The 71,917-nt window shown below is 48.5% G+C and overlaps 2 protein-coding genes across 4 annotated transcripts in view; one reads left to right on the top strand and one right to left on the bottom strand.

Annotated features, from left to right (window-relative positions):
• Positions 1-5,347, top strand: part of LOC149357772 (uncharacterized) — a 14,380-nt gene extending 9,033 nt beyond the window's left edge. For 2 of the 3 annotated variants that reach the window (XM_089584931.1, XM_089584930.1), the window contains one exon: positions 5,174-5,347. In XM_089584931.1, the coding sequence (XP_089441057.1) occupies positions 5,174-5,268 (95 nt within the window). In that variant the 3' untranslated portion in view covers positions 5,269-5,347. Of the gene's footprint in view, positions 101-5,173 lie in introns of all 3 variants that reach the window. The other variant, XM_089584929.1, reaches the window with a different exon arrangement.
• A 29,277-nt stretch (positions 5,348-34,624) lies between these two features.
• On the bottom strand, positions 34,625-70,171 carry LOC149357771 (anaphase-promoting complex subunit 10-like). The gene is made up of 4 exons (XM_089577972.1): positions 70,040-70,171; positions 59,370-59,476; positions 59,120-59,282; positions 34,625-34,951 (listed from the first exon to the last, which is right to left on the bottom strand). The coding sequence occupies exons 2-4, from the start codon at positions 59,470-59,472 to the stop codon at positions 34,666-34,668; spliced, it is 552 nt and encodes a 183-aa protein (XP_089434098.1). The 5' UTR covers positions 59,473-59,476; positions 70,040-70,171; the 3' UTR covers positions 34,625-34,665.
• Positions 70,172-71,917: the final 1,746 nt, after the last annotated feature.

The raw sequence follows: 71,917 nt of genomic DNA, 5'->3' as shown, positions 1-71,917 counted from the left end.
CCACCTGCTGTCGTTCGTAGAAAGCGAGCATAACGACGGCGAGGTGGACAAGGAACAGGACACAGACGTTCATTAGCATCGTTTCGGAAGGGTTTACGAGGTGAGACTCCGGCCGCGTTACGCCGGCCTGGCTGGCGCTTTGTCAACGCGTGCAGTGGGAGCCCACGGTTTCTCGACAAATTCTAATGATGCGAAGCCTGTTTCACGGCGCATCATAAAGAGCGAGTTGTATGACCTCAAGAAACAACGGATGCCGGCAGTTAAGATTGGTTGAAACAGAAAGCGAGACCTATAGGTACATTCTGTCTTGTGCTTGTGACAGTCAGTCTAATATATTAGCACTGGCGTGCTGTGTTCAGACGCATACGAAATTAATATTTTCATTGTTTTCCATTAGCCCGCGGTCGTGCGCGATGTGTGGGTTTCTCGAAGTGCTCGACTGGTACGACGCCTGAGAGCAGTCTTAAATGTGTGGTTAGTTTTTGATTTATGAAAAGGGTACGCGAGGTTGGCTATAAAATGCTTGCGTTATGTAGAGTATAGGCCACCGAGAGTTCATGCCGCGTACAAGGCCCCAAAAGCGAGCCGGTAATTTACAACACGATTTTAAGAACTCCCGCTTCCGCGCCTCTCAGCGACCACCGGTGGCGAGCTTTCGCCCAAATCCGCGCGCATTGCGTAATGTAGCGCTCTTCACGTCAGCAGCGGGATGCCATTTTTTCGCATGATCGGCTTCAGCGCGCATCTGTGTACACAGGATGTCATGCTTCAATTGAAGTCCGACATCATAGACCCCGTGCAAGGGACGGGCACGAAGGCCGTGCTCGGGCTAGACCTTAACAAGGCTTTCGATAACGTCTCGCACGAGGCTATCCTCACGAAACTATCTAACAGTAATCCCGGGGTGCGGGTATTCACATATATCCGCTCCTTCCTCTCAGAGAGGACCGCGGAGCTTGCAGTGGGTGAGATCAGGTCTGACCCCATCCCCCTCGGAGGCAGAGAAACACCTCAAGGTTCAGTCCTCTCGCCTCTTCTGTTCAATCTGTCCCTCATCAAACTTCCTTCAAAACTCGCCACCATACCCGGGTTGCATCATACTTTCTACGCGGATGACATATCACTCTGTGGGTAACAAGAGGGAGTGACGGCCAAGTGGAGAGTACACTGCCGCGCGCGGTAGACATGGTCGAAACATACGCCCAAGCGGCTGGCCTCTCGTGCTCGCAGCAAAAATCTGAACTCTTTGTACTCAGAAACAAGCCCAGAGGCATACACCTCAAAAACTACGTTCCGCCTCCTCCGTTAAACGTATGCGTAGGAGGTTTCCCAGTGAAGGAGGTATCCACCATACGTATCCTAGGGCTATACATGCAAACCAACCGCAAGAACACCCAAACTATTGACAAACTCAAATATACGGTCAGTATGACGATGATACTCATCAGTCGAATAGCCAACCGCAGACGGGGCGTCAAGGAAAAGGGCCTCTGGCGTCTGGTTCAGGCCATCGTTCTCAACAGAGTCGTATATTCAGTCCCCTACCTCCGCCTCTATGCAGCGGAGAAGCATAAAATCGATAGTATCATCAGACAAGCGTACAAGACCGCCCTCGGTCTACCGCGCTACACGTCAAGAGAGAGGCTCTTAGGGCTCGGCATACACAACACGCTAGATGAACTCTGCGAGGCACACCTCACGACACAAGCTGAGAGACTCACTCGTACTAGTGCGGGCAGAGCCATTCTCTCCTGACTAAGAATGTCAACGCACCTCCGAGCGGAGACGCTATAACTCAGCTACCAAAACATATCGGGAAGAACCTGCTCATAAAACCGCTCCCCAAGAACATGCATCCCGTGCACCACGAGGGACGTTGTCGGGCCAGAGCTCGCGCTCTGCATGAAAAGTACAAACAGCACTCGAGAGTGGTGTACGTGGATGCTGCGGAGTACCAACACAACAAGGCCTACGCGTTGGTGGCGGTGGATGGGCCCGACGGACTGCTCGCTGCCGCGACTATCAAAACAAGCTCCTCTGAGATCGCGGAGGAGGCGGCAATAGCTTTAGCTATAACTAATACCACCACTGGTGTTATTTTCAGCGACTAAAAATTCGCTGTTCGCAATTTCGCGATGGGCCGAATAGCACCCACCACCCTCAGCATTCTTGCAAAAGCAGTCCAACCTCCCAGAGAGGTCGAACTAATTTGGGTGCCGACCCACTCGGACAATCCGGGGAACGAGGCAGCTCACAATAAAGCCCGACGTTTCGGCAACCGGGCAGGGAACTCGCCTCTTCGTCCGGGGTTTACGACAGACGGCATGACCTCTTTTCGTGACATTACCCACCATTATACCTTGGGCAGGCGAGTTTATCCCCCTCCGGCTAAAACGCTGTCCAAAACACAAGAAACCACGTGGAGACGGCTTCAGACGCGCTCCCTGACGAATTCCGCGCAACTGTCGCTCATGTACCCCTCTCAATACGAACCCCAATGTTTCCGCTCTGGCGACCGCGCCACTTACGACCACATCTTATGGAATTGTAGGGAAGAGCCGCCTCCGGCGGAGCTAGTACAAATCCCTTCTCTCGAGCGGTGGGAGGCTGTGCTGGCCAGCTCAGACCCGAAGACGCAAGTCCGGGCCGTCGAGTGGGCCAACAAGGTCGCCAATAGTCACGGACTAGCGGCCACCTAACACGGCCCTCTGATCACCAAGCTCTTCTTGATGAAATAAATGTTTTCTAATCCAATCCAATTCGCCGCGCCAAGGCCGTCGACGCCAAACCAGTTTAGAAGGCGTTGGCTCCGCCCCCTGGGGAATTCCCAACCGCGTCGGCGGAGAGGCCGAGTGCGAGGAGGAGCCGGCGGACCAACATTTCGGCGTGCATAAAGTGACGAGAGGAGGGTGATAGGCGCGAAGACAAGAAAATTCTAATTTTCAATCAATCAATCAAGCATTATTTAACATTGTGATGTTGGGTGGGCACATACAAAAAGCCAAAAAGAGGCTTGACGTGGAATGTGCCCCCCTGTACAGGGCATAGGTGGTTACATCAGTGGGGTGAGTGACAAATAAACAGTAAAAACAACATGCTGTATCTGCATGCAGCAAAGGTTAATAATTGCACAAGACCACTATACAGGCTCATTAATGGACAGAAAAACAACAAAAAAACAGCAAATGCATCCATTCAAATTCGTTAAGATGGTCATTTAAGCACCAAAGGAGTTATATATACTATTAAGCATTTGGGAAACCAGAACTGGAAGCATTTGGCAACCATAATTAGTGCGGGAGAGAGGTATGCACCAATCATCATTAGCTCGCGTAGTGTACGGTTTGTCTTTGGGGATTAAGCGAGCTAGAATGTTGACTACAAATAACCCAGCTTTTAGAAAACGTATAAAAAAAATTTTTCTGGATGATATTTCTGACGCTGCGTCCTTAAACCTCATAGGCATATCGCATCTTTGTTGAGACCTCTTTTCACAGCCCCTTTAAAGCCAATCATTTTGAAATCGCATTCGTGGTATTTCTGATGGCTTCTGAGTTGTTTCTGACGCACTGCTGATGGAAATTGCCTGCAGTGTTTTTGATTTATATGTCTTTTTTACTGTTCTTGATGAGATTCTTGTTTATTTGTGGCGTATACATGGCAAATTTAGGATGCATTTTTGTATTTTCATGATACATTCCAATTTCTAATGTGTATTCTGGCAAAAAATATCCTGAATGCCATTATTTTTTAACTTCTCTTCAACATCACCTACAAACGCTATGTTGATGCTCCCTTCAACACACTGCATACATACAAAAAATATTTATATGCGAAACTTTCGCTGGAGCGTGAAGAAGTTTAGAGCAAGACCCCCAAAGATTCGAGCAAAATCCTCCCATCTATGCTCTCATACCAGTAAATAACGTCAAGAGTGAGAAAATATAAGGCACTCGAACGCAATTGAAATACATGCGTCACCGATACGTTCACCTATTTCGAACTGTTCTATGAGCAGGCTAATGCTCAGATACTGGCAGTAAAAGACCTCCCAACAAGTGTCAGTTAGTTGTTAATAACCAGAGTATTCTCAAGGAAATTGGACGCCACTACGCAATTGCCGATAGGTACCAACCAATAGATTTTACTGCAGTGTTTATTTAGTTGATGTGCACGATTACAGCTCAAGCAATTGAAAAACATTTCGGGCAGTGCTTGACGAAGATATTGCTCTGATGGCTTCATACATCATTATTTGTGGGGAATATTTTCCGTCATACAAGTTTATGCTTGAACTGAAAAATATCTAATGATGTCAGACTGATGCCGAAAAGTGAATGCAAATTTTCCTGAGATTTTATGATGTCGGGCTATTCTAAAAATGTAAAGAAAAACCTCGTCATGAATCTATGATGCCGGTCGTATGCAACACTACAACAGATGTTGCATTTTTCATTAGTTCCTGATGACCCATTAAGAATAAATTTATGTTGAACAACTGTAGGTGCCGGCGAGGGCATTAGAGGGGAGTGGTCACAAAAGAACACTATATAAAAACATTGTGGGGCGAAAAATGATGAAGTAGTTGTACAGATTAATTCATTGCGCAATATTAGTTTAGGCGTTCTTGAACAAAAGGTGATCTTGAATGGCTACTGTCGGTGCGGGAAGCCGATCCCACTCCGTTGATGTACATGGCAGAAATGACGCACAAGAAACCACTGGTTTTTCGAGATAGAATACATCCTTGAAAGTGTGATAAATACACTAAGAAATATTATGCTATGCCGTGGGTGTATAACTTCTCTGCATAAATGTGGACGGTAAAATATTTTATGAATAAGAGAAAGCAGCAAGATTTAAGGCAAGGACAGAGAGTCAACAGGTTTCATTGGGAGTGTGCTGGCTGTTATGATTACAATGAAAGAGGGCCTTTTTTAACCGTATGAGGGTCCCATGTATGGCGTATTCGAGTTTGGAAGAAACTAATAATAATGATATCAGAAATTCAATATTTATTTTATTAAGGGAACTCTGCCGGCCTATATCCTTGCCTGCTCTCTCATTTCTCGAATTTTTCGCTTTTCGAATGTCTGCCCGTTGCGAAGTTCTGAGGGCCGTAATGGTTACAGACTAATATCGCTGTGCACGCCCGTTCTTTTTCTGTTCACAGATGTGTGCACTGAAGGACCGAAGCAGGAACCCGATTATTGGCCACCGTCACGTCTTCGTCATCAATGCGCTTGTACGCGGCGACCTCGCGGGTAGGCCACCTCACACTGAGGACTGAGACCAGGGAACGTCGGAACTAGGCGCAATGTGCGATGTTTTATACGCGCAGATAAAGTAGTCCAGCAGTGTGTGTGTCAGCGTCTTGGTGTGATTACGGACATATAAAACATACACCGTCTTTCCCGGCATGAAGTCGTGCTTTTTACGGTATAGTTACAACATGTACGCTATGTTTTTTTTTTTCGGGGAAACTGCAAGGACTTCGCTACGAGAGATCACGAAGTTCACGCGGATAGTTTTTGCACAATCTTCAAGGGTATCTTCTCTCAGGTTTCAAAGTCAACTTACCGCAATAAGTTTAACGTTAAAGCCTACTGACAGAATGGTTTAGGTTGTTGAAACATTGCTGCTGTTCCTGTATTGTTCCCACATTTTCTAGGTTTCAGTCCTACTGGGTTTTATAACTATAATCAGGCACAACGTTTCTGAGAAACGAGAAATATTGTTAAAATTTCGAAAATTTGCTTGCGCGGTCACAAAAGGGGCCAGCATTTGTATTCGATTTACTTTGTCCCATTGCGGGTTTGAAGGCTAAAACAGTTCGTATTGATGTCAGTAAAACTGCTGTTGTATTTCTTCTATGGAGAAAATTTACTGCAGCCTTCTATGTTAACTGCTGTAGGTGGTGCCAGTGTATGTGGGTATATGTCAGAAAGAGGCAGTGCGTCCACCTCGAACCAGGTGTCAGGATCTGGTAGCCCGGGAGGCAAACGGTCCGAAGCGAAGACAAGCCGAAAGCACTGTCAGTTGCCGTGGAAAATATGCCTTCATGCAGACAACACGCACGGCGTCGGTTTGGGGTTGGCGACGTGTACGCTGCATGGCATCGTCCGCATGGGCTTCGTATATCACGCAATTGCACGGAATGCGTGATACACTGTTAAAAACAGCGCCTCAAAGCTGTTTTCGACAGGCCTCTACGGCAGTCTGGAGTCCACACTCAAAGCTAGTCGCCGAGTTTGGAATCGACGTGTGGATGTAGGAGGGGTTACCGCGCATGTGTATAGGGCCTATTCTGAAGCTAAGGAGCAGCAAAAAAAAACACAATACATTTAATAAAAATATTTTAATGCACCTAGTACTAGACAAAAAAAGTTGGCATCGACACAGCGAGCGCAGCCAGTTGCCCACTGCTTGTTGGTGTCTTTTGTATGGCCGTCTCTGCAATCTCGTTGAGCGCCTTCGTTTTCAGCTTTGGGATGTCTTACAAGGTGTCCTTTCAACGCCTGTTTTAACCTCGGAAACAGGTTGTAGTCACAAAGAGACATGCTTAGGCTGTATTGTGGCTGAGGAAGCCCGGTTATACCTTGTCCGATTGAAATATGTCTCACAGTGAACGACGTGTGCGAGGGAGTGTTGTCGTCGCGTAGAACCCACGTTGTCGCGATCTCTCGACGCACGAGCTGGGCGCGTTGTGTCAGCCTCTGGAGGACTTACCCGAGAGAAATTCGTCCAGGAGGGAACAAATTCCTTATAAGCTGCTACTTTGAAGTCATGGAACACGATAAAAATGGATTTCACTTTAGATTTCGATATCCGCGCCTTCCTGATGTGTCACTGAGCTCTGAGCGAGTTTGACAGAACCTGCTGCGGCGTGCTTTGCTGTGCCCTTGCGTGTTCTTTTTGTGAGTCATACTGAAACAACGACGTTTCATCTCTAATATTAACTTTTGTTAGAAAATCTGAATCACTGCTGACTCGTTGCTACAATAAGAATTAGTTACTGGGGCCTCCATTAGCTCAGGGCTCAAAACTTATGGCACGGGTTATGCGCACACAATTCGCATTTGCAAATGTTCCGTGACAGTTTGATGCGCTTGCGTTTTCGTAATCCCTAGCTCTTCTGCAATCATACAGGCAAAATTAAACGCTAATCAGTGTTCACTGATGCACGCGCACAATCAGCATTAGCGTCGGTAACCGTCGGGGACAAGCGCCCTGACCACTCTAGTCGTGGACGTCTTCACTGCCGTCTGTGACGGTTTTGTGCTATTTGAACACTCGCAATCTTCACATTATATTATTTCTTTGAGCTTCCTTGATTATCTGAAACGCGCTGATAGGGGCGTTGTGAGTTCAAGGCAAAACTTTGCGTAGCGCTGTCTAATTTCGCCCCATTGTTTCCTTCACACAGAAATGAAATACGGGTATTCTCAAGTACGTCCAATCGTTTCGCCTCTTCGAAGGCAACCTAGCTAACCGCAACCTTCCCTTGAAACCGTTTTCCCAATCAAGTGTACGAGCTCCAACGAAGGACTTGTCTCATTACTTTCAGGACAGGCCCTGTTGCCGCCCGACGTGCGTACGTGCAAGTTAGCATGTTTCCTCGGCGTGTTATGCAAATATTTTGGCAGCCGACACAAGTGGCTGGTGAACTTCTGTGGACAAAAATATTACATCACACACAATTGAACGTCACGATCAAGAGGCGAAAAAGCGAAAAGCCAGTCATTTCATCAAATGGCATACGAGAAGCGAACGTAACGTAGGGAAAATCTCGTGACAAGTTTTATTTTGCAGTGATTTCAATTTTGGTTGTTTTGTCTTTTTGTAATTCCATCTGCCTGCTGTTGATGGCCTGTGGCTCTGCGCAGGCTCGTGCAAAGAAATACGATAATGTCGTCCTCCGAATTTCCCTAAAAACTGTGCCTATCAGTAATCGCGTATGACCGTGCGCCATTCCTACAGACCGTGAGCGTTTCCTGTCTCCATAAGATGGTCAACCAACCACAAGAGTTCAGTGCCTAGGCGCTGCATTATGTTGCAGAAATACCGTGGGCTTCAGAAAATTCTGGCAGTGACAGTAACGAACGAGCTTGGCGAAGCGACAGTTGATGGTAGCAGGGGTGGTATTCTCCCTGTGTCGCCTTTTGCGACATGTCTCATTAGGGCGGGCCTAAAAAAGTGCGTGCAATTGCTCGAGGAAACGGAAAACGCCTTTGGCACTTTCGTCTGCGGTGCTTTCGTTCACTCCAAGAAGCGACAATTTACCACTGCTGATTCTCTAGCAGCAGTAGTTTCGTATCTTTGAAAGCAAGAATATTTGCCATCACATGACGTCTAATGTTCAAAAAACATTTGCAAATTTAATATAAACTTGCTTTACTTCATTTAAGTCTATAAAACACCGCGAAAAAGCTCCAAATCTATTTTTGTTTCGTTCCGGACGGTTGTGCTAGGTTTCGGCTGCGTTTCGGGCAGTTGCAGACGGCAGCAGTGTAGCTGGAGGTCCCATTAGGCTTGCGCGCTCCAGAATCGAGAGCGTATCTCAAAAACTAGGCTGAATTGCAGCTTAAACTTTATCGTCAAAGCAAGGTAAGTCATAGCGAAAAGCAACAACACCAGTAGTTGCCGGTAAACATGCCGACCGGAATCGCAAGGACTGCTGAATTGGCTGAAACGGGCGGCTCTCGCTTGGAAGGACGCCGCCATGTTTTCACGCTAAGGGCGCAAAAGCCGCAACTACCGATTGCGTTCGTACGCTAACGCTATTTACCCATTACCGTTCTGCGCATGCGCACCCTGGACCCGCTATACCGATATGTACGCAATTACGCAAATCCCGCAATACTAAAACTCTCTAATGTTCAGTTGTAGGTTTGCAAAAGTCGTCACATTGCTTTAAATCCTCTTTGGCTCGTGCAGACGCTGTTTCGTTGCACTAACGTGCATTAAAATGCCTTGAAGGGTCATGTAGATGCGAGCGCAAGTGCTGCCAAGGCCATCTCGTCGCAGCGGGCAACGTCTGCTTCGTCGTCTGTTTACGACGGTGCAAAGTAAGTTCGCATGGCGTGTGGCAGTCCGGCTTAGCAGACGGTAGCCACAGTGCTGTGCTCTTCGACAGCCGATAATGCCTAGAAAGAGAAGTTTATTTTCAACTAATGTAAACAAAAATACAAAGCAAAACTGCTGAACTCAATGCTCTGATCAGTCAAGCACATGCGCAGTGACGCAGCACTGAGCACGTCAGTAAGGCAGTAAGAAAGCCGACACTCGACCGCCGCGCAAGACGATAAAGTATGTCAACCATTTGCGCAAGAACTCAGCCTCACTAATTGTCAGTGCGTCCACGCATGCTTGCTCAAAGAGGCCGCCGACAAGATTCGTACGCCAAGGCAAATTGGTCGCGATGTCCGCGAACAGGCCACTCTTCACAACTCAAAAACCAGGCAAGGAGAGTGGGATCCATGGCGTCTAGTACCAATTTCGTAGCCCGTCGCCCGCGCGAATGGCTTCAGCGCATTCCGTTGTTCGACTACGCGTAGTAAATTGGGGCGACGTCACGATGACGTAGCAGGAAGGCGGATCCGTGTCGTCACCCCGCCGTCACCGCGGCTCGAGCCAATCAGCGAAGAGCGAATGCGACATGTCGCAAAAGGCGACACCGGGAGAATACCACCCCAAGTCTTGGCCAGTAGTGCGCCTTGAGTAGTCGATCGAGTTTGCCGGCTAGAAGCACGTCCATCATGCATTACCTCCAGGACGACTGTAGTTGTGAATTTCTGTTTCGCGAAAGAGAATACAAGCTCGGTCAGTGCTCTTTTGTTTATTCGATAAGAAAGTGCCCCTCCCAACTTAGAGAGAAAAAACATGAAAAACCGGTAAATTGGAGGAGGAAGGGGAGATGAGCAATTTGAGTGGGCACAGGAACAGAGTGCGCACGAGAACATTGTAAGAAGCATGACTACTTATTTCCGCTTTGCTCCGATGCATGTTCCGCTGACGCTTTTCTCACCTAGCTGATACTGGAACCACTATCTCCCGCATGCCGTTCAGCTCAGATGCGACCAACGCCACTGCCCGACAGCGGCCCCGTCGACGGATCTTTCATCCCTGCGTGTGTAGTACCTGATGGAGTCGCTCGCCTTCGGCCGTTCAACGCCGTCGACGACTGCATCATCGCCCGCAAGGAATTGAGGCTGTGGCCTCTGCGTCCTCGGATTCAGTGGGCACGGGAACATTGCAAGAAGCATGGCTCCGCATTACCGCTTTGCTCCGGTGCAGGTGTATGCGTTTTCCTTTTGTATGCTAAAAAGAGCGATGACATCTGTTCGCTTCCATTCCCGTGCCCAGTGGTGCTATGGGAAACTGTGTGTGATTGCTTTTCTATGGCTTTCCTACTCCTGTGCTCCGGCGACATAGAAACGAACCCCGGCATCACCTCTCACTTTGAATCACTATTGGAAATTGAATCGCACCCTGAAAACTCTGCAGAACCGATGGCCGTAATTTTTGCAACTTGTGAAAGATGTTTACGCCCACTCATTACAAAGTTCGAAGACACAAAGTGAGCTCACCGCAAATATTAAATCCAATAATTCACGGTAGAAAAGCATCGAAACAAAGATAAATAACGGTCACAAACGTTTGGATGAACTAGAAGCAAAAGGGAAAGTTCTTGACACCTTCAGCCATGAGTTTGCATGCATGCAAAATTCTACTGAAAGCTTAAATAACACAAAATAACTAGTTAAAAACCACCTAGGTGAAAAGAAGGACAGGTCACGCCACGATACTATAATTTTTCATGGATTGAGAGCTTTATCTGAAACCTCGCAACAAACAGAAATCGCACTGGCCAGTGCATTGACGCAAATTGTCGACTCGCTAACAAACGACCCTTTTCAGCGTGTTCATTGTTTAGGCATCTCTTCCACTAATAAATGCAGACACATCATTGCCAAGTTTACGCACTACAAAATGAAATAATTAATCCTATCACATCGCATTGATTTCAAGGAAGAAAAATTTTCAGTAAGTCAAGATTCTTCACCCGCCCCTCAAATTGCAAGAAGGATGCTCACCGAATTCGGAATCATCCATCCGGGACCAACCACATTTCGCCTTCGCTACAAGGTATCCATACGCTGCAAATGATTAATGTAGGTACAGTCCATCCAACGATGCAATCCATGAAATCGAGCTGCCATCTGAACACGCCTCACAAGAACCAGACGCCTCGCCACATGTTCCGTCCTAGGTGCCCGACAGGGATAGTAATCATTCATCACGACGTTACGATTCTGCATTCTCGCATCAGAAGTATCTTGAATAAAAAATATCTTTAATCGGTGATCGACATCTGTTCTGCGCATATAATCGCAATTACTGATACTTTGCTGCCATCTCTAATTCATGACGAAATCTTTCAACACACACCGCTTCCGAATATATCGCAATGACCGAACTAATCAGCGGGGAGGCGGCGTTCTCCTTGCTATTTCGAAATACACCCTCTCGTCATGCGTGTACACAACAGCGTCTTAGAAAATGTCAGGACATCAGTTATTTGTGACCGCCAGAAAATAATATTTGGCGTATGCTACAGTCCTCCTCCTTCTCTACGCTGGTTTATTAACAGCCTTCATTACGACCTTAACATAATAAACACCAGATTTCCATCGGCTTCCTTGATTTTACTGGGTGATTTCAACTTTCCCAGCATTTCTTGGGATGCGTAGCCTGCCAGCCTATCTCCATTTCCATTCCATGCAAGCGATTTCCGGCCGCCGCGGTGGCTCAGCGGTTATGGCGCTTGGCAGCTGACCCGAAAGACGCGGGCTCGATTCCGGCCGCGGCGGTCGAATTTCGATGGAGGCGAAATTCTAGAGCGACGTATCCTGTGCGATGTCAGTGCACGTTAAAGAACGCCAGGTGGCCGATATTTCCGAAGCCCTTCATTACGGTGTCCCTTAGAGCCTTAGTTGCATTGGAACATCAAACCGCTATAAAAAAAGTGATTTGCTTTATTTATGCTTCGCCTTTTCACTCACCCGGTTAGTCACTAATGTTACCAGAATCTCTGTCAACACAGCCAACACTTTAAATTTGATATAAACAATCTAGCCGCCTTTGCTTCCACCGTCACCTATTTACCTAGCATAAGTGATCACTCTTTGTTCATTTTCAACGTTAACACTGCCTCTCCCAAGCAAGAAAAAAGAAAAAGACCATACTTGATTACTTTACAGCAGACTTCAATGCAATTAAGAATAAATTATCAGTGTTTACAAGAAACTTCTTCGCATACCTTGACTATCGCTCTGTGCAAACTATTTGTGATATGTTCACGTCCAAAGTTCATGAACGAACTCAGAAATATATTCTAAGACGCACGAACACTTCCAATCCTCAAGCCCCGTGGTACACCGCCCATTTAAGACGCCTATCTAACAAAATAAAGCGCCGATATCTTACAGTTAGGCTATCAGCATATAACGCACATTGGGACGTATACAAGGTCGCCGCTGATGCCTATATAACTGCGCTTAAGGAAGAAAAAGATAATTTCCTTCCTAAGTCTTTACCATCCATGCGATCTACCAAAATTAGAAAATTCTGGCGCGTCATCATCCCACGTACCGAAGAATCTATAAACTTATCAAATAATCAGAGTATTAAAATGTATTGCTGGGCCCAACTTATCTGACGGGTCAGAGGAGCCTATTTCGGCTCATTTATGTGCATCAACACTTAACAAAATCTTTGTTAAGAACTTCTCGCGCGCATCAACACCGCACACCCCGTTCCACTCGAGTATAATTACCCATTTATGCCTCATATTTTCACTGATTCATCTGGCGGTGGTCAACATATTGATGCCCTAAAATTTCATTGATCTCCCGGGTTTGACTGCATTAAAGCTAAATTGAAAACAAACACAATTGCCTGTAGCTCCTTAATGCTAATCAAGAGCCACCACGATGGCTCAGTGGTTATGGTGGTCGGCTGCTGATCCGAAAGACGCGGGTTCGATCCCGGCCGCGGCGGTCAAATTTCGATGGAGGCGAAACTCTATAGGGGCCCATGTACTGTGCGATATCAGTGCACGTTAAAAAACCGCAGTTGGTCGAAATTTTCGGAGCCCTTCAATACGGCGTCTCTCATAGCCTGAGTCGCTTAGACCAAACTGATGCTAATGAAGATTTTTCATCAGACTCTCGATACTTCCATTCTGCCAACATAATGGAAAGCCTGGAACGTGGTTCCACTATTCAAATCAGGAAACAGAACTCCCCTACAAATTATCGCCCTATCTCGCTGTAATGTACTTGCTGCATACTATTAGAACACGTAATCTTCACTGACCTTGCTTTCTCGAGTATAATTTGTTCTTTACACCAGCACAGCGTAGCTTTCGGAACTCATTTTTTGTGCGAAACCCCAGCTTTCCAGCTTCACTATCAAGATTCACCATATTTTAGATCACGCATCAGAAGATGCTGCGTTTTCCTTGATTACTCTAAATCATTTCACAAGGCATGTCGCCGCTTATTATCTTTAAAGCTAGCCCAACTGAATATTGACTGCAATGTTCTGAAATGGACACGGTACGTTCTTCTTTTTAATCGATCGCACTTCGTTTCCGCTTAAAATTTTCACCCAAGTTTAAGCGAAGTTTACACGCGCGCGACAATGGTCAGTGCTTGGTCCCCTTGTATTTCTTATTTACATCAGTGATCTCCCTTCTATTGTATTATCTAACATTTTTTTGTTTGCTGACGACTGCTTTGTTTTCCACGAAATAAAATCTCTCGACGATGCTAATCTGCTCAGAATGATCTAATATTTCTCTTTTGTGTAGTGAACAGCTTATTGAGCTTAATGCTAATAAGTGTAAAATTGTGCGAATAGCAAGATATGCAAACACTCCGCCTGTGTACTACCTAAATAACGTTCCCTTAGAAGCGGTCACTTCAAATAAATACTTGGGTGTCCATATTTCTGCTGACCTTGACTGGACACGCCATATTGAGTACATTACTAACAAAGCTAACCGCATGATTGGTTACGGGAGCCGTAATTTTTCCATAGCACCACCGTCCTTGAAATTATTCCTTTACAAAACACTAGTATGTCCTAAACTGCAATACGCCGCCGCCGTATGGAGTCCCGATCATGAAAAACTAATTACTTTGCTTGACCTGGTCCAAAATAACGCTGCTCATTTTCATTTCTACACTGTTAACCTTACCGCGAGTGTAACATGCATGAAAGCTAATCTTTACATCATTAAGCTTCCCGCCGGCGAATAATTCGCCTGAGCCTTTTTCACGAACCGTATCATCATCCCATGGTACGCGATGCCCTCATGTCGTCCCCTTGATACGTGTCAAACCGCGTTGGTCATCGTCACAAAGTTGGCATTGAAATATGTAACACAATAACGCCATTTCAGTCTTTCTTGCCCCGTGCATCACGAGAATGGAACCGCTTGCCCGCAGGTATCGTCGACATTAGGACAATCAATATTTTCGCACGGCACTGGCTAACAGTCTATAAGAGGAGGATGAAAAAACTGTTTTGCAATATGCATCGCTTCTGTTTATGTATTTTTATGTATGTATGTATGCATGTATGTATGTATGCACGTATGCACGTATGCACGTATGCACGTACGCACGTATGTACGTACGTACTATCCGGAGCAAGAATAACAGACCCCCTGCCAGCGCGTGCCGATCCGCGCCAAACTGCATTCGAGCGTCGCCTGACGAAGCAGTCCTGGCGCCGAGACCGGCGCATTGCGCGCATTGCGTCTCGCACCAGGAGTGCTTCGTCAGGCGGCGCTCACATGCAGTCTGGCGCGGATCGGCACGCGCTGGCAGGGGGTCTGTTATTTTTGCTCCCGATACACACTTGTGTACGTGTTTGTGTGTGTGTGTGTGCGCGCGCGCGCGCGCGAGTGTGTGTGTGTGTTGTGTGTGTGTTTTCTCTCTTGTAACCAATCCCCTCTTCAACGCATTTGACCCTGAGGGTACAATAAATTAAATGAAATTTCACTTAGGCCCAAACCAGTACCGTTAAGGAGGAATGCCTGGTCCATTAAATAGCGCTCAATAAAAGTACCCGAAAGCGAAAACCAATCCAGAGGAAAATCTAACGGTGTGAGAAAAAGGGGGGATTTGGTTTGGTTTGGTTTTAAGTGTTTAAACGTCCCAAAGCGATTCAGGGTATGAGGGACGCCGTAGTGAAGGGCTATGGAAATTTCGGCCCCTGGGTTTCTCTAATGTGCGCTGACATCGCACAGTACACAGGTCTACAGAATTTCGCCTGCATCTAAAATCGACCGCCGGGGCCTGGATCCAACTCCCGTCTTTCGGGTCAGCAGCCGAGTGCGATAACCACTGAGCCAACGCGGCGGCCAAAAATAGGGAGAGGTAGTGGCAGCGTGTGTATAGAATGTGTTCTGCGTCTGCTATGACCTCTCGTACAGCGAGCGCGGAGCTGTTTCAGTAAGCTATTTTCACGCCATCTGATAGTGAAGATGATCATTCCTGTGACGAGATTGGTGTTCCGTGAAGAACGTTTACTTGTTCGCCGTTGAATGATAGCTGGGGTTTGAGGAAGGAGGGTTTTCCCTAATGATCTTGCAGTGGTTGGATACTTCCTCTATGAATGTGACTGTTTACGTTGGATTGCACCAGAAGACCAAGGAAGATGGATTTTAATTTTGTTGACTATCTGATGAAAAACCCTAATGTCCTCAAAGGTCGTCATTGCAAGCTATTAAGCGCACAGTGATTGTAATGTGATGAGGGCTATGGGATTTGATTAGAACACTTCATATTTTATAGATTTTCAGGTGTTTCCATGGCATATGGGAATCGCTCTATGCCGGCGTAGATGTTGATGGTGGTGGTGTTTTGCCCAGCGAATAGCGAAGCATCATGTATGGCATACAGGGGCTTCTTTTAAAGCTTTAGAGACTTTTATTAACAGTTAGAGATACCCTTATGCAGTCTGTTCAGCTGGGTTGTACAGCCAGGCAGACAATATGTACCTCATATTAATCAATGAATAAACTACTAATTAACCTATAATTAAGTGATGAACTTTATTATTTTCTTATTCTAGAGGTCAAGGTTATGTTTTGAAGTTGATGGCCGTCAATATCGAAGGTGAGCCCTGCTTTTAAATTTTCGTAATCGTGAGCACTGTTAGAAACATTGAACGTCAAAAATACGCCGTTGATAGCGTGATGAGTTTGCTTGCCCGCATTACCTAATTATAGAAAGCAGTCGCTGCGCGTGATATCGTCACTGAAGTCAGTTTAACTTCTACACCATCGAATACACCAAGTGTTTTAGATGCATAATAAGTGCGAGAGACGCCATTTTATAAATATGCATTGAGGGAAAGCCAACCCAAAGATAAGGGTAGCTTTTTGGCCGGTTGGTATACCATGACGAAAAATTTAGCGCTCGAAACAGAGGACACCAGGGCACCACATGCGCTCATTTTGAACTAGCTAACTTTCAAAAAAAGAGATGTGAGTTAGCGCGTGTGGTGTCCTCTTCATTTTTTCCTGCGTTTCGAGCGCTAAACTTTTTCGTCAACACCACCAGCTTTCAAGTGCGTATGTATATATTTGACGCCGATGCTTCAAACCGCATTGCCGATTAAAAATATAAAACAGTGCTCAGCCTCAATGTTGATGGCCATCAATGTTTCAAGATAACCTTGCCCCTGAACAAACAAAGAATATAGTTTATTAGCTAATTTACGCTGATTATTTGTGTAATTATTTACCCTCATGAGGCACTGAATGTCCGCTTTGCTGCGCAGTCCAGCTCAACAGATCGCACCGACATATCTGTCATGGTTTTTTAAATAAAAATCTGTAAAGCTTAAAATATTCACTTTGTATATCACCACGTGCGCCTCCTAGCTGCGCGGTTACACGTGTCGGGGAGAGGGACTAGAAAAGGGCCTTGCCATGTGGTTGGTAGATATTGCCTTACTCGGGTGTATGTTCCTCAGGCGTGTATGTGACTACCTTGCAAGGGCCTGCCCTTTCCGTAGCAACACTTAAAATAAGAGACAAGGTGTTCAGGGAATCCTGAGAGGAAGTTTAAAAAATAGGTTTTTTGAGGCATGAAGGCGGCTTATGCGGCGTTATAATACTAGACTTGGCGAACATTAGAAAACTGGTAAATAGCATTAAAGAGAAACAGTTAACTAATTTCTAATTATTAACTTTTTTTACTAGTACATTTTGGCGTCTGGTTGCAATTAGAGACTTGTAGCCGGCGGTTAGTAATACCCATATCAGTTCTTAGAATTTCGGAAATGCGATTACCCTCGGCGCTGTGGCTCAACAAATTCAGACCATATCTGGCGCCCAAAATACGCGCGCTTCCGAAAAGCCCGCGTGCAGAGGAACGCCCCAGCGCTCGTCACACCATGGCCAAAGTGCCAAGTGACGTTGACTGTGCCGTCTGAACTTCGGTGCTCGCCGCTGTTCGTTGCTCCAGCCCCACGAGAGAAACAGAAGGTCGTATGACTCATACGTCATTTAGTAACGTTTACTTGGAAGTGTATGTATTCTCTCTATAGACATTGGCAAGCCGCTAAGCGTTACTGAGTGAGTTTTGGGGACCCAGCAATACACAGTGGCCGCCGCGGTGGCTCAGTGGCTACGGTGCTCGGCTGCTGACCCAAAAGACGCGGGTTCGATCCCGGCCGCGGCGGCTGGAATTTCTTTGGAGGAGAAATTCTAGAGGCCCGTGTACTGTTCGATGTCAGTGCACGTTAAAGAACCCCAGGTGGTCGAAATTTCCGGAGCCCTCCACTACGGCGTCTCTCATAGCCTTAGTCGCTTTGGGACGTTAAAACCCCATAAATCAAACCAATACACAGTGAAAATGGCAACAGCAACTTTCCACGCTGTTATGGAACGCTCGCAGGACCCTAGCAGTGCAGTTCCCTTCAGTCACCGAGCCTATCAATGATAATTTTGTCGGATTAGAAGTATCTGTGTAAACACGAGGCGCTGTTTAAAAAAAAGAAACATCGCTGACCACACGTGACTTACGGGCATTTCAAGCCCGAAGAGATTTGTGCGTTACTGTGTCTGCAATGTAAGGCCTTATTATAGAATGTGCTCATGGTGATATGGTTCTTCGTTATCCACGGAGAGCGAAGGGTGGTATTATGATTTGATTTCGATTCATTTCATTCTCTTTTATTTTTGCACTTTGTTTTTCCCCATACCCGTAATCAGTCTGTCACACGAGCGGATGTTAAGAATCCAATATAATCCTACAAATAGAATTCCATTACAGCGGCCTGGAATTCATTGCATGCCTTCCATCCACTGCTTAACAAGCTCAGAGGAAAAGGCACGGCTAATTGCTCCATGGAAATAGGGCGCAGAAACAGGCGACCTGTTTAACTTGCACTCGCGATTAGAAATTTGCATTCATATTTAAAGTAGAATGTGATTCGTAAAATTTATGTGGAAAGAAAACACAAAATGGCAGCCTCATTATCGGTTATAACTTAAGCGACAGTCACCCACACACATTTCTATCTTGTTTTCTACCCAGAAGCATATCAATCGCTTGGCCTGGCTTGCCTGATGCTTAACGCAACAAATTGCTCTTCTAGTTTTGCCATTTGCTCGTGTTACAAGAGTTTTCATCGCTGGTGTCATAGGTTTGAAATTCTATCTAAAGCCCGTCGTTCGTCCACTGCTCCGCTTTCACACTGGATGCTTTCGAATGCCAGGCAGAGATTTCTTCCTTATCTCCCCTTTATTCTTTTACACAGCCCGGTGACGAGACTTCTCACGAAGCTGCCACTAGCGAAAAACAAGCCCGAGTTCAACGTGATTTTTTGATGCAAGCGCGTTTCTTTCACGACTAACCACAGAAGCAGTCCTCCGTTGAGCCGCTATGTTGAGTAAAGCTCCTTTATTCGTGCACTCTATCTATTGAGTCGACTGAGGCGCCCCCTCTAGGTCATGTAAATCGAGTAGGGAGGAGGTAGGCGGCCGTTGGGTTCGAGCCCGACCACGGCGGCCTCGTTTGAATGGAGGCGAAACTCAAAAGGCGCTCTTTTGCTGTGCGATGTCAGTGCATGCGAAAGATCCACAGGTGGTGGTGGTGGTAGTCGGGGTGGAAACATTTATTGCCAAGCAATGCAGAGGGGGCAAACCCTGCCTCCCCTTACGTGGCACGAGGCAACCCTTAGGGTTCTGCCCTTAAAGGGCAAAGGACAGCCCTTGAAGGGCTATCCCCTTCAAGGCGTCGGTAATTGTTCGGCGCCCGTCAACAGCAGCGGAGCTGGCGAGGAGAATCCCCCAGTATGACTCCACCGTGGTTGGGGATGGAGGGTGTGGGAAGGTAGGGCATGTGAGGAGGATGTGAATAGTCTCCCGGTTTCCCGCAGACTTACAGGAGGAAAGGAACTGATCGGGGTAGCGGGCATGAACGAGAATATGGTAGGAAGCAGTATGGGTCTAGAGTCGGCGCAGTGGGAGGCTAGGGTTACGTAAACGTGCCGGGTATCTCGGTAGTAGGTAAAGATATCTCTTAAGGGACGCATGCAAACGCTCCTGGGATGGCGGAGGGGGTTCAAATGCACCCCGGAAAGGGAGACCTCGGACGAGGGAGTGGACCTCCTCGTTTTCCGGGAAGCCTGCTTGTGAGGGGATTCAGATAGGGGTTACGGGGTGGTTGGGGTGCCAGAATCGTAGAAGCCGAGCCGCGGTGCGGGATATCAGGCCTTTAGCGAAATTGTACGGGGCGGACTTTGAGTCGGAGAGAATTTTGGTGGCAGAGATAGAGATGAGAGCGAGCGCAATGGCTGCTTCCTCTGCAATTCCTGATGAATATGTGGTGATAGAGCCTGATGCGAGCAATCGGGAATGATTGTTAGCGACGGCGAGGACCATGCGGGAGCCTGACGAGTACTCTGCCACGCCCACGCAAGCTATCTCGGAACTTTCGCAGTACATCTTGTGCAGGGCTTTGGCACGGGCTGCCTTGCGTTCTCCTTCGTGCTCCGGGTGCATGCTCTTAGGGATGGGATGGATGATGAGATGGCACGTAGGTCTGGAGGCAGGGGGGCCTCCCCGGTAGGATGAGCGATCGGGGCGATGCCCAGCTGACAGAGTGGTTGAAATTATTCCCATGCCTTCAACTACGGTACCTCTTTCTTCTTTTCTTCTTTCACTCCCTCTCCTTGTTTTAAGGCGCGGTTTGGGTCTCGACCGAGATGTGAGACACTTACTGCGCCATTTCCTTTCGTCAAAATACAATTTTGTTGGTGGCCGCGGCGCAGGATATATAGCATTTGATCCTCCCGCTGGTTAGCGCTTCCAGCGCATTTTAACAACGCACTGTTTTTCAATACCGTACTTATATAGGCTCCATATGAGTCTTAGTGAAGAATATGGTCCCCCTAATGCCATTTTAACGTAAGAAAAAAATGTGAATGAAAGCTCCTCTGCGCTAACTCTCGCAGCTTTACTGCTTAGGTGGTGCGGTTGCTTTATCCAGGCAGCTCCGCATAGTTACCTATAAAAAAAATTGTCTTCACCTGGATGTTTCGTATCACAATATTGTGCATGCTTTAATTACAAATGTGTATTAAATTTTCATGACACCTTCGTAAAAAAATTGCCTATTCGAAGAAGCACAAAGTGATTCCTTATGCTGACGAGGCGAATTCGAGCTCTACAGTCACGGCCAAAACAATTTGGCCGAGCATGCCTTGGCGATAAAAATCATATCGGTCTCGATCTACTAGAAATTAAAAGGTGCTTGCAACCAATGCTACAAATGTCACAGGTACGGTCATGGACAAACTAAAATTTTTCCTACTTTCTCTACGCAACGCGTGAGAAAAGTTCAAGCGTGAAGTGTGCTCCGTGTCATTTTTTTCACAATTCAATATCTCTTCAGCAGGAGAGTGATGGGATGAGTGATGTCTGAGTGATGAGCAGTTTTTACCAACAGGTGACTCGCTCGTCGCTTTCCCATTTGCAGAGCGAAGGCATTACACAGGAAAACTGAAAAGAAGGTTAAGAACCTGTTTAGTGCCGATAAGTCATCACAGTAAAAAATGCTCATGAGTATATTGGCATGATCAGATAATGGTTTGGTTTGGTATAACGTCCCAAAGCGACTAAGGCTATGAGAGACGCCGTAGTGGAGGGCTCCGGAAATTTCTACCACCTGGGGTTCTTTAACGTGCACTGACAACACACAGTACACGGGCCTCTAGAATTTCTCCTCCAAAGAAATTCTAGCCGCCGCGGCCGGGATCGAACCCGCGTCTTTTGGGTCAGCAGCCGAGCACCATAACCGCTGAGCCACCGCGGCGGCCATGATCAGATAACGTTTTTCGCATATATTCGGTATTTTCGTTACATATCCGGTGCTCCGTTTGGTTTAGGTTTATGGGGTTTAACGTCCCAAATTGACTCAGGCTATGAGGGACGCCGTAGTGAAGGGCTCCGGAAATTTCGACCGCCTGGGGTTCTTTAACGTGCATTGACATCGCACAGTACACGGGCCTCTAGAATTCCACCTCCATCGAAATTCGAACGCCGCGGCCGGGATGGAACCCGCGTCTTTCGGTTCAGCAGCCGAGCACGATAACCACTGAGCCACCGCGGCGACTGATAAACAGGGTGTCCGAGCTAATTTAGACCAAGAGTTATAAAAAAACAAAGCGTTCTTCAGAACTGATATTGCGTGGATGTTGTTAGGAATTATCCAAAGTTACAGTACTATTTTTACGTTCCTCCTATTTGGATAATTAGTAGAGATAAATAAATTAACTTTTTAAATATAGTTTGAAACCTTCAGGCGTCAAAAGGAAAGTTCTAGACCTCCACAAATATTGTGCTACCCTGGCACTTCCAACAGAGGTAGACTTAGCGTGGCCGTTTTTATTCGGGAAAAACGAAAGCCCGCGGAGTTTAAAAATGCCACGTGACACCACGCTCCGTGCGCCCGAATGCGCCGCGAGTACACCGCTCTCATCCGTACTTTGTAAAAAGCATCACTCGCTTCGCGCCTTTCGTGATGCCCAAGACAGAGCTTCGTGTTTAGCTTGGTTCCTAGATAAGCGCCAGTGGGTTCGGGCGGCACTTGAAAGAAAACGCTACTTCTGTTTTTCATCGTGATTCACGCGACGTTATCAATCTTGTTATATGCGCCTTTGCTTGTTGGGATCATGCTCCCAAATTCGAACTCATGAGATTGTCATCGTTCCTCCGCATGCAATCTGCTAACGTGAGGGCGCAATTATCGCCGTAGAAACGGGAGCCGCGCTTTCTTTCACCGGCCGCCCGTGCCCACTAGCGCTTATCTTCGAACCAAGCTCAAAGCGAAGCTCTGTCTTGCGCAGCATGAAAGGCGCGAAACGAGTGATGCTTTTTACAAAGCACGGATGAGAGCGCTGTAATCGCGACGAATTCGGGCGCATGGAGCGCGCTGTCACGTGGTATTTTTTAAACTCCGCGGGCTTTCGTTTTCCCGAATAAAAACGGCCACGCTAAGTCTACCTCGTTAGATGTGGCTGGGTTGGACAATATCTGTGGAGCTCCACAACTTTCCCATTGACGCCTGAACGTTTCAAGCTATATTTAAAAAGTTAATTTATCTCGTCAAATTAACCAAATAGTAGGAGCCAAAAAAATGTTACTGTAACTTTAGATAAACCCTAACAACATCCACGCGATTTCAGTTCTGAAGAACACTTAGATTTTTTATAAACCTTGGTCCAGGTTAACTGGGACGCCCTTTATATAGCGTCCCAGCTAACTTGGACCAAGATTTTGGTTTGGTTTGGTTTATGTGGTTTAACGTCCCAAAGCAACTAAGGCTATGAGAGACGCCGTAGTGGAGGGCTCCGGAAATTTCGACCACCTGAGGTTCTTTAACGTGCACTGACATCGCACAGTACACGGGCCTCAACAATTTCTCCTCTAAAGAAATTCAACCGCAGCGGCCGGGATCGAACCCGCGTCTTTCGGGTCTGCACCCTAGCACCATAACCACTGAGTCACCGCGGCGGCGGACCAAGCTTTTGAAAAAGCCTAAGCGTTCTTCAGAACTGAAATTGCGTGGATGTTGTTAGGGTTTATCTAAAGTTGCATTTTTTGCTCGTTATGCTTGATTAATTAGTCGACATAAATTAATTAAGTTTTTAAATATAGCTTGAAACGATCAGCCTTCAATAGGGAAGTTGTGGAGCTCCCCAAATATTGTCCAACTCAGGCACTTCTAACAAGATAGACTTAGCGTGGCCGTTTTTTTTTTTAAGGAAAAACAAAAGCCCGCGGAATTTAAAAAATGCCACGTGATGGCGCGCACTGTGCGCCCGAATGCGCTGCGATTACAGCGATCTAATCAGTGCTGTGTAAAGAACATAACTAGCTTCGCGCCTTTCGTGCTGCCCAAGACAGACCTTCGCGTTTTGATTGGTTCCAAGATGAGCGCCCGTGGCTTCGGGCGGCAGTTGAAAGAAAGCGCGGCTCCCGTTTTTCAGCATAATTCACACCACATTATCAAGCTTGTTATAACACGTGTTCGCTTGTTAGGGTCTTTTTCGCAAATTCGAACTCATGAGATTGTCATTGTAAACGCAGTTATCGCCGTAGAAACGGGATCCGCGCTTTCAACTACCACCCGATGCCACCAAGCACAACGCGAAGCTCTGTCTTGGGCAGCACGAAAGGCGCGAAGCGAGTGATGTTTTTTGCAAAGCACGGATTAGAGTGCTGTAATCGCGGCGAATTCGGGCACACAGAGCTCGCTGTCATGTGGTATTTTTAAACTCCATGTGCTTTCGTTTTTCCCCAATAAAAGCGGCCACGCTAAGTCTATCTCATTGGAAGTGCTTGGGCTGGAAAATATTTGTGGAGCTCCACAACTTTCCTATCAACCCTGAACGTTTCAAGCTATATTTAAAAAGTCAGTTAAATTATCTTGACTAATTATGGAAATAGGACGAGCAAAAAATATAGTACTGTAACTTTAGATAAAGCCTAACAATCTCCACGACATTTCAGTTCTGAAGAACGCATATGTTCTTTCAATATATTGGTCCAAGTTAGCTGGGGCGCCCTGTATATCCGGTACGTACGTGGCAGAATTACTTTTAAGGCAAGCCTTTAATGTCTCATCGTTGTAAGCAGCAGTTGTCGATAGAAATGTCACGCTTTTCAATTGGTCGAAACGGTCGTTACGTCACAGTGCGCGAATTTCAAACGGGGGCAATTGTACTTTGGCTAGTAACCATGCAACCAATTGAAGGGGTCGTACAGTGATGCTCCAAGTGGGACTGAGCTTAATTAATTGCTTAATTACCCAATTAGCCTAATTAACGTTTCTAGTCAGGCCATATAATTCAATAAAACCGAGTAGGAAATTGGTCGAGCCCGGGAATCGAACCCCGGTCTTCGGCGTGCGAGACGAGCATGCTATCCACTCCGCCATGCCAGCTCGATGGTTTGGAATGAACAAAGGCGCGTCTAGTGAATACGGTGTCTTCGCTCACTCACATCCTCCTCCCTTTCCTCCTGGCGAGGTTTAGGTGTCCACCGAGGTATGAGAGACAGATACATTTCCTTTCCTCAAAAACCAATTTACCGACGAGCGAGGCGTAGAACCCAATGGGCGATGGCGTTCTATGGACTCCCTGGCAGCGTTGCAAGACTCAGTCGCGTTCCACTCTTAGAGGCGAAGCTTAACATCTTAACCACACATCAGTAACCACACTTTAGGTCAAAAAAGTGCCCCCCTGAATTTTGACGGCTGTCCATCGAGATATGCGAGAGTTACTGCGTAATTTCCTTTCCTCAAATACAATATTCATTTTCTTCATTACAGGCCCTCTTTGTCTTCTTTCACTCCCACTTCCTCCCTTCCTCTACGGTGCGGCTCAGGTGTCCACCTAGATGACAGAGAATTACTGCGCCATTTCCTTTCCTCAAAAAGCGTTGCGTTCAAAGGGCAAGGCATCGCGCCGAACGGGTGGCGGCGTTCCGTAGACTCCCTGGCAGCGCTACAACACGCTGTCGCGTTCCGCTCCTAAAGGCGAAGCTTAAGCGTCATTAATTAGCAGTTAATTAGTATTCAGGCATTAATCAGTAATTGAGCATTAATTAGTGATTTGTCATCACTTAGTAATTAGTACTCAATCATATGTGACGCCACCAGTGCCACAGAAGCAGCGAAAGTGGTGCGGAAAATGCTTTCGCCTCTACGCACTTTAGACAGTCAAAGTGCCCCCTGAATTTTTGAAAGTAATCAATTAAATTACCAATTACTTTTCTAGAAATCTGTCAGAAGTAATTAAATTACATTACGAATTACCGCTCTCAAACCTAATGACATCACACTGCAATTACTTCCCAAAATATCGATAATCACTGTTCAATCACTTTCTGGTTTCGACGCATAAAAAGTTGCGCATTGCTCATAGTACCAACACAATTTTAAGATTTCTTTGTATGCGCCGCAACTGAGCTTCAAACTGAGCCTCGGAAATTTTGCCGCTCTGAAGAATGGTCGCCCTAGTACATTGAACAGCCGCTTTTCTGACGCAGATGATATCAAATTAGTCAGAAAATCTATAATCATAAGTTGATCATTCAGCATAATATTGATCCGTTGCAGCGGCTGAGTGGTTAAGGCGCTCGAGGCGGAATACCCGAGTTCAAACCCGACGTGGAGCAGCCGCGGTAGGGCTGCTGTAACCAGCCTATTACAGCAGGGCGGCGCCCCGAGAGCATTTATTGGCACGGCAAGGGGCCGTCTGCTAAATTTTTCGAAAAAGTCTTAAGGATTACGCAGCGATCAAAATAAGTAATATTTTATTTTGCCAAAACACTGCGTTGAATGTTTTAAAATATTAAGCAAAGCAAGCAGCACACAAAAGTATGCTATTAAAATTGCTGGTTGGTAACTTTTAGTACTGCGGGAGTGCGCTGCCGGGGGTAAAACCCTACAAGCCAGCTTACACAAAAACAGTTGATTCCACGCCTTACTATTGTTTTTTACGCGATGTCCCAATTCAAGCTACTGTGCGGTTAACGAAGTGTGCAGAAAAATCTGAATGAAGGCATTGGTGGCTATGCGTCTGGCGAGCAAACCTGCAAAGAGCGCTGGGTACGAAATCGATGAAGACTACTTCTTGAAGTCTGTCTTGTTCGGCGCTTACCATCGATGAAAAAAGTGTCAAAGGGTGAAGTGCTGGAGTATATGACGTGGGACTTTTTGTTTCTTTTCCCTTGGGAAAGAGAAGACGGCCACAAAGTACGATTTGCGGAGAAAAACAAAGCTCTTTCCCAGCATAAGCGAGTTTTCTTTATATGGCGATGTGGCACAGAGGCGACCGCGGGAACGCACTGCTTCTGCGCGCCAACTTTACAGATTGCCTCCGATATCCGCCACAGGAATTTTCTCCCCGTCGGTTGTGCGACGGCGGCGTGCGTCTCGTTACCAACGGCACTTTGAAAGCCGCCGGTGGCAAAGGACCGCAGTGCACGTAGCAGCTGCGCACCACCAACAGCGCACTCGCACGCACACTTCCGTGTTCATCGGCGGCTTCGTCGCACAGCCACTCCGCAGTCTGCTTCTCCAGTTGAAATAGGCGTCGAAACAGACCGTCCGGCAAGTGAAACGCGTCTTCGTGCGCCCTCCTTTGCCGTTGCTCACGCCGACGCAGCCTGCTCAGTCGTTTCGTCAAGTACACCGCCACCCTTTTCTGTGACAAACGCAACGGCCAAATTGAACGCCTCGAGGCGATCACAAAAACAATTTGCGCCTACATAATTAGGCGCGCAACATCATCACTTCTGCCACATCTGTGACGTAATCTGCCGCCGCCCATGACGCAAAAAAGTAATGCGGCTGCCGGCCACGGCCAAACAAACAGGAGCGGGGCTAATTTGTAATTTTATCGTTGCGTTGTACGGTCCCAGAAGAATTATTAGGTGCAGTGTTAGCGCATTCCCTATGTCTGTGCACATCGGCTAGTGGTCTGAGCACGCGCACTCCTCAAGCGATGATAGCACGCTTGTTTTTGAAGCCTCCTTCAAACAGGTATTCCGGGCATTGCAGACAACATACTGCAATGCAGGCTTGTCCCCATATAGGTCATGCATACCTGCTCTGGCTAGACGAAGCCCTGCTCTTAAACGTGCACTGAAGAGGAATCTGAACTTGTCTTTTTGCCGCGGGAACTCGATCTACACGTTCCGACCTTTCTTAGAAACTTCGATTTATTGCCCTGTGTGGCCGATTTCCGTAATTAAATCGGATTAACGTCCGGCTCCCGCCTTTTTTTTTAATTCTCCCGAGTACGGTGGGCGGAGTCGACCAACGCGTGGAGCGCCTTTCACCCAGTCCCGTGGCGGCTTGCGCTCTGCCATCGGCGGAGTAATACGTAGTAGTCCGCAGTAGCCAATAGTCCGCGCGTATTTTTATTTCTGCGGGCTTGTTTGGCGGCTATGTTATCTGCGAATGAAACTATTTATTCATGGAAACCTAAAAAACAAATAAAGCGAAAGCAAAGCCTCCATGGAGCTGGCTGAAAGGCACTTCACGCGTTGGTCGACTCCGCCCACCGTGCGCGGAGATTTAAAAAAATAAAGGCGGCAGCCTGGCGTTCATTCAATATAATTAGGGAAATCGGCCACAGAGGGCAATAAGTCGCAGTTTCTAAGAATGCTAGGAACGTGTAGATCGAGTTCCCGCGGCAAAAAGACAAGTTCAGAATCCTCCTCAGTGCACCTTTAACCGTCCCCCAAATTAAGCCCAGGAGGCTTCTGTAGCGAGTGATAACGGCCACAGCTCTTTGGATCCTTTTTCCGGGGGAAATCTGTATTTGGGGACCATTCCAGTCATTTGCCTTTGCATGAGGAACTCGCTCGAGGTTTTCAAAAAACACCCGATTTCCCACGCCGCGGAATATATTTACAGTTTCACCCGCCGCGGTGACTCAGTGGTAAAGCGCTCGTCTACCGAGCCGGAGTACCCGGGTGCGAACCCGACCGCGGCGGCCGCGTTTCGATGGAGGCGAAACGCAAGAGGCGCCCGTGTGCTGTGCGATGTCAGTGCACGTTAAAGATCCCCAGGGGGTCGGAACTATTTCGGAGACCTCCACTACGGCACCTCTTTCTCTATTTCTTCGTTCACTCCCACCTTCCTCCCTTCCCTTACGGCGCGGTTCGTATGTCCGCCGAGATATGTGAGACAGACACTGCACCATTTCTTTTCCTCAAAAACAAATTCAGATTTATAATTTACATAGTCGCCACTTGCCTCCAAGGTGTTCATGCATACTCACCGATACGTCATTGTTAAAGGTGCAGTGAAGAGGAATCTGAACTCGCCTTTTTGCCGCGGGGACTCAATCTGCACGTTCCGAAAATTCTTAGAAACTTTGATCATTGCCCTGTGTGGCCGATTTCCCTAATTAAATGGAATTAACGTCCGGGTCCCGCCTTTTTTTTTAATTCTCCCCCGTACGGTGGGCGGAGTCCACCAAAGCGTGGAGTGCCTTTCACCCAGTCCCGTGGCGGCTTGCTGCTCTGCCATCGTCGGAAATACGTAGTAGTCCGGAGTAGCAAATAGTCCGCGCGTGTTTTTATTTCTGTGGGCTTATTTTGCGGCTATATTATCTGCGAATGAAACTATTTATTAACGGAAACGTAAAAAAATAAAATAAAGCGAAAGCAAAGCCTCCACGGAGCTGTCTGAAAGGCACTCCACGCGTTGGTCGACACCGCCCACAGTACGGGGGAGAATTCGAAAAAAAAAGGCGGGAGCCCAGACGTTAATTCGATTTAATTAGGGAAATCCGCAACACAGGGCCATAAATCGCAGTTTATAAAAATGCTCAGAACGTGTAGATCAGGTTCCCGCGGCAAAAAGACGAGTTCAGATTCCTCTTCAGTGCACATTTAAGGCAAACTTACTCCTGTTACTTAGACACTGTTCAAAAACGTGCCCAACCATCTCGGCTGACGCCAAACGGGCACTTATCGCCTCAGCAGCAAGCACGGAAGCACGTGGGCGTAACATTGGTCCCGGCAATGTGCGTGATAAGTGACCACTTCCTTCGAGATCGAAACTGTGAAAGTTGGCCAAAGAGACCGACAGAGCACCGGGCAGCTCACCACCACATCTGTGCGACCCAGGATATATGCTAGGGGTGAGTGAACGTTACTTTGTAGTGAGTGGACATGAACGTAAGTGAATGGTTGCCAGTGTGACTGAACGTGAGTGTGAGTGAACGGGTGTGAGTGTTAGTGGTCATAACAGTGAGTGTGAGTTCGAGTGGTCATGAGTGTGAGTTTGAGTGAGTCGTTGAGAGTGTGAGTGACATGAGTGCGAGTGTGAGTGGTTGTGAGATCGAGGGGACATGATTGTGAATGTGAGTGAGTTGTATTGAGAGCAAGTGGTCGTGAGTGTAAGTGTGAGTAAGGGGATATGAGTGCGGGAGGCCGTGAGTGTGAGTATGATTGAGCCACCCCTCATGGAGCCGAGGTATGATTCCTGTATACCACAACGGGAGAATTTTTCGGCTAAAATTCTCCCGGCACTCTCCTCTTATTTTCCCCCGCCGCGGTGGATCAGTGGTTACGGCGCTCGGCTACTGACCCGAAAGACGCGGGTTCGATCCCGGCCACGGCGGCAGAATTTCGATGAAGGCGAAATTCGAGAGGCCCGTGTGCGATGTCAGTGGACGTTAAAGAACCCCAGGTGGTAGAAACTTCCGGAGCTCTTCACTACGACGTCCCTCATAGCCTTAGGTGCTTTGAGACGTTAAACCACATTAAATCAAATCAAATCAAATCTCCTCATTTGCTACTTAGGGTACTTTGGGAATTTTGCTACGCTTTTCACGGCCCCGATTCTCCGGAGACAGTTCATTATAGCCGCAGTAACAAGTACCCGACTGACCGGGCTCTTACCAGTGATCGGCTACAGCATGATCATATTCCCTGTGTTACTTCTTGAGGCCAACCTTGGCTGCTGCAAACTATGAAGTGCTAAGCAAGATCCACGCGGCTGGAGACACGGTACAGTGGACACAACGCACGATAATTTCCGCCTAATGCGAAAGTTTTTTTTTTTTTAAGGAAATGAAATGGCGCAGTTATTGTCTCACTTCTCGGTGTACGCCTGAAGCGCATCGTACGGGAAGGAAGGAGTGAGTGAAAGAAGAATGAGCTTAACAGGTGCCGTAGTGAAGGGCTGCGCAACAATTTCGACCACCTGGGAATCATTAACGTGCACCAACGTCGCACAACGTGCGGGCCCATTTTGCATTTTGCCTCCATCGAAACGCGTCCGCCGCGGCCAATCCGAACCAGGGTAACCTAGTGCGCAATTTATTACATTGGCACATAGCTGTAATATGAAAAAATGACTCGAATGTCAACAGCGCTGATTGTGAGGGCGAGGATGAGGGAGGGTAAGCAAATTGACGGCGACGGAGGGCCAAATAATTTTCGCAAGTGAAAGTGAGGGCGAGGTAGGGCCGAATATTTCAAGGCGAGGGTGAGGGAGGAAAGGCAAAATGGTGGTATTTGCCTATCTTTGTCCACGACCCGGACCCCTCGACTTTGGGGATAGAGGGTAATAGCCGGAAAGTGGGACCCCAAATAGAGTGAGTTGTTGCATAGTGTAAGCGAGGTAAGCTATGAAGCCAAATGGCCGCTACCAGCATCAAACACTAGCTGCCGGTTCTAAAGTTTGTTATCTTCCATGCACGATCTCTAAGAGTTTTGACGTCGACCAGCTGCCTTGAATCTCACTGGCCGTCGATTGGGTTGGATTTAAAGCAAGGGGACTATCAGGAGGATGCGCATTTATGTCGACAAATACGACTAGAGCAAGCTTAGCAGTGACAATAAGCACTGGGGCAGCACACCCAAGAGGAAGAGACAGATGCGACATGCCCGCTTGTATAAGACCGTTCAGATTTAGCTCGCAATTTGCCACGCAGATCACCCAAATTCGATTGTGCTCCTCTATTTCGATGTGTTTCTTCTTTTTTACTAATGGCAAGTGATCGCGCTCTTGGGATGCTTTCATTTCATATATCACCGGATCTTCTCAGCCAAAACAGCAGTTCATAAAAATTCAGCTTGCCGTAATAACTTGGACTCTGTTTCAACGACGGCCATTACGCCTGGAATTAAAAATGCTATTACTTGTGGCAAAATATGGCTGCGTAAAAATGGCAGAGGACTTGGTCACTGCCTCTGTGACTATTAGTTACTACGTCCGCTGCATGGAATAACAAACATTAATTCGACACCATTTCAGCTGCCATCGCGGGAAAACAGTGTTGTTTGACATGAAATTCAGTGGTTAGTCGAAAGAGCTGTGACATCATCGAAGTCACGTGACATCAAGAAACCAATCGCATGATGGCTTCAGATTTCAATATTCATTAGCGCCGGAGGAGGCTGGGAGGCTGGGGCAGTACAAACGTTCCTACAAGAGAGAGAGAGAGGGCGAAATGGAGAATATAAGCATAGCAAGGGGCGTCAGAGTGCTAGGGGGGAGGCGGACATAACAGATAAAAAATCGTATGGTATTAACAAAGTTAAACCTAATAGATGTGTGGAAGGATACCTTTAGCCTGGTTGGCTCATGGTTTTGCTTTGCTGGGTCGTCAGCACGTCTGGAGACGATATTAGACTCAGGTTAATCCCTGATCAAAGTTAAGCTGATATGATCTCTTCGCGCCGCAGGCGGAAGTTGATAAAGACGACGAGGCGCAATGCACAGCGCGAGAGTGTGATGCATTTTGACACGAGGCGTTATCGGCTGCGGCGATAGCATATTGCCGGTGATACTTATCTGTTCGCGCTGCCGCGGGTTAGAATTCTAGTCGCGGAGATATTTAATATTTGATTATTTATTTCAAGCAGACGAAATTGAAGTGACGCCGCTGGTGCCACGCAACGGCTCAGAACCATAAGATCAGTCCACAAGATAAATGATCGAGATTGGTAAGCGCACGAGTGCTGTCGCACTAATAAATGAAAAATTCTTGGCCACGAGTGGATTTCGAATCATAGGCGGCGCGAAAAGATAAGCCTCACCAGCCACTGCATTACACCTGCCAGCCTCTCGCGCTATGCTTTGCGTGCCGTCGTCTCCATAAATTTTCACCCGTGTGCAATGGAACTAGCACACACAGCTTTCGTTTCCCTTTTAAGGTATGTAATTATGCGGCCCCATAATTTTTTTCTTACCTGAAAAAAGCTAAATTCTCCAGAAACAAGTCACTGCTAGGTGCAGCACGCTCTCATAAAAACCTGCGAGTTATGAGCAGAGATCATTAAAGGAGTTAACATCACCGGAAACACTGGAGAGCATTTAACCCGCATGGAATTTCGGCACAATATCGCAAGTTCTGTAAACAGCTCATTATGTCCTTCCTTACAGCCAGCGATGGCATTATTAAAGTCGGCTGTCGTTTCAGGCTAAAGAAACAAAACCATTCGGGAAGAGCCAGCCTCCACTCTTCTTTTGTAGCTTACCTCAGTTCTTGCCTTTCTTGGCTTAAATCCGAAGCTATGCCTGCGAAGAACGCTCAATACTTTGGCTATTTAATGCAAGCAAAAATGACGACGAATGCTCGAAGAAGTGTTGATTTCTTGACCCGGATACCAGTCTCTGAATTGCACCGGTACTCACCTATGGGGCAGAAACGTGGAGGCTTACAAAGAGAGTTCTGCTTAAGTTAAGGAAAACGCAGCGAGCTATGGAAAGAAAAATGATATGTGTAACGTTAAGCGATCGGAAGAGGGCGGAGTAGGTAAGAGAACAGCCACGGGTTGATGGCATCCTAATTGAAACCAAGAGGAAGAAATGCGCTTGGTCAAGGCATGTAATGCGAAGGCAAGATGACCGCTGGTCCTTAAGGGTAACGGTGTGGATTCCAAGAGAAGGCAAACGCAGCGGGGGACGGCAGAAAGTTAAATGGGCGGATGAGATTAGGAAGTTTGCGGGGATACAGTGGCCGCAACTGGCAAATGACGGGGTTATTTGGAGGGACATGGGAGAAGCCTTTGCCCTGCAGTGGGTGTAGTCAGGCTGACGGTGAATGATGTGAGCAACAAAATACAGAGGAGGGCCAGGTCTCGTAGGCAGCTGAGTCCCGTGAGGAGTTGACTCCAGATAGGAGTTACACAGAGCACAAGCGGCTTAGTTGGTAAGTTTGGGAAGGCTGTGCAAATGAAATCTGCAAATGAAAAAGTCATTGAACGCGACTGCAGATTAAGTAATGCGACTACCCTTATTTCCAGCAAGAATGGCCAGCACACCCTCTTCTTCGCGCTATTTCTTCGCGAGTAACACGCCTGTGTCCTCAGACATGCCTGTCTAGAATTTCAGCCAAATCCGCGTGATTACGGGTCCGAGAGTGCAGCACTCGGCTTGAAGCTCCTTGCTTGTGTGACGCAGTTGTAAAGTGACAGGCGACGGTCATCACTTTTTCCTCTTGGACAGCAGTGCCGCTTCGCTGCACTTGCCTGCATGTGAAGTCTAAAGCGACACCACATCTTATCCCCCACTCTAATAGCAATCACTTAAAGAAGTAGTGCTCCCCCAGCGCCACAGCATGCCTCAGCGCCTCAGCGCAGCACCATGGATTTAAGTTGGGTCCACAGCAAGGTTCGACCGTACATGCAAAAACCTTTAAAACGCGTTCTCCAGAAAGCCTGCTGCGACACCTTGTATCCACGTTTACAAAACGTGACCAGTTTCGGTCGGCTGGCGGATGATGGTGCCATCTGCAGCAGTCGTCAAGGCGGATGGGTTAGTGGCTGGTTGGTTCAAAGGCCTTGACACCAGGTAGATGGTGCCACGTGCTACAGTTCATTAAATGATAGTGCGAGTCCACCTCGCTTAGTGTTAGTGTGCAGCCTTGCTACCGAATCTCTGTGGCCAGCAAACTAGGCTTGTATTTGGCTAAAGCCGCGTGCGTGTGCAGCAGCCTATGCTGTTTTGCGCCTTGTGTGTCGCACTGCAGAATTTTCAGCCATTTTGTTCTATTTCAGCCCTGAGTTCAAGTATTAAAGGTGTGTCGTTAAGTCCAGCCTGGAGCATCTATGTCACCTGACCTTGAACCCACGCACTCGCAGCAGGAACGCTTGAAAAGCACTACCTGGCACCGACGATGGCTCGCGAATCGTTCTGAGACTCTTAATCTCAGGGTCGTGGGTTCGGGCCCGACGTGGGGCCCGAACTCACGCCGTTTTTTGTACAGGCACTGCTGACGTATAGGAATTCAGTGTTCCCTTTTCGCGATTAGCAATGACTTAACGGCTGCTTCAGTTTCTTCCGTACAGTCAATTATGCTTGACCTTGAGCAAGAGTAGAGACAAGTATAGCCGAATTGTGAAGAAAAGGTATCAAAACACGGCACCCCAAGCAGCACAGGTAATCGAACCAACATTGCAAATGAATGGTTTCACTCTGGTCCTCTGTTGGACCGGATGGAACGGATGCAGAAACAAATCGCTTTAATTAGCTTAAATCAGTACAAAATGTCATCAAGGCTTATCGGGCGTGGGGTAGGTAATGCTCAAACGCTGATCTCTCAGCGGATGCAGCTGAAGGCTTGGCATTCCACACTCGTGAAGTAGACGCCAGGCAAGACGCTGACGCTGGTTCGTTGAACAGGAGAGTACAACTTGATCTGCCGTAGGTGGGTGTCGTAGCCATACTTGTGGTTGGCCAAGACTGCAATCTGTATAAGGAAGACGCGGACAGGGCGGCCAGCCGAGTCTTGCATGGGAATGTGCACCCATCCCATTGGCTCATGCAGGTCAACAGTTTCGAACAGCCGCAGGTCTTCGAAAGTGTCTCCCACTTTCACAGCAATCCTGAAAGCACAGGTAAGACCAAATGTTGACACTGTATAGCCTGCGTGCAGTTTCATTCATGGGGCTACAGCAATCAGCAATGTAGGACGCGAACTGAATTTGACCGGCGGTAATTAGCTGATTAGGGTAGCCTCTTTAGCCTAGAAGATGCGTTCGTCGTACGAATGTGCAGCATTCCGCGCAGTTGCGAAGGAGTGTCGGGAGAGGGAGAGGGAAGGAAAGCAGTGGCCTGCGTCTGCAGATCACGCAGCGACCACCTGAACCGCACTGCTGTCATGATCATAACAGCACCGCAGGAGTGGGAGAAGGCGAACTAAAAAATAACAGCCCTGTGAGACTAGCAGCGGAAACAACGGGAGGTGTAAGTAGACCGGAGCAAATTCCGCGGCATTGGAGAAGAGAGGTTCTAGCCACTAAGTGCACTGCGTTGCTGTATGTTTTAGTGTTCATGTTCAGAACCGAGAATGAAGTGCACAGCGTGGTGTGAATAAAATAAAATGAACAATTGGTTTGGTTTGGTTTGGTTTAGGGGGTTTAACGTCCCAAAGCGACTAAGGCTATGAGAGACGCCGTAGTGGAGGGCTCCGGAAATTTCGACCACCTGCGGTTCTTTAACGTGCACTGACATCGCACAGTACACGGGCCTCTAGAATTTCTCCTCCAAAGAAATTCTAGCCGCCGCGGCCAGGATCGAACCCGCGTCTTTTGGGTCAGCAGCCGAGCACCATAACCGCTGAGCCACCGCGGCGGCAAAATGAACAATTCCACCCAAGTGCGTCCTGATGACGAAAGTCAACGGCTGTAATAGACAAACGCACCGAGGTTCAGCGTGTGCCGTAGATTGCGCGCACCCAGATGAGGCGCGAGGCTCAGCTCTCGCGGTGGGTTGCTCGAACGGAACATTAATGGGAAGCTTAAACAGCTTGCAGTTACCATGTTTAACGCCATCGCCTAAACACTCTAACTCTGCAGCATGCAACGGCAATAGTGAGCCGTATTGTGTTGAAGAGGGACGCAGTCCAAACAAGAGCACCACCAAGAATGGCAAGCTGCGCAGGCCGCGCCCCGAAGCGATTCCGAAGGCGCGTCCGTGTCGCAATGAATGTAACACGTAGGGGGCGGCTTTTAAACAAAGCTGCCAGTGCCGACTATTTGTGGGCGATGAGTTTAAGAATGTGTGCGACATGTATGACAGAAAATACGGCTTATGCGAGACATTGCGACAGTCACATTCAACCGAGTATCGCGCTACCGTAGGCCGGGCTGTACATCAATGCCTTATCATGGCATGAGCCAGCAGAAGCAACGAGACTAGGCGCGTGCGCCGGGAGCTCACAGCACGAAGGTCGTTCTCTAAGCTTTTCCGAAATGTACGCGCAACTCCTGTCGCTGTAGGCGCCATCTCTGCTAAGCAGCTATAGAGGCAGCACGTGGCAGAAACAATTTACTTTCAGTACGCAAGGAATATGTGATGATGCTTTTGTTCTTCAGGCCGCCGCGGTGGATCAGTGGTTATGGTGCTCGGCTGCTGACCCGAAAGACGCGGGTAGATCCCGGCCGCGGCGGCTGGAATTTCTTTGGAGGAGAAATTCTAGAGGCCCGTGTACTGGACGATGTCAGTGCACGTTAAAGAACCCCAGGTGGTCGAAATTTCCGGAGCCCTTCACTACGGCGTCTCTCATAGCCTCAGTCGCTTTGGGACGTTAAACCCCATAAACCAAACCAAACCTTTTGTTCTTCATGCGTAAACCGTGAAATAATAGGGAAACTACGTAGGCACAGGTCGGACAAAGCTTAGTGCGAAATTAAAGTTATACATTGTGTTCAAAGTCAGATTTTGAAAGAAATAGATAGAACACTACAAAAAAGTATTTTTGTACATGGGATATGCGGTCAGGGGGAAGCAATCTGGGAGGATGTCATCTTAATATGGGTAATTAACTATATGCGATAATCAACTTTTTATTCCGTGCAGCTAACATTCATGTTTATATTGAAGACTTCGAGATTGTGGCGTGTGATTCCTATTCTATTTTGTACAATTTTAGTAAAGCTCCTGTGTCCTGAGATAAGCGAGTCCAGAATTTCAGCCAAATTCATATAATTACACGTGCAAGAGCGCAACACTCGGCATGAAGCTCCTTCCTAGTGTGACGCAGGTGTGGACTGACAGGCGACGGGGATTACTTGGCCAGAAGTGCGGCATCGCTTCGTTTGACTGCATGTGAAGTCTAAAGCGACACCACGTCTTATCCCCCACTCTAATAGCGATCGCTTAACGCCGCAGTGCTCGCCCAGCGCCTCCACTATTTTTACAATACCTGCCGAATATAGCCGATCCGACGGTCCAAGGTCCTCCCCTATCCTCCTTTCTTATTCACCCTAGTTGGCTAGCCTTTGCACCTGCTCTACTGCTTTGGGGGAGAGTTATATCTGAGTGGCGCCTGACGACGGAAAGCAGAAGAGAATTTTAGAAACGTTCTCTCTTTCTTCCTGAGGTGGCGCTCTGCATCTCTCATAAAAAAAATTGCAACACATGGCAAAAACTGAGAATAATAATGCTCCGAAGTTCAGGCAAGTGTGCAGATATAAATGTCATGTTCGTGAAACGAACACCCGGAAACGGAGCATGACCTACCATAAGTCAGGCCATATCCTACTCGGAGTAATTCTCGCTGTTTGCTCCACTACGCGCAGCAGCCTGAATTGAAGTTGTGTCCACAGCTAGGTCCGACTGAAAAGCTTTCGAACGCGTACTCATGAAAGCGTGTTGCGAAGCCTTGTATGCACGTTTACGAAACGTGACCAGTTTCGTTCTCAACAGTCGGATGATGGTGGCATCTGCAGCAGTCGGCAAGCCAGATGAGTTAGCGGCTGGTTGGTGCAAAGGCCTAGACAGATGGTGCCACGTGCTACAGTTCATTAAATGATAGTCCGCGTCCATTTCCCTTAGTGTTACTGAACAGCCTTCCTACCCAATCTCTGTCACCAGCAAGCTAGGCTTGTATTTGGCTAAAGACGCGTACGTGTGCGCCTTATGTATCGCACGGCGGAATTTTCAGCCATTTTCTTCTACTTCAGCTCTGAGTCCAAGTATTAAAGGTGTATTTTCAAGTCCAGCCTGGAGCATCTATATCACCTCGCCTTGAACTCACGTACTCGCAGCAGGATCGTTTGAAAAGCACTACCTGGCATCGACGATGGCATCTGCTAGGGAATCGTTTTCAGACTCTTAATCTCAGGGTCATGAGTTCGGACGCCACGTTGGGCGCCTGAAATGTGGGTGCTTCCAACGCTGCACGCTGTAGAGGTTTTCAAACAAAAAAAAATCCTAGACTGAAAGCAAGCAATCAGTGAACCATAAATTTGCATGAAAAATTTTCGTTTTTTTTTAATTTTTCCTCGGCTGGAAAGAAAACAAAAAACTTTTTTCTCCAAAATTGCACTGTTTTGTTTTTTCAGGGCTTCAAATCTCTACTCCTGACAACAATCAGGCGCTAACCAAACGATGCTAAACAAAAAAGCGTATGAAGAAAAGGAGGCAGATTAAAGCGAAATCAAGCCCGCTTCAGCACGTGCTCAGGAGCAGTCACCGTTGATAGATTTTGCCGTGCTAGTAGCGTGTTTCACCAGGCATGGGGTGCAGGAACACCACCGCTGTGGCAATGGAGGAAGGAACGTGGGTCGGAAAGTTGGAGTAGGGGAAGCAAGGGAAATACTGTATTCACATATTTACAACATTATTTACAAAAGAGACAAACAAAGTAAAAGCTGAGAAGAGTCTCAGAATATCGCTGCTCAATGAATATGTCCAAAGACCTAGGTGTCCCAAAATCCCCAGTTTCAAATAAAGTTTTTACCACCACCACCTCTCGACTCAATACACAACTTTAGCATACCGTGTACCGTGTTACCGTTACCGATACAGGAGTACCGGGAGCCCGCGCGCAGTCAATGCGCATGCGCAAATTGCCTTGACGCCGCCAGATGGAGCTACGTACCCGGCTGCTGCGCGCGCACGTGAAGCATCGGGACCAATCAACGCGGGCGGTGTGGTGGTGGGCGGGCGCCCGGTAGTCCGGTAACAGTAACGATAGCATGGTACATGATATTTTAAAGGTGTCTAATGTCTCCGCCCGTCGTCTCCCTGGCAGTGGTACATACATGGTCGCAGGGTCATTGCTGCTGTGTTGGGTGCTGCCACCCAACACCGTTCTTTTCAGGTGGTCGCATAGAGGCGCGTACTCGGAGAAGCACCGCTGAAGCAGAATCCCGCACTGCCTCTGGGAAAGGCTTAAGTTAAGACGGCTGTGGCCGGAACACAGAATGGGAGGGGGGGGGGGGGGGGGGGGGGAGTCACAACGCCGTAAAGGCAGTACCACATGGCAGCGTGTCTTCGGCGCCGCGTCAGTGTCTCTGCCACCGGCGAGTGTCGCTCGGCGCCGCAGGAGACGGCGACCGAACATATGAGGGCGTACGAACTGGCGTCTCCACCCGGGCGTGTTTTGTTTGAATTGCTGTTGAGTTCCGCTCGCCCACGAGATGTTTTGCCCTCCTCGTGCATACAAAAGTGGTTGCGCTACAATACAAGCCTCTTATGATTGCAAATACTTGTATAAACAGCATATAGACAGAAATTATATAAATTTAATTGGCTACAAATAAAAAGAGTTGTTTACTCATTTATTAATTAATACCTCAAAGGCCCACTAGAGGCATTGCATGAGGGGTGGACTAAAACATCATTTAATTAGATCGGTGATGAATGATTTGAAGGATTCCACGCCAGGATGCATAAAAGCTTCAGCGGGCAGGTTGTTCCTGTCTCTTGCAGCCTGGGAGAAAAATGATTTCAGATGCGCAGAAGTGAATGCTCAAGCTGTATGCACAACTTTCGGATGACTGATACGAAGTGAAAGGCGGTGTGCAGGGGTGATAACAGAGAGACTTCAAGGGGAATGATAAAACCTGTGCAAAAGGCAGAGTCTGGTTATTCGCTGACGGTATTCAAGACTGGGGAGGTTAGCTTTTGTATTCAAGGCTGTTACGCTCGTATGTTATGAATAATCGCAAAATATGAATCTTATCGCGAGGCTCTCGATGGACTCGAGGGTTCTGGCTATGTTATTTTGTTGGGGGTCCCAGACTGAGCATGAATATTCAAGTTTAGGATGAACAAGAGTGAAATAGGCGCGCAGTTTTACGGAAGCAGGTGCCAAATGCACGTTTTAGATAACCAAGGACACAGCTTCGTTGGTCATGTTCATTATGTGGGAGGTTGAAGATAATCTTGCATTAGGCAGACTCCTAAATATTTATATGAAGAAGCGTGGGATATAATAGAACCGCGAAGGGTGTAGTTAGGAGTAGGATACAATCGGCGACAATGAAAGAATAATAAACTTGTTTTATTAGCGTTTAATAGACATTACCAGTTTGCGCACCACTCTTCCAGAAGTTTTATGTCGCATTGCAGGTGGTACGTGTCTCTGTTGTTGGTGATGCTCCGGTCGTCGGTGAACAAGCGAACGGTGGAAGATAGATTACTTGGGAGGTCGTTAATGTAAAGTAAGAACAATAGAGACCTTAAAACCATGCCTTGTGGCGCGCTTGAGGTAAAAGGGGGAAATGGAAGATGCGTGATTGTTAACCTATACGAACTGGTGGCGGTTAGTCAAAAAATTTCGGGCCAATCGTATACTAACGGATTCATCTTTAGGCGTGAAAGTTTAAGTAAGAGGCGTTGATGAGAAACTGTTGAAAGTGTTTTCAAAGTCTAAGCAAGAGAGCGTGTAGGGATATGTTCGTTGAGAGCCAGTTGAGAGGTTTTTTAGGAATCCGTCTTGAGAAGGGTGAAAAAAGTTGACAGTCTCCAAGAAGGTGATGACGTGTGAGTAAATTGCGTGCTCCATTAATTTACAGGGTACGCTGGTGAGGGAGATGTATAAAGCCGCAATGTATATAGCCGGGGTGTACGTATAAAGCTGCAAAGTATATGGCTGCCGATACATGCAAACTATCGCATATACTATTAGTATAAATAGTTGTCAATATATATCTGAATAAATGGACGTAAACGTCCCCTTCTTTTGTACAGTGTGTGCAGCGAAGTTCCGCAGCTCCATATAAAAGAGCTTGAAACATCCCAGACTTCGCACAAAACTGAAAGCCGCAGCCCTACTGCACATAATTAACCGCTGCCATTTTACTGCGGCTACGAAGACACCTTGTCAGCGTCGACGACCACACCATTTACTCGCGCAAAACAAATTTCGTTAACAATGGTGCCACGAAACGAACGAACCTAACAACTTACTACGCTCTATTCGTCTGGCACAGAACAGCAATAAGCGGCGCAAACGCCTGAAGAAGCGTCTCCATTACACCAGCCGCCATCCTCAAGTCATACGGGGTCTGTTATGAAAGTAGTAGGACTCATTTTATTTTGTAAAATTTATTCAAGATAATAGTACAAACGATTAGAATATTTCAAAGTAGAACCCTTCCGCACCTACACCCTGCTGCCAATGAGTTTTCCAGTTTTCGTACGCCTCCAGGAACGCCTGGACCGGAATGCTGTTTAGCTTCCTCGTCGTGACCTTTTGAAACACCTCTACCGTTCCGTGATGTTTCCCCTTGAGCGTCGATTTTATTCTCTGGAATAGAAAAAAGTCTGGCGGGGAAAAGTCTGTGCTGTAGGGGGCCTGAGGTAGCGTTGCCGCTTTGTGCTGGCAAAAAATCGGGGTCCTCGTTCACATGATGAAGGAGATCCTGGCAGATCGCTTTCCGGTTGGCCTTTTGCTCCTCTGACAACACTCCCGCACCAACTGCGCAAACACTTTCCACATGGCTAAGTTTTTGGTCACGATCTCAAAAACTTGGGTTTGAGGAAGGCTCATGTCATCAGCAATCATTCTGATACTCATACTGCGATCACAGCTCAGTAAATGTTTCACTGGCTACACATTTTCGTTGGTCTTGCTGGTTGAAGGGCGTCCGGAACGGTCGACGTCTTCCAATCTTTCCTGACCTTCTCGGAACCACTTGTTCCCCACAAAAAACACCTGATCTACCCATGGCAGCGTCACCGTAGGCCCCCTTAATCATGTCGTGAATCTCTTTGCCCATTTTACCAAGATTTATAAAAATTTTATCGCGTATCGCTGATCCAGTAAACGCTCCATGATTTTGCGTGAAGAGACTTTCGACAAGGGTACACAGTACAAGTGACCAGCTCTCTTCAACGGCCGAGAGCCGACTGCCGATTTTCCCCAGCATTCCCAATATCCCCTGTTAAGTTCGCTGAACTTTCTGCGGTGCCATCCAGCCTCCAGCACAGTGCATAGAACCGCGGACGCACGACGGACACCGCGGACGCACGGCGCGACGCGCGTCGGTGGCTGCTGTTGTTGCTGGCGGCGCCGTCGCCAGAACGCTTGTTCTCTCTCCGGTTTGCCACTTTTTAGCACGAAGTGTTCTGCAGTGCAGGTTTGAACGCCTGCAGTCTTGTTTGTTGCTACTGGATGCTGGACCCCTTCAGGAACTGCCTTTCCTTTTTCTTATAATAAGGAATCTTAGGCGGTGATTGTTCCCGTGGCATACGTGCGTTTCGTATGCACGTGTGCGGGAGGGGAAAAGAAGAGGAAGGCGGAGGTTTGGAACGCGGCGAGTTTAGTGTTTTTTGTGTGCGTGCTCGAAACTTCTCCTTTCCTAGGCATTTGATTGGCTCTCATCCTTTCCCCAGTATTTGATTGGTTGCTGTCCCCGCCAAGGGCGGAGACAGAAGGTTTAAAACGGAAAGCTCCCGGTGAAGTAGGGCTGATTTTGTGTAATAACGTGTCAGTCATGTTGTAAATAGTTTTCTCCTTGCTTGTTTCTTGTCGTTTAATTTGTGTAAATAAATAGTTAAGCTTCTTGTCCAGCCATCGAGTAACGTGACTGTTTGCGACTCCGAACCGTCAATTCATCACCATCAAGTGTTTCCTCTCGTCACCACCTGGAGGGGAAACTCAACTGGCGCAGTCGACACGGGATCGCAACGTTTTTCTGCTCGAGGCCTTGGACGGAAGGTGAGAAGATCAAGTCGGTGGACAAGCTGCAGAGTGGTAGCTCGTCCTCAAGGAGGAAACGCGAAGCTGCGTCGAGAAACAGACGAGAGACGCAGGCCAGGACGCCTTCCTTGAGAGCGTCCCGGTGGCTGACCGGCCCGAACGCAGGTCGGGTTCGAGAGGACGCCGGAAGCCCAAGTCAGCGAGGAGCTGAAGGAGCTGGGCGAAGACAAGTCTTCGAGGGTTCGAGACAGCAAGCTGCTGAAAGGAACCAGGCGTCCACGTCGAAAGGTTCAGAGCAAGAACCAGGCGACCACGCGAAGCGCGTTCCAAGGTCGTAAGCTGCTGTGGGACGCACCCGTGTGCGTCTACCTTCCCGGGAGTCCGCTGTCATCAAGGTGAGTGCGACAGCAGTGCGATCGACAGAGCATCGAGAGAGGTAGGGCACCTTTCTGCATTCTCCGAAGTTGCCATGTCTGTATAGTGATTGTAAGCTATAGGTAGATGCAATGACTGATACAGTGATGGACGCCGCAGGGAATGGTCTAGAGCCTAACAGGCAACCTGCGTCAGCAGAGCAAGTGCCAGCGACAGAACAGGCACTAGCAAATATGACACAAGCGTTGCTTGTAGAAAAGGACCATCAGGTTCAATTGTGTGAAATTGAAAAGTTAAAGCTCCAAATTGAGCTGGAAAAAATAAAACTGACTCAAATGCAACTTCAGTCAGTAGCGGATGCGCAACATGGACAGAGGTCAGGCACAAAGCTGGGCGATTACGCAAAATAATTGAAAGCAGTGCTGGCGCCTATGCCAGAAAAGGATCCAATGGTGCCCGCATGGTTCAAGAGTGTTGACACAATGGTGGAGACCCTTAAAATTCCAGAAGAAATTCGTGGGGCTATTCTGTTGCCATTTCTGACTGAGAAAATGAGGGCGTTTGTAGCCAGCGAATCAGATGGCAGGGTCATGCCATATAAGGAGCTTAAGGAGAGTTTTAAAAGAGCTCCGAATGACTCCGAATGAGTACAAGAGGTTGTTTATGGCGGTACGCAAAGAACAAGGTGACTCATGGCATCAGGTAGCGACCAGGCTCGAGACAATGTTCACGTACTATGTTAATAGCCGAGAGGTCGAAAGTTTGGAGGATTTGAGAGATTTGATGATAGCAGATCGTTTCAAACAAGTGCTGCCAGACGAAGCCAGGACCTATGTCATGCAAAATGAGAACCAGAGCTGGCTGACGGCTGATGAAATGGCCGGATTAGCGGAAGCGTTCGAGGAAAACCGGCGGGTAGGCAAAATGCGGGAGCGTTTCGAAGGTTCTAAACCACCGCAGCAAGGTGGGGAGAAACGGGACAAGCAGCCGCCAACTCCAAGCCCTAACACTAGTGGGAAAAATAGGCATACAGGTGTGAAATGCTTTCGCTGCAAGAAATATGGGCATATCTCTATTCACTGCCCAAGTGCACAGCAAAGGCAGGACGCAACAGATTCCAAAAGGGACACGAGCAAGGTAGTAGCCCGAGCGGAATTGCTTGTCCCCGATAAACTCGCCTCCAAATTGGAAAGGAAAGGAGAACCCGATCGAGCGGTTGAATTAGACTTCCTGACTTTGGTAAAGCTGCAAATTGGAGATAGTCCGACAGAAGCTTGTGTGGACTCAGGGAAAGAGATTACAGTATTGAGGGCAGCGACAGTACCCGCATCGTGTCGAGATGACTGCTCCGCTAGAATAAAACTGAGAGGTGCGTTTGGACAGACAGTGGATGCAGACCGAATCTATGTGCCTATGTCCTTAGTACCGGAAGGAGAAACAGTCAATCAGCAGGTGCCAGTACTATGCTCTGTAACCGTAGAGCTAGCCGAAGGTGTAGGTGCGTTGCTGACACCAGAAACTTATTCACTGCTACAAAGAATCGAAAAGCAGCAGGTGCCAGATGCAGAAGAGAGAGCTGTTTTCGAACAAGAGCTGAGCTCTACACATGGGGTGGATGAGGACAAAACACAGGCTACACTCGAGTTCGAGGAGGAAGATAATGCGGAGCCGATAGTTGCCTCAGCTTTTGCTATAGGGCAGGAACGAGCAATGTCAGAAACTACATCCAGGGCTCAAGATTTTAAGGTGGAGCAGCGAGACGATATATCGTTACGAGAAGCGTGGAGACAGGCACGAGAGGGTAGCCACGGGATGGTTGTACACGGGGAGTTACTTTTCCATGAAGAAATGATTGATGGAAAGATGCACAAACAGCTAGTGCTCCCAGAATCTCGAAGGCATGAAGTGCTGGAACTGGCACATGACCGACCAAGCGGTGGGCATTTCTCGGAAAAGAAAACCAAGCAGAGGATTAGAAGTGCATTCTTTTGGCCAACAATGGTAACGGATGTGAAGAACCACTGCCGCAGCTGTCACACGTGCGAAATGTTTTCACATGCAACAGTTAGAGACCAGGTGCCAATAACGCCGCTAACTAGACCAGAGACACCTTTTCAGGTAGTGTTCCTGGATTGCATAGGACCGCTTGAACCTGGGTCGGCAAGGGGACACCGCTGTGCGCTAAGCATTGTTGATTTGTGTACGAGATGGGCAGAAGTTACACCGCTCAAAAACCTGACAGCCAAAGCTACGTGTCAAGCGTCGATAGAGGTTTTCACTAGGTTTGGGACTCCTGAACTGATTTGTTGTGACCAGGGAACCAAATTTGTGCCCAAATTAACTCAGGAATTCATGCAAAGGCTGGGAGTTCAGATGCGGTTTTCTACTCCAGAACACCCTCAGATTAACGGGATCGCGGAGGGATGGAACGGAACATTTAAGGCTATGCTTCGACATGTTGTATACGATCATCAGCGAGAATGGGAACGTCACGTTCCATGCATGCTTTGGGCCTATAGAGAAGTACCTCATGATGTGACGGGCGGGTCACCATTTGAACTAATGTTTGGACGCACCCCACATGGACCGCTCAGTATCCTCCACAAAACGTGGACTGGTGAGTGGACACTGCCGACGGGACTGAACAAACCGGCTGCCCAATACCTGTCTGAGCTAAGGGAACAGATGAGTGACGCCGCGAAAAGGGTTGACGAAAGGGCAGAAGCCATACAGAAGTCATATGCAGCCAAATACAACCTCAGGGCTAGACCAAAAGAGTTCAGAGAGGGGGGGATCAAGTCCTCATACTTGAAAGCGGTCAAGTCGGTAAATTGCAGCCGAAGTGGCGCGGACAAGCTGTTATAAAGGAGAGGAAGCGAGATAACAGCTATGTTATTGACACTGACGAAGGAAGCAGATGGGTGCTTGCGAACAGGCTGCGGCCTTACGTAGCACGAACTCAGAATGTAGGGGTTGTTTTTGACTCGGATGACGAGTTTGGTGAGGTGTATGAGACCCCAGATTGCAAATTGAAGAACCGACCTCTAGGGTTTGAGATCCTGGACGGATCGTTGACGCAGCAACAGAGACATGAGCTGTTTGATGTCATAACTGCTGCATCTGAAGTATTTTCCGAGCGCCCAGGTAGATGTAAAGTTGGCTGCCACAAAATAACGCTAGTTACCAACGCCAAACAAGAAAAATCGCACCTTTATAAGGTACCTTCTGCATTCAGAAAGGAAATAGAGCGTCAGGTAGCGCAACTGCTGGAGTGGGATTTCGTCTATCCTGTTGACAGTGCGTACGCGCATCCAGTGGTGTGCTTAGCCAAAAGGGATGGGTCGGTAAGGATGTGCATTGATTTCCGGAAATTGAATGGCATTACAGAATCAGACAGCTTACCTATGGCCAATATGACCGAGATGCTCTATGAGGTGGCAAGTGCAAGATACATATCGGTACTGGATATGACGCGCGGATAATGGCAGGTCGCTTTAGACGAACAGTCGCAGCGCCTTACTGCGTTTGCCACACCTAAGGGCTTGTATGCATGGAAGGTAATGCCGTACGGGTTGCGAAATTCGGCAGCAACTTTTCAACGGATTATGAATGAAATCCTAAAAGAACACTCTTCGTATGCAATGGTATACATTGACGATATAGCCATTTTCTCGGCAACCTGGTAGGAGCACCTCAAACACCTACGGGTGGTACTAGAGGCTCTGAGAAGGGCAGGCTTAACGGCAAATGCTGGCAAATGCAAGTTCGCACAAGGGAAGGTAAAGTACCTTGGCCATGTGGTAGGGTCAGGCAAGCATGCTCCCGACCCAGAGAGTAAGCGCCCTCACTAAATTGAGCGCTCCAAAAACTAAGAAGGAGCTGCGTAGTGTATTGGGTCTGTTTAACTATTACCGTGGGTGTGTACCGGAGTATTCAAAGGTAGTGCGCCCATTGACGGACCTGGCTAACAGGTGAGTCCCGAATACCCTTCCATGGAATGACAAGGCAGAAGAGGCGTTTTGTGAGGTGAAAAGGGTACTGGCATTGTTGCAAGAGCTGGTCGCACCTGATCACATCCAGGAGTTCCTTCTGACAACGGATTCCTCTGAGGTTGCGATAGGAGCATGTCTGTCGCACTCAGTTGAAGGGGTACAGAAGCCAATTGCATTCTTGAGTAAGAAATTAACACCTGCTCAAACCAAAATGGTCTGCAATTGAAAGGGAAGGTTTTGCGGTCGTGTGGGCACTGGGGAAACTGGATACCTGGTTATTTGGGGTTAAAGTGAAGGTCGCAACAGACCACAACCCGCTCACGTACCTGACCCGTTCAGCGCCCACTAGTGCGCGGTTGATGCGCTGGTCGCTTGCATTGCAGAAGTATGACCTAGAAGTAGTGCATATTAAGGGCTCACTGAACAGGAGTGCTGATGCACTCTCTCGGTTGGAAGGCAAGGAAGAGTAGGATTGGAAGGTTAATTTTAAGGCGGAAGCCTTTAATGCCTCATCGTTGTAAGCAACAAATGTGGACAGAAATGTCACGCTTTTCAATTGGTCGAAACGGTCGTGACGTCACAGTGCGCGAATTTCAAACGGGGCCAATTGTACTTTGGCTACTAACCATGCAACCAAATTAAAGGGATCGTAAAGTGATGCTCCAAGTAAGCGGGACTGAGTTTAGTTAATTGCTTATTTAACCAATTGGTCTAATTAACCTTTCTAGTCAGAGCAGATAAATAAAAACCGAGTAGGAAATTGGCCGAGCTTGGGAATCGAACCCTGGTCTCCGGAGTGCGAGTCGAGCACGCTACCACTCCGCCATGCCAGCTCAATGGTTTGGAATGAACAAAGGTGCGTCTACTGAATACGGTGTCTTCGTTCACTCCCATCTTCCTCCCTTCCCGTTACGGCGAGGTTTAGGTGTCCACCGAGATATGAGAGACAGATACATTTCCTTTCCTCAAAAACCAATTTACCGACCAGCAAGGCGTCTTTGTCCGCGTTTCAGAGTGGTCCAAATTGCCGTGACGTCACCGCGCGCAAATTTTGACGGGTGTGCACCGAAATATGTGAGGCAGTTACTGCACAACTTCCTTTCCTCAAATACAATTTTCATTTTCTTCCTTACGGCCCCTATTTCTTCTTGCACTCACACTTCTTCCCTTCATGTACGGTGCGGCTCAGGTGTCCACCGAGATGACAGAGAATTACAGCCCCATTTCCTTTCCTCAAAAAAGCGTTGCGTCCAAAGGGCAACGCATCGCGCCGAACGGGTGGTGGCGTTCCTTGGACTCCGTGGCAGCGCTACAAAACGCTGTCGCGTTCCACTCCTAAAGGCGAAGCTTAAGCGTCATTAATTGGCAGTTAATTAATGCACCAACAAAATGTGCAGTGAACAATCGCGTAGCAGAATGCAGCACTCAGGCTTCCGCCTTTCACCACTTTAGCCGCTAAAGTTCCTCGTAATTTTTTGTTAGGTTGTTTGTTTGTTTCCAGGTTTGCTCTTTGAGAAACCACAAACGATGGATCTAAAGGCAGATCTTTGGTATCAGTATGCATATCGGCTGTGTGGTAGTGCTCTGACCATTTAGCTCTCTGCGGCAGTCACAGTGCGCATTGAGGGTTACGGGCTAACATGGCAGATAGCATGTAGGAGAACGGACATGGCAAGTTCTGGAATGTGCGGACTGGTGTCCTAACCTTGTGTGTGTGCGAGTTGAGATAACCGCTGTGTGCGCGTATGTTGGCGTGTTGGTGGACTGATTGGACAGCTGGTGTACATGTGCGTGTATGTGTGTATTTTGTTGTCGGACACCGTGAGTGAACTTTAATGCCCCACTGACATCGAGTTTCCGTGTGACATTCTTGCGTGGGAGGTGTTAAGTTCGCTGAACTTTCTGCGGTGCCATCCAGCCTCCAGCACAGTGCATAGAACCGCGGACGCACGACGGACACCGCGGACGCATGGCGCGACGCGCGTCGGTGGCTGCTGTTGTTGCTGGCGGCGCCGTCGCCAGAACGCTTGTTCTCTCTCCGGTTTGCCACTTTTTAGCACGAAGTGTTCTGCAGTGCAGGTTTGAACGCCTGCAGTCTTGTTTGTTGCTACTGGACGCTGGACCCCCTCAGTGACAGCCTTTCCTTTTTCTTATAATAAGGAATCTTCGGCGGTGATTGTTCCCGTGGCATACGTGCGTTTCGTATGCACGTGTGCGGGAGGGGAAACGAAGAGGAAGGCGGAGGTTTGGAACGCGGCGAGTTTAGTGCTTTTTAAGGCGGAAGCCTTTAATGCCTGTTAAGGCAGAAGCCTACGGCGCCCGTAGGCTAATTCCCCCCCTACCGTGTCCGTCTGAAGTCGGGAGGGGTTAGGAATGGCGACAGCGGGTCGCGCGCTTCGGATGCCATCCAAGGCTGCGGGAAAGGCCGCGACCGCCTTGTCGGGGACCAAGGGGTCGGCGACCGTCTCCCATTGAAGAGAGAGATGACCTGTCAAGTGGGGGTGTGGGACAGTAAGGCCGGCGACTTTTGAAACCCCCGAAGCAGTGGACTTGCTGGCGCCTCTGGAGTCGGGCTCTTGCGAGCACTGGGCTCGGCCTACTTGTATGTGCAGTGCCACTGCAGCAGTATTGGTTGGAATTGGGCGAGAGCCGGTTTATTAAAGCTCCGCCCAATTATCGAGGGGATAAAAACCGCTGCAAACAAAGAGCGGGGACGAGCGCGCCGAGTCTCAGTCTCGGCCGCTTTTCTACAGCCCTTTTTTTAAACAGCCCTTTTTGACAGCCTTTCTTTAAACCGCCTTTTTCTTAAGTTCGTTGTGTTTTGGTCTCGTCTTCAATAAATTAGTTTTTTGCTTCAGTTTTGTCGCAAGAAGTTTGGAGTTGCTGCCCCAACCGGCAACGTGTCGCCGGACGAGCGGACGAAGTACCGCTGACCAACGTACGATCAGACTAACCGGCCATATCCGACCTTTCTTTAACTGGTGCCATGACCAGGATGTCCAGAGCTGCGAGTTAACTATGCCTCATCGTTGTAAGCAGGAGCTGTCGACAGAAATGTCACGCTTTTCAATTGGTCGAAACGGTCGTGACGTCACAGTGCGCGAATTTCAAACGGGGCCAATTGTACTTTGGCTACCAACCAAGCAACCAATTAAAGGGATCGTATAGTGATGCTCCGAGAAAGTTTGACTGAGTTTAGTTAATTGCTTACTCAACCAATTAGTCGAATTAACCTTTCTAGTCAGACCAGATAAATAAAACCGAGTAAGAAATTGGCCGAGCTTGGGAATTGAACCCCGGTCTCCGGAGTGCGAGTCGAGCACGCTACCACTCCGCCATGTTAGCTCGATCGTTTGGAATGAACAAAGGTGCGTCTAGTGAATACGATGTCTCCGTTCACTCCCATTTTCCTCCCTTCCCGTTACGGCGAGGTTTAGGTGTCCACCGAGATATGAGAGACAGATACATTTCCTTTCCTCAAAAACCAATTTACCAACGAGCAAGGCGTATTTGTCTGCGTTTCAGATTGGTCCAAATTGTCGTGACGTCACCGCGCGCGAATTTTGACGGGTGTCCACCGAAATATGTGAGACAGTTACTGCGCCTCCTCCTTCTTCCTCAAATACAATTTTCGACTAGTGTGTACTGAGATATGTGAGACAGTTAATGCGTAATTTCGTTTCCTCAAATATACATTTCATTTTCTTCATTACGGCCCCTCTTCTTTAACTCACACTTCCTCCCTTCCTGTACGGGGCGGCTCAGGTGTCCACCGAGATGACAGAGAATTAAAGTCCCATTTCCTTTCCTCAAAAAGCGTTGCGTTCAAAGGGCAACGCATCGCGCCGAACGGGTGGCGGCGTTCCTTGTACTCCGTGGCAGCGCTACAACACGCTGTCGCGTTCCACTCCTAAAGGCGAAGCTTAAGCATCATTAATTGGCAGTTAATTAATGCACCAACAAAATGTGCAGTGAACAATCGCGTAGCAGAATGCAGCTCTCAGGCTTCGCCTTTCACCACTTTAGCCGCTAAAGTTCCTCGTAATTTTCGTGTGCGTGCTCGAAACTTCTCCTTTCCTAGGCATTTGATTGGCTCGCATCCTTTCCCCAGTATTTGATTGGTTGCTGTCCCCGCCAAGGGCGGAGACAGAAGGTTTAAAACGGAACGCTCCCGGTGAAGTGGGGCTGATTTTGTGTAATAACGTGTCAGTCATGTTGTAAATAGTTTTCTCCTTGCTTGTTTCTTCTCGTTTATTTTGTGTAAATAAATAGTTAACCTTCTTGTGCCGCCACCGAGTAACGTGACTGTTTGCGACTCCGAACCATCCATTCATCACCAACAAGTGTTTCCTCTCGTCACCACCTGAAGGGGAAACTCAACTTCCCCCTTCAACGATCCTGCACGCGCAGACCGCCTCTCGTCCACCCGTTGGCCCAGGAAAAAACCAGTCCTACTACTTTCAGAACAGACCCTGTAAGCAGAGAGAATGCCTCAGCCCACCTCTGCGAACAGCGAGCAAAGGTGCCGGTCGAGCCGATAAACGTTGGAAAAAGCACCGCGGCGCGGATGAAACGAGAGCTACACAGAAAGGGGTAGGAAGCAATTCTCTGACAGACGCGTGGTGTAGGAGCGAGAGAACAAACCTTTATTAATCGAATATAGAGGATGAGCCGGAATCTTCTTGGACCGCAGCCCTATAGTACGGGATGCCGCCGCATCACGAGCCCGGCGTGCGAGGGCAGCTTGCGCCGTCGAACTGGAGCACTCGCAGCCCCTTTGCCGGTGGAGGGAACTGGCCATGCCTGTTTTTGTAATAGTCGATAATTTCTCGAAACCGCGGAAGCGGTCGGCCAGGCTCGTCGGTTGGAGTAGGACAGAGCAATCAACAAGACGCGCCCATGTGCAAGCATGACGCAAGCAGTGCTACCTTCGGTTAGGCAGGGTGTCGCGTAACCGATGCTATTTATTACGTACGCCTGGATCAGTTATAGTAAGTTTCTCTCCTTGAGGCCTTTTTCTTTTGACGCGATCCTCCGCAAGAGCCCGAGAGTTTGCATCGCGTAGCTTTGTACGAGGCCGGAGAGAAAGATTAACTAGACTCCCTAATCCGGAGACGCGTTTCGAAGGCGCTCAGGATGCACATGGGCACCTCGACCGAGCGGCTGCTCGAACTCGGGGTGCACAGAACGTGGGCAGAATTGATGGAAGCAGTGCACGTCTCCTAGTTAGACTAAGTACGACCGAGACGGGTAGGATGACCCTTGTAAAAGTGGAACTCAAGCAGACAGAGGGATGCAAACCAAAGTCGAAATTAGCAGGGAAAGCAGGAACGCAATGGCAATTCTTCCTTCCTTATTAACATGCATCCATATTTAAACGTAGAAAAAAAGGCTAAAAGAGCCGAAGTTCAATAGCAAAAGATTCGGAAATATGGAAGCGAAGGGAGTCGCCAATGTCGATGCGGCGAGTGGCAGGACGGGTGCTGCCCCATTTCTTTTATTTCATATCCGGGGTCATTCCGGAACTTTTGGAAACGAGTTAGCCGACCAAGCTGCTGGTAGTGCCGGCCAGTTTGGAAGTTTACATATTTCTACCCTTTCACGTCGTTGCGTGCGTTCCCGTTTGCATCATTCTTCACTTCTTTTATGGAGCATTTTTTGGCGCGAGAATAATGGTGGCACTGAACTATTCAACTAGATCCCTGATACACATAATATTCCCCCTATTCGTCTACCCAGGAATACTCTAATAACTTTACTTACTGGACATGGTAGATTTCCGTTCTATTTTAAAAGATTTGGCCTGTCTCCGTCTTCAACTTGTTCCTGTGGATTGTTATGTGAAAATATCCGTCATTACTTCCCGGACTGTACCGTTACTGCTTCTTTAGTTTCTCGCCTAAAATTTCTTTGCTCATCGGACATCACACCATTTGTTTACCCCTCCGTTCTCCGAAACCCTTCTACTTGTGCTCTTCTCCTTCAAATGGTTCATCTCATAAGTAGTACAATTCCAAATTATTAACGCTGATTTCTCTTTTTCCTCTAATCTCTCTTCCCCAAGCTCTGCACAGAGGAGCGCCCCGTGCTCCTTTATTGAGCGTCGGTGGCTTTGACGAGGCGTGACTGTGACTATGTCCATGACTGTGTGACTGACTCTGTCTTGACTGCGTGACTGTGTCCTTGACTGTGTGACTGTGACTTTGGTTTTTCTTTTGTCTTGATTATGTTTTTATTTTTCTGATTTTTATTTTGTGGCCGGCGCTCACTGCTTTCTTCGACTGTTACGGTGACAATGACTTTGCAGTGACTTGGGTTTTCTCTTTTTTTATTACTATTATTTATTCCGCGGACTGCACGCTGTGCTTTGGCTCTCTGCCTGCGTCTAACTTTTATTGTGACGAGACTTTTGTTTTCTTTTCTTTTGAGTTTTTTTTATGCTCTGTTTTTCGCTTAAATTTTTTTGTCTTCTTTGGAACAATTAGTTCTTTTTAATTTATTTTGAATTGGCGTTAAGCCTGGCAAAGCATTGCTGGTCCAGGCATCCTCTCCTTTTCTTTTATGCTTTTTACCTTTTTGAGAGGACCAATAAAAGGGTAAAAGGGTGCGGCAGTAGCCTCGGTAGTCGATGGCCGAGCGCCACCGCTATCCGTGGCAGCCATCAGAGGCCGCAACATATAAACTGCGGAGGAAGTTAGGATAACGCTCGCTTGCATAGGAACGGAAGCCAAGTTCATAATTAGTGACAGCAAAACTGTCGACCAAAATTTTAGAAAACGATAGGCTACCCCAAAAAAACTCTGAACAGAAAAATTGAGCTAATTTGGACACCCGCGCACGCTGCCACGCATGGTAACGAGGGGGCTCACAAGCTATCCCAAGCTCTCTACTTCTGGGTAGCCGTCGAGCCCCCCGCACACTGGGCATACGACGAGTGTCTGCAAAATTGCGGACAAATCATCAACCCTTATCAATTGGCATGTAGATTGGTACCCCCGCCAGATTCTGGCTTAAAAAATAAAGAAGCTGTCGCATGGAGGCGGCTCCAAACTAGTACCTTCATGATCCCGGTCTGGGCGTTTCACGTGCAAACAGAGCATAGGGACAACGATCAGCGCAAACACAGTGAGGCGAAAAGGACCCTTGACCACATAATTAGGACGTGCCAACAATACCAGCGGTGGGACCAAATATCGTAAGTAGAGAAATCTGGTAGACCCTGCTGTGAAGCGTGGACCCGACCATCCAGCGACGCACCATCCATCTGGCAGAAGAAGCCGCAACAAGCTAAGGGTTGCCTGGGAACCTCTAATCCACGGCCGCAGGACTCCTCGTCTTCCCAGGGGCGGGGAGGGAGGCGCCCTTTTTCTGACGGAAATAAAGCTTGTTTCACTAAATCAATCAATCAATCAATCAATCAATCAATCAATCAATCAATCAATCAATCGATCGATCGATCGATCAGTCAATCAGTCAATCAATCAATCAATCATTGCGGCTAGCGCTTCAGCTCAGCAACTAACTGAAATGAGGCGTACCGACGGCTCCCATTGCGAAGGGGTCGATGCGGCTGGCATTGTACAAATAGAGGCGGCGCCGGCTCGCCTCACGTCGACCGCACATTCTTCTGTTTACCTGGCCAAGAACGAGGAGTAATCACCGTCGCCTGTAGGTCCACATTCTTGTCGGACGGAGTGCCATAGGGAACAGCTGCATCACACCTGGGAGGAGCTCCATGCTGGATGGCGCGCTCTCGCATGAGTAATTAGAAGGATTGGGCTGGAATTTTAGACGCGCCTATCTAAAGGCACAGGCGCTTTGCTAAAATTGTACTAACTAGAATAGTCATGAAATGCCACTACCTCGAAGTTTTCAATACAAACTTGCATGCTAATTAACTGCAGTCAATTAAATGTTGGTTATTGTATTTAGTTAATTATTAACATTAGGATGACAATTATCCTCACAGTTTGTGTCCGCCTGGAAGTACAACCGATTTAAGAAACAACAACTTTTGTGTAGTTCTCATTGTATTTGTTTTAAAAATCCTGAAAGTATAAATTCGAATACCCTGTATCGCGTTTTTTACCTTTGCTTTTCACTTCCCCACAATATGGAATGCAGCTGGGCCACGAGGTTGTAAGCGAGTGGTGGCAGTAAACTCGCGAGTGTTGTTCACGGCATTCAGGAGCGTTATTCGTCTCAAAGTTTGGGTCGTATGTCAAAGCGCGTGGTTACCCATGTGGGTGAGGTAAAGGTGCAGCACAGCCATAGGCGAGCACAAACCCAAGCAGGGCAGTAATCGACCCAATATTGGAAACTTATTGGCAAAGGCCGGTCCTGCACAGGACCAGAGTGAAAACATCTATTTCTAATATTGGGTCTCGGGAAAGAAGGGAGCAAGGGAGCCAGTAGGTGACCTAGTATGAGGGCGGTAATTTTACCCCATATTGTTCCCTCCTGCCCAGAACTCATGAAAAGGCAGTACCATAAACTTCGTCCCCCCTTTATAGAGAGACCTGCGCAGGCCAATGAACACAACAGCTGTTACTTCGCCACGAGCTATGGTCGGAACGCTTGGACTTACACACTACTGAATCCGCACATCGGTCACTGCTTTTCAGTGTCACATAATACAGTCTAATATGCGAATAAAAAGACAGACGTTGCTAAGCTTCGTTGCTTAGCGTGTAAATTTCCTGCGAGAGCCGGTTTACTGAGCGCTGGGCTGCTTTGGTGTTTTGCTTACACAGGGTAGAGAAGTCTCTCACAAATACCAGTCATTTTGAAGTCGCTCAAAAATACCAGGGCGTCGTTCACGTATAGCTGCAGATAGCCCCGGTTGAAATGCGCTGGCAAGTCAGCGATGTAGCGCCTTCAACGGGTGCAGAGCACACATTTCTCCACTGTTTAGCTGGCACTCATCATATGACGCTGATGCTCAGTCTGGTTTCAGCGCCGATCGACCTCCTACTCTGCAGCGCGCTCGACAGAGCATCCTCTGCGGCGCCGACGACTTTCGCGTTGCTGCGCGTGGCGGCGGCCGACAGCTTCTGCGTCGGCCATAGTTCCAGCACAAATACGAAACCACTTGCTCCTCTTATTCAAAATAACGCAGCCTCATCACAGCATCACACCATACCTCTAACGTTGGCCGTGGGATGGCTCTGGAATCGCGCTAGCTCTGGGTACCTCTATCTCCTTTTTGTTATCTTAAGCTGGGAGGTGGTTTGGCGCCAGGCCGGGTGAAAGCTTTTTGCGTCACGAAAAGTCTGAGTCCCACTATTGCGATCTCCTTAGTTCTGTCTTATCTCAAGCCATCATCTTCTCCGTAGTTCGGATCTATCTCGCGCTATAACTCCGGCGTCACGCCAGCCGTGTGGGGTTACATTGGAGCTCAGCTCTGGGCGGACTCTGTAAAATGGCCCTCATCGTAAAAGTGTCACAATGAACCTCCCGCTTCTTTCCATCCTTCCTGTAACTCCCTTCTTCGTTAATTACGTTGAACACACCGCAGTGGATCGATGGCTTTGACCCTCGGCTACTGGTCCCAAGATCCCGGGTTGAAATCGTGGGCACAATGGCCGGCCGCATTTAGATGCGGGTGAAAAGCAAAAATTCCAGTGTGTAGCGTGATGTCAGCGCCCAGTAAAGAAAACCATATTGTCTGAACTAACCTAGAGCCGTCGATTGCAGCGTCCCTCATACCCACAATTTTCGTTTATAAGTGCGCTGTTCGCTTCGACTTTATCTGTTGCTTTCCGCAGAACCCACGGTGCGAAAATAGACATAAACACACAGAAATCGTACAATAACAGAATAATTACTCAAACCAAGATAAGCACAGGAATTTTTTTTAATGCTGACTTTGATGAAAGTGGGAAGTTTAAAGCATAATCACCATTTACATGAACGATAACTCAGTAAAAAGTAAAATAAAAGAACATATGTTGCCGGAGGGATACGAACCAGCGACGTCAGCAGCACGGTGGAAGAATGGTCAGCAGCTGGCATACGGTGCATGGATGAATGAATATGGAAGGTAAAGGCACTAGAGAAAAAGGCGAAAGGGCGCTAATACGAAGAACTTTCATATTCCCGATTATTAGCGTTAACAAAGTGTGCTGCTGAAGAGTTAATTCCTTTTTACTGCAGCGGAAGACTTGACATACTAAAATGTGGGAAAAAGGCGGAGGAAGAGGAGCCATGTCCGTTGGTTACCCTACAAACAATTGTGCTACGACGGCAGCAGTTCAGCCTTTTCTTTCAGAGTGTGTTCGTGTATCACCACCTGCAAAAAAAAAATCCCGTGTGCTTTCCTTGGTTTCAGTGAGTGCTGGCTTCTTTCATATCTATCACTGCACTTCCCTCATACAATTCTCTACCGCTAATAAGCGTTCCTTGCGACGTGAAATTCTGAAGGTAGAGCACCAGTGTTGTGGCCTCACAATGAGAGGGCAGGATGCATTAAAAAAAGCATTGATCCTGGGAAAGGTGGAAGCGAAGGAAAGACGGGGAAAGCAGACGATCAGATGGATTGACAGATGAGGCAAGCAAACAGTGCCAGCCTAGCTGAGCATGCTGCGTGATCATGAGGTCACGAAGCTGCACACGACTGCTTATCAGCTGTGTCAGCCGCACACGACAGCGCCACTGAACTGCCTCAACAATGGCACAATATGCGCTTCTGACGTCGCGCAGCTGCACGTGATCATCGCGAGATGGCGTAATGGAGGGCTCCCGAATAATTTCTACCGCCTGGCTTCTTCAACAAGGTCTGACATGAACAGCAAACGGCCGTCTTTCCCCTCCGACTTGGTCCAAATGCGGGCGCTGAATTTCGTAGCGCGACTTTGATATAAGCAGCCGAATGTCGAAGTGACTGTGCCGCCGCGGCGGGCAAAAAAAAAAAAAGATGGGCAGCAGACATTAGGGTGCCGTACATATTTAAATCTTGCACCACCTACACGGGTCAACATGTTTTTTTCTTTCTGAGACAAAGTGGCACGCATCCTCTCTTGTACAGTTGTACGCATTCTCGTCTACTTAATCATCACGTTAAAAAAAGTTTTCTTTTTCTCACCAGTGGAGAGCTATGGGAGCACGTTCACGCAGCTCTGTCGCCGCACGTAGCCGCCGCGCATCTCCACGCGCGCTGGATGCAGGTCCAAGACCCCTAGCAGTTTCTTCGTAAACGCTGCACCGGCAGACATTGTAGGATGTGGCAGCATTAAAATAACTGCAGCTTGGAACGTGTTACAGCGTGCGTGAGGAAGGGGTTGAAAATTTTCTGGCCACATGAGCGTTAACCGAACTGCACATCGCTTGCATTGTGGCGCATCCGTTCGTGCCTGCAAGTGCTAGCTTCAAATTCAGCACATGACGGCTTTTCTTCCCCTGGATACGGTTCCAGAGGCATCGATACGAAATGCAACGGGAAAGCGTAGTAATGCAAGAAGAAAACACCGTTTCGACGAGGCGCTTTTGTTCACCAAGCCTTTGTTAGTAAAGCGGCGCATCGTGATGATGATTCAGAGCAGCCTCTTGTTTGGACTCAAAGTCGGTGACGAAGATAGCCGCACGAGCACTCCTGGACTAAAACCCTTGCGGGCACAAAATGGACGTGGCAAACTTGCTCGTGACACCAAAAGTCCGAAAAACCATGTGACCCATCCCGCATAAAAAATTTTCTGCGTTCTGTGCAACAGCGTGAACTAGTTATGTCGATGAGAGTGACAAAATCCGAGTACCTTTTAGGTGTGTAGCTCTCGTCGCGATCGTAGTCGATGTAGATATAGATCGCCTGTATTGTCGTTTTGCGGGGGAACTGAATATTGACTCGGTGCGGTCTGGCCCCATCCGATTGCCAGTATGTATCAAGGCAGTTGTCTCGCAGCCGATCGACGCCATGTCCTGCGAAAAAGTGCGTTGACAAGAGACATCACAATCCCCAGCCAGGACACGACGTTCGTGACGGTCGGGAGGTGCCTCATAGCTTACCACGCTTGCAGGACGACACCGACCACACAGCATCGAATCCCACTTCGCGCACGTCGCCCTGCCTCACCAAACTCGAGAGGTCTGGAGCAGAGGAAGCGTTCATGGTCCTAATAAGACGAGAGTGGAGGAAGGAATGGGTTAACCAGCAGGAAGCACCGACTCTCCGCAGCGCCGGCCTTAAACGCCACCGCTTTAGCTAAGATCACACGCGTGAGTAGATTTCCCTGACGTATGGTTCTGAAGCCCTTGCTTGCAGGGCGGCTACCGTTACACTGAAGAAAAGCAAACGGGTTGCGCGCGACCACACTGGGAAGATACATGGGACACTGGGACACAACTAAAAGCACGACACTAAGGTAGCGCGCAAAACGGCAATGTGGCCTGTCCGCGGGCACACAGTATTCAGTCTGCTATGCGATGAGACAAGACAATGATTATGAATGACTCGTGCTCGCTTCTGTGGCTCTTCCGGGCACAGGACAATTTATGCTGGAACGGTACTTTTTAAACCAGGCGCAACACATACCTTTTAAAGATTTTTTCAACCGTTACCAGGAACAGTCCTCGAACCACACGATTTATTTAGAACTTAAAAACGCCGTGAATTCAGCAAATAAAACCAAGTATTACTGAACGCAATCGTTCACCTCTTTGGTGTACCATCGCGTGAAGGTATCCATTTTATAGTAGTATACATGTTTAGAAAATTAGCAGTTGGAAACAATCGCTCATGGTCCACGGCGTCCTGCATTACTCCGCTGACCAATCACAACAGTAAACGAAAACGTTTTATTTTATGTTTCGCAATATCAAACAAACCACCGGCATGGAAATTATTGAGTTCATAATCTCATCTGCTGGTGTACTTTTTCTTTAGTTTTCAACAACCTTCAACAGACGATTACCTTTCATCATGGAGAAATTCTGTGTGGCGGTCAGTGGTGATGTTAATTTGTATCCGACTGCTGCCACAGCGTGGGAACCGCTATTCAGGTCGAAACGCTGTAGTCTGATATTTCATCAAAGAGACTCAAAGCACAACAAACAGACTACTTGAATGACCTGCCCTTGAGCATTGCTTCTTTCTGATTTCTGCTAGGATATCACTAACTCGCGTTTGTTGTCTGACACACTGCCCTGTTTTGCTGTGTAACCTTACACCTCAATTTTCACTGCCATAGTGCGCTGCGGTCTTCTCAACTCAATTACATCTTTTCATTAGCCTCCAAGTTTCTGCTGCATACTGAGAGCAGGTATAACTGCTGCACACTTTGTTACACAAAACTGGCAATTTATGCATGTATCTGAAAACGGTATGGTGATGGTCATACAGGATTCTAACCTTTTCAACATGTACCGGTTGTCGGGTGTGTGCCGTTATAGGCGCCGTCGCGGCTTCAGCACGCTGCCGACTCATTTGTGGCTGGCAGCCGCCTCTCGCTCGCTTTCCGAGGCACAATTGCACTCGATTACGATATCTCGTATTCGCCGCTTTTCAGGGCAGCGTACTAGAAATCCATACTAATGAAATAAAGCAACGAATACGACACCGCAACGCATTTCCAGAGCGCGAGTCGCGCGCTGCTGCCTCTTCCATTCGAATGGTCGGACAAGACGCTGTAACCTTGAGCGAGCGCTGGCAAGCGCCTACAGAGAATGCGGAGGTAATAAATGAGTTAATGCTGTGCAATGATGAAAAATATAGGCAGTTAGCTGCGCAGGCATTCCTCACGTCTGCGTGGGCTATGAAACAGTCATTCTGAGTTCGGTCAAATCTTTATAGTGAAATCCTCCAAGATGGAGTACAGAGGCTACAGGGGCAAGCTATACAGTTTCCACAGGACTTTTGTAGTTAAAGAAAGCATAGTCCTGGTCAAAGGTTAGCACCCGGGACCATCGTTTCACAGGAGCAGGCGCAGTCTCAAATCAGCCAGCGGGAACTTTTACACATGGCATACATTTAATACGATGAAATTGAAAATATGTAATACACTTTAAATATATTTATTACACTTTAAATATGTTCTAACCGGAACGGCTAGCATATGGTAGGGAGATAGAGAATTGATCAAAAACTCGAAGTGAGATTAGTGTTGGTGCGTTTATTATTATGTATACATGCTGCAGCCCATATTTTTTTTCTGGGCTATGACAGGGGTGGGAATACAAGTATGTGGCGCCGATAACCCAAAAGGCAACGTCAAAAACATAAACAAGCCAATACCGCACGCACTCAGTACCAAAAAACGCATGCAGAAATTCATGGAATAGACTAACTAGACGTCGATGTATGAGTCATTCAGTGTATGAGTCACCATTCTCGAAAACACTTGGTACCGCATTGTTTAAGGTGCTGGCCGTTCGGTAATCATCCTTACCAGACAGGTGACAAATACCAACCACGTTTCTTTGTTAGTAGACCATCTACTATCTAGGTCCGTGGAAAAGTTTTATTCAGAAAAACTGTTGTAAAATTTCGTTCCCGTTGATACACGCGGACAGTGTACACAGCTGGCTGTTCGCAGTGTCACAAGAATTTTTTTCTACAACATTCGACGCAAGTCAGCGAGCACCGTTGGTTCAGTAACCATTGCTTATTTCGGGGTGAAAAGAAGGCATGAACTCCTATTCGCGAGTCCGTCTCGCTCTTATTCCTGTGAAAACTTGTGGTTTGAGAGGTTAGGACTCCGCGGCCTGACGAGAGGGCGAAAACAGACACGGGACGAAACGTACGCTGTTTGGCACACCGCAACCGCTTGTGCCTACTCGTACGGGGAAGGAACTGGATTGTAATACTGCCGGATTGCACAAAACAGATATATGAAAGTGTTTTGCGCTCCTCTTGGTGTTGTAGAATAGGAACTGTGAGGATATATAGATTCTTATACATATTACGTGTTTAAATAATTGAAGCACACGGAAAACATTAAATGAGCGCAGCCAAATCATTATGAGGGTCAGGTTGAATGATGCAATGATGCGTACAAAAGACGGAGGAGCTGCTGAGCGCCTAATTTATCGCCAATTAACGTGTTTCATTTTCTTACTGTTCGAGCCTCCAGCGATACGTCAGGTTTGGCTGATTGCCAACAAATAATAACGCTTCCGACTAACTCTTGAAACTTGCGGAAGATTAGGTAGTCACTTGGATTAATCGATATATGGGCACTTGGGGATTTCAGGAATCTGTAGATGCCAAATGCAATTGAATTTCGCGGATAGCCAAGAACTCTCCCCTGACGCAGAGATGACTGATGCGAAGTTATGCTTTTTAAATGTTCTTTCTGCCTGGAAGTCTGGATACCGCAGCTCTCCGTTCTTCGCACCAACGTCTTTAGTGACCAAGCCGTGTAGCTGCCCGACTCGTAAGGCCTATTATTTCTCTTTCCCCTTTCTTCAACACTACTCTATCCGTTCTGGCGCTGACCCGGAATGATACTATGAAAATGCGTGTTTTTCCCTCATTACTGCGTAATTTTTCTCGGCAATATTTCCTAAAATGTGAGCCATGGGCCAACCAGCTTTCGCCTCACCTGGTTTGTCGATAGACGAACTTGGCAACTACTGCGCTGGCTGTGAATGCTTGAATCGTTTGAGCTACACCCATAGGATATTGCAACGGATATTCACAGAAGACGATGAGAAGGAAGTGCCTGACTGGTGTGCGCGCGCTATTGTTCGGTGCCTCCTGTGTTGTTCGCTCTGCGCTCCGGTCGCCCTTGCTTGTGACTAGCCTTTCGGGCAACGTAACATCTTTGGTGGAGCGTGCCGGGTATCGTTCCCAGTACCACGGAGCTCCGAAGCGGTCGTCAAACCGGTGCTACTACCATCATGGCCCCACCCAGCGAGTCGCCGACAACTTCTGCTGCTCCTTTCGTGGTCATGGCTTCGTCCCGTGACCCCGGTACATTTTCGGGAAACGACGGCACCGATGTCGACGACTGGTTAAGCCTTTACGAAAGAGTAAGCGCATATAACCGGTGGGATCAAACGTTAATGCTTGCTAACGTAATTTTCTATCTGAATGGAACGGCGAGGGTGTGGTTTGAAACCAACGAAGAAGAACTTACCAGTTGGGATATATTCAAAGAGAAATTGCGAGCACTCTTCGGAAGACCTGACGATAGGCAGATCACTGCGAAAAAACAGCTTGCTTCTCGTGCGCAGTCGTCGACGGAAAGTTACGTGGCCTATATACAGGACGTATTGGCACTTTGCCACAAAGTCGATGCCACCATGAGCGAGTCCGACAAGGTGGGCCACGTGCTGAAAGGCATTGCTGACGATGCCTTTCATCTGCTCGTTTGCAAAGACTGCACAACTGTTGACAGCATTATCAAGGAGTGCCGTCGCTTCGAACAAGTCAAAAGCCGTCGCATTTCTCAGCAGTTTTCCCGACTTCCAAACACGGCCGCTACATCTTCTTGCCAGGACCAACGACTTCAAACTCAAGTGCCCTCAGAGTCTCCTCCTGTCACCGACACTGTGACAAGAATTGTTCGCCGTGAACTCGAAGCCCTAGCCCCTGTGGTAACATCATCGACCACACCTAATGACACACTGCCTTCCGTGTCGCTTATTCAGGCTGTCGTGCGGCAAGAACTCGCCCATCTCAACCTCCCTCCGGCTTTGTGCGCAATCGGAAACTCGTCCCCACAGCCACCACCTCCAGTCCCTTTCGTCCCACCTATTATTCACCACGGCGTTACCGCGATCCGAATGAGTGGCGCACGCCAGACGACCGCCCAATCTGTTTTCAATGCTCTCGGGTCGGCCACATTGCCCGCCACTGCCGCAGCCCCTGGTCGTCACCCCCGCGAGACACCTCCTACTACCGTCCAAACTACACACGCCGCTTTTCACCCCGCCGCCCATCCGAGACGTCTGAGGCCGCCGATCAACCTCCACGACAGTCCTCCCGTTCGCCTTCGCCGCTGGCCCGCCGCTCACGCTCACCGCAGTCGCCTCGTGTTTCGACTGCTGCGTCTTACCGCCCCTCTCATCGGGAAAACTAAGTGATGCAGCTCCCGGAGGTGACGCTGCATCAACGACCCGGACCTCAAACCCTCTACTGACGACTCGACCCAATCTGCTAGACGTTACAGTTGACGGTGTTCCTGTGCAAGCCCTTATTGACACCGGTGCCCATATTTCCGTGATGAGTGCTGCCCTCCGCCGTCGCCTACGCAAAGTCCTTACGCCTGCAACGTCCTGTGTGCGCGTCGCGGATGGTGCTATGCCTGCTGTCGAGGGACTGTGCACCGCTCGCCTGACAATCGGTGACCACAGTACGCCGGTTCAGTTCACCGTCCTTACCACATGCGCCCATGACCTCATTCTCGGTTTAGACTTTTTGTCGGATCATTCTGCCCTCATTGACTGCTCGCAGGGTGTCCTTCACCTTGAGCTTCCCCAACTCAATCCTGACCCCATCGACTCGTCGCTCCGGTTGACCTGCCCCGACTATGCCCACCTGCCCCCTCAAGCCTTTTCTTTCGTTTCCCTCACACCTTCTCGCCCTGTTCCCGATGGTGACTACATCGTTGCGCCAGTCCTTGACCTCGCACTGACCTGCAGTGTTGTCCTGCCCCATACCATCGCCACCGTCACAGCCAACAACCTGTCTCTACCTTTCTTGAACTTCGGCTTCTCCTCACAGCTGCTTCCAGCCGGCATGTGCGTCGCTACGTTGTCCCCACTCGCCCAGTGCCATGTGGCTCCATTAGATGCCTCTCCTAATCGCGACCCACCAGACCCACCGCGGTCCACTCCGCTGTCCTCGGACGCATTCACGACCATGATGCCCACCGATCTCCGCCCCGCCCAAACTTCTCAGCTTCGTGACCTTCTCCAGTCGTTCTCCGACATTTTTGACGTCTACAACACCTCACTGGGCCAAACTCTCGCTGTGACGCACCGCATTGACACCGGCGATGTCCCTCCCATTCGCCGCGGGCCCTACCGTGTCTCCCACGCCGAGCGCAAGGTCATAAACAACGAGGTCTCAAAAATGCTTTCCAAGAACATAATCGAACCATCCCACAGTCCCTGGGCCTCTCCAGTGGTACTAGTAAAGAAAAAGGACGGCTCATGGCGGTTTTGCATAGATTATCGACATCTCAATAAGATCACTAAAAAGACGTCTACCCCCTGCCGCGTATTGACGACGCCCTTGACTGGCTACACGGAGCCAAATTCTTCTCCTCCATAGATCTTCGTTCCGGTTACTGGCAAATTGCCGTCGATGAGAAGGACCGTGAGAAAACCGCTTTTGTGACCCCTGATGGGCTATATCAGTTCAAAGTAATGCCTTTTGGCCTATGCAACGCGCCAGCCACATTTGAGCGCATGATGGACGCCCTTTTGCAGGGATTTAAGTGGACCACTTGTCTGTGTTATCTGGACGACGTCGTTGTATTTTTGCCTACATTTTCATCCCACCTAGAAGACCTTTCCCAGATTCTTTCCCTCTTTCGTCGTGCCGGCCTACAGCTTAACTCCTCGAAGTGCCGTTTCGCGAGACGTCAGACCACTATTTTGGGCCATATCGTTGATTTCCAGGGGGTTCACCCTGATCCCGATAAGATCCGGGCCGTGAAAGACTTTCCCCTTCCCCGATCTTGCCACGACGTCCGAAGCTTCTTGGGGCTCTGCTCGTACTTCCGTCGATTCATTCAGGGCTTCGCCGACCTCGCCCGTCCCCTTACCGACCTATTGAAGAAAGACGCCACCTTCGTCTGGGGACCTGACCAAGAACGAGCCTTCTCCACTTTGATCGCCAAACTGACCACCACACCAGTTTTGGCGCACTTTGATGTTGCGGCCCCCACCGAAGTCCGTACTGACGCCAGTGGCTACGGCATCGGCGCTGTGCTCTCTCAGCGACAATCCGGTCAGGACCGTGTCATCGCCTACGCCAGCCGCCTTCTTTCTGCGCCCGAGCGCAATTACTCCATAACAGAACGTGAGTGCTTAGCCCTTGTCTGGGCAGTTGGCAAATTCCGTCCTTATTTATACGGCCGCCCTTTTACGGTTAAAACCGACCACCATGCGCTATGCTGGCTCTCCTCTCTGAAGGACCCTACAGGGCGGCTTGGGAGATGGGCATTGCGTCTGCAAGAGTATGATTACACCGTGACTTACAAGTCTGGCAGGTTACACCAAGATGCCGACTGCCTCTCACGTTACCCCATTGGCCAGTGTGACTTGTTTGGCACTGCCACCGAAGCCGACCTGTTTTCTATCTCTGTCCTTGCCAACATGGGCGAAGAACAGCGCCGCGATGACGATTTGAGATCAATTATCGACCGCCTCAATTCCACCCCGTCTGATCCCTCGATGCGGCGCTTTGTGCTCTCTGACGGAATCTTGTATCGCCGCAGCCTCCATCCGGATGGCCCCAACCTTCTACTCGTTGTCCCCAAGCACCTTTGTCCTGCTATCCTTCATGAACTCCATGATCTCCCCACTGCTGGCCACTTGGGTGTATCGCGTACATACGACCGTGCGCGACGTCGCTTCTTTTGGCCCGGCCTGTTCCGCTCCGTACGCCGCTATGTTGCAGCCTGCGATGAGTGTCAGCGCCGGAAACGCCCTGCTACTCTCCCAGCTGGCACACTTCAACTTATTGATGTGCCCCCAGAACCTTTTCATCGCGTCGGCTTGGATCTTCTGGGTCCGTTTCCAGAGTCCACCTCCGGCAACAGATGGGTTGCAGTTGCCACGGACTACGCCACCCGTTATGCGATCACGCGGGCACTGCCAACCAGCACAGCTACAGATGTTGCGGACTTTTTGCTATACGACCTCATATTGCACCATGGTTCTCCCCGCCAGCTTCTTACCGACCGCGGCCGCTGCTTTCTGTCCAAGGTTGTCTACGACATTCTTCAATCCTGCTCTACTAAGCACAAGCTCACCACCGCCTATCACCCGCAGACAAACGGACTTAGCGTCTCAACCGCACTCTGACCGATATGCTCGCTATGTACGTTTCCCCCGACCACCGCGACTGGGACCTCGCTCTCCCGTATGTTACCTTCGCATACAACTCCTCCCGCCATGATACAGCCGGTTACTCCCCTTTTTACCTTTTATACGGCCGCGAGCCCCAATTGCCTTTGGACACGCTGCTGCCTACTCCTGCTGCTCCGTCCTCTGAATACGCCCAAGACGCCATTGCCCGTGCTGACTACGCCCGTCAACTTGCACGCTCCCGACTTTTCGCCTCGCAGGCCTCCCAGCAGGAGTTCTACAACCGCCGTCACCGCACAGTCTCTTTCTCTCCTGGCTCCCTCGTCTTGCTTTGGTCCCCATCTCGCCGCGTCGGCCTCTCCGAAAAACTTCTGTCCCGTTATGTTGGCCCGTACCGTGTCCTGCGCCAGGTAACTGCTGTCACTTACGAGATCGCTCCAGCCTTCCAGCCCGCTTCCTCCCGCCACCTTCAACGTGATATCGTCCACGTCTCTCGCCTGAAACCCTACCTCTCGCCCTGCCGCTCGACGTCATCCAGTACACCGTGACGGTGTTTTTCCGGATGGGGGGCCGTGCAACGGATTTTCACAGAAGACGATGAGAAGGAAGTGCCTGACTGGTGTGCGCGCGCTATTGTTCGGTGCCTCCTGTGTTGTTCGCTCTGCGCTCCGGTCGCCCTAGCTTGTGACTAGCCTTTCGGGCAACGTAACAATATATTAACTACACATATACAGGGTGTCCCCGCTAACTTTAGCCAAGGGTTAAAAAATAGAATATTTGAGGTAGGCCAGGGAAAACACTTACATACATCTACCAACCGGCTTGCGCATCATAGGCAATTTTTGTTTTGTAATTAATTAATTAGCAATTCAGATAATTTTTCTATATTCGTAAATATTGACTTTAGGCAGAAAATCTGAATTGCAAGTTGGAGAGCACCTTGAGAAACACCATTCAATTTGTTTGCGGTAAAGAAAACCTCACGTGTATCTTTTTCCGAGCTCCAAAGAAAGCCCGCGAAATACAAAAAAAAAATCACATGACTAGCGCATTCGCGCGCCACGATTGTGCTGCTCTCAACCATGGCTTGAGTGAACGAAATCAGCTGCTGGCAAGGCGCGACGACCTCAATGCGCCGGCAGGCCGATATGTCAAAGGTAGTTGCGGCGCCCTGCGAGCCAGTCTGCAAGCGTGACGGTGCAAGTTGTGAGCTTTGGAATGGCCAAAGGTGACAAACACAAATTCGACCAGTTTTATTCGCCACCGAGAGGAAAAAGCAGATAAGTATACTTGCCTATCTTCTTTTGACTCTCAGTGGCGAATAAAACTGGTCGAATTTGTGTTTGTCACCTTTGGCCATTCCATAGCTCACAACTTGCACCGTCACGCTTGCAGACTGGCTTGCGCGGGCGCCGCAACCACCGTTGACATATCGGACGCATTGAGGTCGTCGCGCCTTGCCAGCAGCTGATTTTGTTCGCTCAAGCCACGGTTGAGAGCAGCACAATCGTGGCGCGCGAATGAGTGTCACGTGATTTTTTTTTTGTATTTCGCGGGCTTTTTTGGAGCTCGGAAAAAGATACACGTGAGGTTTTCTTTACCGCAAACAAATGGAATGGGGGTTTCTCAAGGTGCTCTACAACTTTGCTATTCACATTTTCCGCCTAAAGTCAATATTTACGAATTTAGAAAAATTGTCTGAATTGCTAATTAATTAATTGCAAAACAAAAAATTGCCTAAGATGCGCAAGCCGGTTGGTACATGTATGTAAGTGGTTTCCCTGGTCTACCTCAAATATTTTATTTTTTAACCCTAGGCTAAAGTTACCGTGGACACCCTGTATACTGAAATCGGCATTTAAGGCCTACAACAAACCGTTCCCGAGGTCGGGTGTAAGTGAGCATTATATGGGCATTATATGAGAAAGTATATGGTTTATGGTTTATAGGAGTTTAGCCTGCGACGACTTACAGATAGAGCAACCAACTTGCGCAAACATTCAATCAACAATTTTTCTTGCATCAACGGCTATATGCAGGAAATTTCAGTAGCTCTGGGCTCGTAGTGCTTCTAGAATTGACCCCTGCACACAGTTTGTCTGCTGCAGCTCATACTAAGAGCGATAGTACAGGCTGCTTTAATTTTGGCCCTATCAGGATTTGAGTTGGGGATCACACCCATGACAGCGAGCATAGCGGGCCTTGAGCTGCACTCGGAAGCCACAGATATTCTTAGCAATGCTACCAAAAAAGATAGTCCGGGTTTGTTTAGTACCAGCAAATAAACATGCCAGTTGAATTCCACCACTGATGCGCTAAAAAACATATCTGAGCCCTCATTGCTGACAACGGTGAAGGTACTGACTGCCGGCACCACCCTAGGGACGAGCACCTAATACACAGAGAATGCGACAAGGCTTTCAACCTGTTTTAGGCAGGACCAGCCCGTGCTACCACGATCAAAAAATTACTAGGCATGCGTTCTCGCAAAAAAAAAAATTGTAGCTTTGCCTCGCAACCCAGCCGCATGGTACTGCTCTGCGCATTTCAGGCAGCTGGATTACGTGAGTGCTCCAAAAAATCATTTATTTCCTCACACTCGCGTCCCGTAAACTTTTGAACGCGTAAGCACGTTGGTAACTCAGAGCCTTCATGAAAAGATAACGTCCCATGGACGTAAACGGAGGAGTCCTTACGGTTTCCTTCGACGTCACGGCGCTCTTCCCCACTTGTCCAGCCGTTTCCACGGCCGAGGGTGCTCTGAAGAGAGGCTGGCAGGTCGCACTTCTTTGACGCCCCTTAGCTCAGCGTACTGGTGCGGTTCTGCCGCAGCGATACACCTGCAGAGGAAGAGGGGAGGAAAAAGCCAGATACAAATACATCGCTCGGCTGTCTTCTCCCCCCACCCGTCCCCTCGCGTCACGGGATTCCAGCGTGGCGAGAAGGGGCCTCTAACGCGAAGGGTATCCTCTTCCATGGAGAGAACAAAAGCAAGACTCCGCATAGACCGCACACAGCCGTACATGGCACGTCCGCTGTGAATACGAGATGGTTCCGGTGCTAGACGATCTCAGAGGAAGAGCCTGGCGCCGACGGCAAGAGAAAAAAGAGTAAGTGAGTGTTTTAATAAAACATAATAAATTGAACGGTTAAGAGTTTTGCTAGGCCCCGCATCTCCTATCGCTGTAAGACGGCTTACAAACGTTGACTCCGTACTGCAGAGCTTTTTTTTTTTAATTAAGTGGTGTTGATAGCCTCAGCGCATAAAACTGAATGTAATGATAGATGAGGATATCTATATAAATGAGAAAAGATTCCCTAATCTAAAGAAATCGAGCAGTGAACGATGATGAGGTGCTTGTGTTCATGCGGTGTATGAAGCAATATTGTTGGGCGAAGGACATTTGCCAGCAGGTGCCGAATTATTGTCGGCTTCAGCGCCGGGCAAACCCACAGCAGGTGGTGAATTTCGGCCTCAAGATTTAGGTTCTTGCAGACTGGACACCCGGGGGGGTACCAACCTTCGAATTGCGGCTACTTTCATGTCACGGCTGGAGTTAGGGCAACCCCTACCCGGATGCTAAGAAGCGCAACCTCCTCTGCACGGGTAAGACCACGGGGGAGGGTTACCGCACACGGAGGGATTAGAGCACGTGTGCGGCGCCAGAGGTGTTTCTTTCCTGTTAAAAGGAGGATGGTGTCATCGAGAGTTGGTGTCACAAGATGAGGTTGGTGTCACACGGCGGGTCGACGAATTTTCAAGGCTTTGCGAGCTCAGGAGGTCTCGTGGAACGCATTCAATACGGATTTGCTGCGAGATGCCTGCCGCGAGGCGATGGATGTCCTGGCAATTGCCTGGGGTGCGACTGACGTGTCGTAGTAGGCGTATGACGTGAAGGGCGTTGGTGCGGATGACAATGCGAGCCGTAGGTAGCAGGGAAACGGCGACCACAGAGTAAAGTGCCTCTGGAACCGCAAGCATTTCCGCACAGAAGGAGGAAGGAGGTTCTGGGAGGAGAAACCTGGACGTTTTGTTCAGGACAGGCTTGCAAGGGCAGTAAATTTCTGTCGTTTCGCTGGCCTAGATGCTTGCGTAAACGTATAAAACGATTGAGCCATGCGGCAGATGGGCGTCTTTTTCTGTAATTCGTTCGCGAAACGACGCCGCCGCGAGGGTAGATGATGGCCGACGTAGATCAATTGGTTTGTTCTGGCTTAGCTGCACTAAATGCCAGTGAGGGAGAACTGGAAGACGCGGCTGTAGAATGGAGTGCGATGAAGCATACGCCCTGAGTGCACACGTTGCGTGGTACAAGGTTAGTCTTAAGCTGGCGAGCATAACGTCTTTGTTGCATCTGCTCATCTAGTGTACTCAGCTGCGCATGTTCTGGAAGCGCCACGAACAGCGCGACACGTGGAAGACAAGTGATGACCCTCGTTGCCTCTCGATTAACAGCTTCAAGGGGATTCCCTTGAATCCTCGTCAAATACTGGAATTGGGCTTGGTAAACAAGGCGCGGTTGCACAACCGTCCGCACCAACTGTCGCGCAACGTGGGAGCGGGCGCCGCCTGT

Source organism: Amblyomma mixtum, chromosome 3 (assembly GCF_055824585.1).
Source record: "Amblyomma mixtum isolate Tamu chromosome 3, ASM5582458v1, whole genome shotgun sequence".
NCBI classification, from domain to species: Eukaryota; Metazoa; Arthropoda; class Arachnida; order Ixodida; family Ixodidae; genus Amblyomma; species Amblyomma mixtum.
The sequence above is the reverse complement of the archived record's forward strand: the minus strand, read 5'-3'. Positions and strand labels throughout refer to the sequence as shown.

Coding starts and splice junctions, on each gene's coding strand:
- LOC149357771 (XM_089577972.1), bottom strand. CDS start 59,472: ATGAACGCTTCCTCTGCTCCAGACCTCTCGAGTTTGGTGAGGCAGGGC. Junction 59,283..59,369: donor GGTGTCGTCCTGCAAGCGTG/GTAAGCTATGAG, acceptor ACTTTTTCGCAG/GACATGGCGTCGATCGGCTG. Junction 34,952..59,119: donor GAGAGCTACACACCTAAAAG/GTACTCGGATTT, acceptor CTGTGCTTTCAG/GATTGCTGTGAAAGTGGGAG.